This window comes from Petaurus breviceps, unplaced genomic scaffold (assembly GCF_028583685.1).
Source record: "Petaurus breviceps papuanus isolate PSGF00001 unplaced genomic scaffold, PetGlider_PUasm1.0 118, whole genome shotgun sequence".
Taxonomy (NCBI): domain Eukaryota; kingdom Metazoa; phylum Chordata; class Mammalia; order Diprotodontia; family Petauridae; genus Petaurus; species Petaurus breviceps.
The window spans coordinates 8,007,788-8,079,876 of NW_027185616.1; the positions used below are offsets into that span (position 1 = coordinate 8,007,788).

Here is a 72,089-nt window from a genome sequence, read left to right on the forward strand (position 1 = left end):
CCCATTTAGGGTTTTCTTGGCAAAGATACTGGAATAGTTTGCCATTTTTTTCTCCAGCTCATTTTTCAGATGAGGAAATTGAGGCAAACAGAGTTAAGTGACTTGCCCAGAGTCACACAGCTATTAAGTACCTAAGGCCATATTTGATCTCAGAAAGATGAGCCTTCCTGACTTCAAGTCTGGCACTCCATCCACTGTGCCACCTAGCTGCCCTAGTAGAATACTGGATGTCAAGATGGGAGATTATATTTATCTATTTAGAGGTAACGTAGAATAGAGGATAAATGGGTATTCGAATCCTGCCTCAGACAATTGCAAGTGGTATGATTATTGGAAAATCACTTAATGTCTTGGAAGCCTCAGTTCATCATTCATAAAATTATGAGATTGCACTAGATGACCTCTAAAGTCACTAAAAGTTCTAAATTCAAGATCCTATTTTCTAGAAATCATCTAGTTCAAAGGTTGGCAAACTTCAGGTTGGAGGGCCAAATCTACCTGACAATATTTTTGTAAGCCTGGGGTGCTAAGAATGATTTTTACATTTTTAAAATAGAACTTTATTGTATTTTAAAATGTAAAAAGCATTTTTAACTCATGGGCAAGCCATACAAAAATGGGTAGTCAATGGATTTGGCTCAGAGGCTACAGTCTACCCCCGATCTAGTCCCTTCACCTCATTTTACAGATGAGGAAACTGAGGCCCAGAGATGTTAAGTGACTTTGTACTTAAGGTTACACAAGTAGGAAGTAGGAGAGTTGAGATTCAAACCCAGGTCCTCAGCAATGTTACCAATATACCATGGTTGCCTCCTTCATATTTAAAATCTATCCCTAGCCCTTTCACTTCCTTGACTATGGTCACATAGCTTATCACATAGCCTTTCTAATCAATCAATTAATCAATACAAAAAAAATTTTAAAGGGGGTGGCTAGGTGGCTCAGTGAATACTGCCCTTGGAGTCAGGAGGACCTGAGTTCAAATCCGACCTCAGACCCTTAACACAAAAACTAGCCGTGTGACCTTGGGCAAGTTACTTAACCCCAACTGCCCTCCAAAAAGCAAAAAAAAAATTGATCAATAAAAAAGTATTTATGAAGTGCCTATGTGTCAAACCCTGTGCCAGGAATTGGGAATATAAAAGAAAAAAAGCAGCCCCTGCCCTCAAGTAGCTTACATTCTATTTAAGGAAACTACATGTATATACACTAAATATAAAATCCAAGGTAAATTGTTGGGGGAGAATCTTAGCAGCTGGAGCAATCCACAAAGATTTCACGTAGAAGATGGTGCTTAAGTTGAGTTTTTAATAAGACAAGGGATTACAAAAGGGGAAAGTGCATTCTCTGCACGGGTCCAGTCAAGACAAAGGCTTGGAGATGAGCGGCGGAATGTTTGGTGCAAGAAACAGCAATGTCAGTTCATCTGGTCTGCAGAGTTTGGAAGCAGGAGTAATCTATAATAAAACTGGATAGGCAGCTTGAGGTCAGATTTAAAGGGTTTTAAAAGTCAAAGTCAACTAGCATTTTAATCACCTGCTATGTGCCAGGCACTGGAAATACAGAGAAAGGCAAAAACAAAAACAAAAATCCCCAGTCCCTGCCCACAGGGAACATACAGTTTGATAGGGGAGACAACATGTAAACAACTGAGTACAAACAAGGTATAAATAAAGGATAAATTGGTAGGAATCTTATAGGGAAGACCTTGGTATTATGGGAGAACAGGATTGCAGATGGTGGAACTTAAACTGATACTTGAAGGAAAGTGAATCAGGAAGTAGAGAGGAGACAGCAAGAGTCCCCAGCATTGGGGCCTGCCCCTAAAAAGACATTGGATTGGAGCTGAAAGTGGGAGTGTGAATTGAGTGAACCCCACTTACTCTGTCTTGTGGACTCAATTCTAGAGTTAGCTCAGTTTTCTTTCTATTCAATTAAGGGTCTAGTACAATTTCTGTCTTGTTAGAAAACTTTATTCCATTGTGGGAATTGTGAGAGGACTTTGTTGCATTGTTTGAACTTAGCCCAGCATGTCTGGAAAGCTGGACCACCTCTACCTATTGCTTAGAGACCCTTAACTAAGGACCTAGGTTATGCTCACCAGAAACCCCATCAAATCCAAAGACTAATGCAAGAAGTTTTCTCCCAGTTGTACCTCCCAAGCAACCCACATGTCTTATCTGAAACTGACCCCATACTGATCAATCAGTCATTGTTTTCATGTTGCTTTGATTGTTCACAGACACTTGGGAGGAATGGGACATTTCTTTTTCTGATTTCAGAAAATTACACTTGTTTGCTCTTCCCCTCCCAACTTGGAAAGTCCTTGATCTTTCCACCAATTAGAAATCAAATTACCTGATGCTTTAACCTGTTTTTTTTCCTTATAATTAATTGGTCTTATTTGATTAGTTGTTTTTAATGTATGAAAGTCTGTGGCTCCCCTTGTATTCAGGGTCCAGTGCCAAAGTTGAGAAAGGTGACTGTTCCGAGCTTGTTGGGCAATTGATATGCATTGCTTAATAAATCGATATGGTTAGAAGCAGGGACCTTTCTTTCCTCTGTCATTTCATTTTTAACTCAACACAGTGTCATGTGGGAGGATCAACAAGGAAGTCAATGTCAATGTAGTCCAGAGTACACGGAGGGGCAGTAAGGTGGAAGAAGACTAAGAAGGTGGGAAGAAGGCAGTTTATGAAAAGCTTTAACAGAAAACGTGATAATTATATTGGATCCTGGAGGTGATGGGGAGCCACTGGCTCTCACTGCATGGGAGCTGAGGTATATGACATTTTAGGAAGATCAATTCGACAACTGAGTTGGAAGATGGATTGGAGTGGGGAGGGACTTGAAGCAGACAGATCAACCAGCAGCCTGCTGTTGTTTGTCCTTCCTTCTGAAGCCACGACCATGACATCAGGGCCCATTGCTCTAGTCCGGCCCAAGGAGATGAAGGCCTGCCCTGGTGTGATTGCATTGTCGGGGGGGGGGGGGAGAGGAGTATTTAATTTGGTTCTAGAGACAACAGAGAGTCATCAGAGCATTAAATAGAGAAGTGACATTGTCAGACTTGCACTTGAGGAAAATCACAGCAAGTAGGATGGATTAGAGAAGAGAGAGGCTGGAGGCAAGGAAAAGAACCAGGTGGCTATTGCAATAGCTGACTAGGTGAGAGGAGATGCAGGCCTAGACTGGACTTGCCTTCCTTCAAGTACATGTGACCCAAGAGAAGGGGATGGATGGTGGAGGTGTTGTAGAGTAGAAATAAGATTTGGCAATTGATTGGTTACATGGGGTGAGGAAGAGTCAGGGGTCAAGGATGATGCTGAGGGTGGCTAGATGGCACAGTAAATAGAGCACCGGCCCTGGAGTCAGGAGGACTTGAGTTCAAATCTGGCCTCAGACACTTAACACAAAAGCTAGCCATGTGACCTTGGGTACAGTCACTTAACCCCAATTGCTCTTCAAAAAGCAAAAAAAAAATTGGGGGGGCGGCCAGGTGGCTCAGCAAGTAAAGAGCACCGGCTCCAGTGTTGGGATGACCTGGGGATCAAATCTGGGCTCAGATACTTAGCACCACACCCCCCAGCAATAACTGGCCATGTGACCTTCAGCAAGTTACTTAACCCCGATTGCTTTAAAAAAAAAATAAAGGATGATGCTGAGATTATGAACCTTAAGAATGAAGCTGGCACAGTATTCTTGAGTATCCCTTCTGGTGCTGAAATCCATGATTCTAAGATTCCATGCACAGTTCTCCGGAGGCCAGACCAGGGCAGCTAGAAATAGCAGAAGGCCCTGGGCACTCAGCACAATGGTTGTTCTTTTGTTCATCACCCCAGTTCAAAGCTAAGGTGGAAAAGGCATCATCTTTTGTGAATTTAGGGGTGATCTCTATGTCAGGTTGAATTACTCTAAAGGACCTCTGTCTCTATTGGCTCTATTTTCTTGTTTGTTCTTTGGGCTGGGGAAAGCAAAGTTAGGGAGCTTGGTGATTTGCTAGTAAGTAATATGAGGGAGTAACAAAAGCCAATTATGGCTTCCTCACTGTAAAATGAAGAGGTTGGACTCCCTTGACCAAACTGAGTAACAAACTGAGGCCTGAGAAAGACCTTAATTTAGAAAGTTCAAGTTCATCCGTTGCTTCCTGGGCCATCACCAGTCACCTTGACTAGTCTTGCCACTGGACTTCAGTGATCCGGGAGGAGAGAATGAGGCTGATGACTTTTCACAGCTCTGTTCCACTCATATCCCTCCAATTCAAAAGCAAGTCAAGACTTCAACCTCGTGATGTCATCAGTCCTCTTCTAGAACAAAGGGTGAACAACAATGTCTTCCAGCTTGAAATCCATGATTCCATGAAGTTTCCTGATTGACTGAGCATGAACCTGGGATTGGAAAAGCTGGCCATAGAGGCAGATCCAGACACACAGCCCATATAGGGAAACACTCCAGTTGTCTTGATGATGTCCAGGAGGAAGATGATCCTGTTCTCTGGGGTACTAACAGAGTTTCACCTGGGATCCTAACCTGGAGAAAATCATAGCTACATTAGGCCTGGGGACTTAAGTTAGGAATTAGGTTAAAATACTTAACAGTTGTTTAGTCTGGGATTGGATAGATTTCTTAAAAATCTATTTGTATTTTTTTGTATGTTGTATAGTTGCCAGATCTGGAGTCAGGAAGGCCTGAGTTTAAATTCCACCTCTGGTATTAGCTGTGTGATCTTGGGAAAAATTACAAGCCTCAGTTCCTCATCCATAAAACAGAGATAATATAAAAATTGATTATACTTGATCCTTACAGGTTATTGGAAGGATCAACATACACACACATACATATACATATACAATAAATACAAATACATGTGCACACACACTACATGAGATAAACATATAAATATAGCTGTATGTACATATATCACACATATCACTTTGTGCATGTTAAAGTGCTATATAAATGCTAGCTCTTATCATTATTATTTCCTCTCTCATTACATCCTGTCACGTTTGTTTCTATACCTATTCTTTACAAATTTTTCTGTTGCTGATTCAAGTCGGTAATGCCTTCAGTTTTCGTCATCATGTCCATACACACAGGACTGAAAGGTGTTTGGTTTCCCTCCTCCAGGCAGTCTTCCTTGATTGACTCCATTCCAGTATCTACCTAGTTACTAGAAGAAACAAGTCAGTCTTCAGCTTCACAAAGTTATCTTCTTGGAACAAGGCCAAACCCCTCCCTTGTCATTCCTGGCTCCAGGGTGGGGGGCATCACAGGTGGCTAGCCTTCCATTCCCAACACCTCGTTCAACCAGTCTGGCCATGCCTCCCACATGCTAAGCAATGAGACTTTCAGACGGGCATTTGGCATGACCCAGCCTGCCCATCATGTCTTCAGATGCCTAGGTACCTCCCCACCTTACAGGGTATCCTAGTACCAGTGTTTGAATAGTATTTCAAATACAAATGAGGTTTACTGGCTTTTATTGAAGAGGGGGCAGGTGGCAGGGAGACTGAGGGGACAGGGCCTTTAACTCTGGAGAGCTGACACCTGGGCCTACCTTTCCTGTACACTAGGGAAAGGAAGTTCTGTCTTTTTCAGGAAGGCAGAAACAATTAACAGATTAGCTAAGATGAGGATGTTGCTTCCAAAAGCTTCCAATTTTCCCATCTATACAATGGGAAGAAATCATCTTTGTCTTATTGCCTTTTAGGGTTACTGTGATTATCTAACCAGGGGCAGGGTAGAATCTGTTGGGTAAGAAAGCTCTACCTGGATTCAGGTGTCTCTACCAGGGATATGTGGAACAGATGAGAACCTATTCCACATGCCTTGGGATTAGAGTGTAGGGACTATATGTACTTACCCCAAGGCTGCCTTGAGAGATGGCTCCCTAGTCTGACCCAGCCCTGGTGTTGGAGCTTTGAGATCTTGAGGAGGAGATGCCAGACCAAACACTAAATGTTACCTTGCCCTACTTCCCTGACACTGTTCCTTTCTCCCCTATTGCCCAGTGTCAGCCCTCCTGCTGTGTTCTGTTGCCCTGGATGCAGCCTAGAGAAAATGCTGCAGGAGTATGAGCAGAAGACAAGGATAACAAAACAGAGAGAATGGACAACGGTCTGCCTGGCTGTGCAGAACATGGCTACAGGACTCTGATGTGCACCGGCATTTGTCCTGGTATTGCTGCACCCATCCTAGCCTGTCAGGCCCTGCCTAAGTCCAGCTGACAAGGGAGGGCCCCAGAGGGTGGGCAGAGCCACCAATTTGCCAGGTGTCTAACCAGCAGCATTCTCAGCTCTACCTCAGTGTCAAGATGTGGTTTAGGCTGTAGGGAACACCAGTAATTACGGCTCATTAGGACCTTATCCTCAGCTTATCTCTGAGGCCCAGTTATTAGCTATTTCAGGCTCTTCTGCCTGGGGATGGAAAAAACTGGGGGGTAAAAGGTGGGTTCTAATTATTCTGCTGTCAGTTGCTGATTTCTTGTTCACGTATGATGAACTAGTTACTCCTAGGACCCCAGACTCTCTCCAGGCTCCAGTTTTCCCACAGTTTTATTGAAGATATGCCTCTATGACTAGAGGCAATCAACATCTTCCTGACCCCTTGGGGAGACTAGCAGGGACAGGCCCAGCGGGCAGAACCCAAATTCTAGGACTGAGGAGGAACCAGGGCAAGAACCTATATCATTTGACCTTTTAATCAGGACAAGATATAAATAGCAAATATCCCTTTACCTATCTGATCTTGCTCCAACTGGGATCTGGGTCATGAAGGAGTTCATTCTTCCAAGCATGCAACCTGTGGTTTCCCTACCAACTCCGCAGACCTGATATGCCTTCCTTCCCTCCTTTTCCCCCAATATATCACCTATCATTCATTCTTCAAAGCCCATCTTCTCCATTAAGCTCCCCCCCAACCACTCTGAACTTCAGAGATCTCTCCTCTGAACAGGTAGTTGATACAGTGGTTAAGAGCTGAAGAGTCTTACTGGGAATTAGGAGTTAGGAAGTCCTGAGTTCAAATCTAGCTTCAAATACATATTAACTAAGTGACCCTGGGCAAGTCATGACCTCTGCCTGTCTCAATTTCCTCATCTGTAAAATGGGGTCTTAAGTGCACCAAACTCCCCCAGGTTGTTTTGTGAGGATTAAACAAGGTAATGTTTATAAAGCACCTTGTAAATATTAAAGCACTATATAAATACTAGTTTTTATCAAATAGTACACATTGTGTGTACTTCTCAGTAGTGTGGTATAGTACAAAGAGTTCTGGGTTTGGTTCCAGAAGACCTGGGGTTGAATTCAGACTCTGTGTGATCTTAGAGAGGTCCCTAGCCTTAGTTTACTAATCAATAAAATGAGGAGTTTGGACTAGAAAACCTCTAAGTTCCCTTCTTGCTCTAAATCTATTGTCTGGTATTTATCATTAGACTCTTAGAACTGAAAGAGACCTTAAGGAAAATGTCGTCTTCTTACTTTTTTTTTTTGCTTTTTGGAGGGGCAATTGGGGTTAAGTGACTTACCCAAGGTCACGTGGCTAGTAAGTGTTAAGTGTCTGAGGCTGAATTTGAACTCAGGTCCTCCTGACTCCAGGGCTCTATTCACTGTGCTACCTAACTGCCCCAACCCTCTTACTTTTATAAATGAACAAACTCTGGACAAGAGGGAGGAAGTGGCAAGTCCAAGGCACAGCTCATTAGAAGCTGAACCAATGCTAAAATATAGGTTTCCTGATTGCCAGTCCCATGTCCTTTCCATTACACATACTAGTTATCCAGCCATAACTTCTCTGAATCTTCACTTCCTCATTGGTGTAATGCGCATGTTCTGACCCTACTCTCTCAGGGACAGGCTGGATATATCTCCCTCTCAGGGTTCTAAGACACCCCGAGGGGTTGGGGTTTCTCTTCTCTTCCATTGGCTCAAGTGTCTACTAGCTGTGCCCCTCACATTTGTCAGGGGCCAGTGACTGGCACCCCAGTTCCATTTAGCTACTTAATATTGGGCAGCACTTACAAAGGAAGATTTACTTTAAATATACAACAAGAATGTACCTACTTTTTTTTTTCTAATTTATTGATTGATTTTTCGTTTTCAACATTCACTTCCATAAGATTTTGAGTTCTAAATTTTCTCCCCAGCTCTCTCCTGCTCCCACCCCAAGATGGTGTGTCATTTGATATAGGCTCAATATACATTCATATTGAACCTATTTTTATGTCAATCGTGTTGTAAAAAAGAATTAGAACCAATGGGAAAAATCAGGAGAAGGAAGAAACAAACGAAAAAAGAAAAAAAAAGAGAGAAAGCAAACAATATGCTTCAATCTGCATTCTTTTCTGGATGTGGATATCCCTTTTCATCATGAGTCTTTTGGAGTTGCCTTCTCACCTTACATTGTTGAGAGGATCCCGGTCCATCAAAGTTAGTCATTGCATATTGTGGCTGTTACTGTGGAACATAACCTACTTCTAGGGCATACCCTTTCCTATGCTACCTAGAGCCTCTGGGAAAGTAGGCTCTAAACCTGGTTCCTTTCCTACATAGTATCGATCCCATCAAATTCAAGTGTAGGCTGTTGTTTGTCTTTCATTTTCAAAGAGGACCAATGGTGCCACAGGGTGATGTCTTGATTTGTGAGTGAGTTGGATTTAAGGGAGATAGCGTTGTGCAAAGTCATCAGCCTTCCTCTCTCTTCCACAGTCATCGAAGTTCAGTGGCAAGACAATTGGAGATGGCCCTGGATGCAGTGGATGACCTTGGCATGTTCAGTATCTGACCAAGCCCTAAGCACTCCACAGTGCCTGCTTCAGCTGCCTTTATGGATGCAGTGGGAACAAATCGTTCACATGTGTGCGTTCCACCAGGGAGGAAGTCTTTTCATGCTTGTACTAGACACCTCCCTAAATCACTGATGGGTTCAAAGCCTGTCAGTTACCCTCAACCTGGTTTAGCCCATCTACAAGACAGTTTACTGGTGTGACTGCTGGGCATGCTACCCCTTCTTGGAGCCACAGTTGAGAGTTGAACGCCAGGTAGACACCCTGAAAAGAGGTGCTAGTTCTTCTTGGACACCCCATAAACCACTCAAGTCCAGGTGTGTCATCACTGACTGGTAAGTCTTTCTGCTAGACTGGGGTCCTGAAAATCCCTCCTTGATCCTTAAGGGTATCAATGCTGATCAAGCTGCAAAACTTACCCTTGATTTCAACTCCTATACTCCTATGGCTCATTCTCTTCATTCAGTAACTTGAATCCCTGAGCCTAGAACAGACACAAACAAGGAAAAGGTCAAGGACAAAGACCTGTTTCTCAGGAGCACAGGGTCTTCGAGAGAAGGCCCCAAGGCCTTTCCTCTTACCGCATAGGTTTTCACAGCACAACATGAGCAAAGGACTCACCAAAGTCAAGGAGGAAGTAAATGGAGGTGAAGACTGTTTCTGATGCCTCCAAAGCCAATCAAGGAGCCCTTCCTCCACTCCATGTTTAGTTATGGAATGCCTGTACATGCACTTTGCTCATATTGTACATCATTAGAATTTTCCCAGAAACCATCATCTCCCAAACATCCTGCATGCCGAGCTAATAGCTCAGCTGAGCAAGTTAATGGAATCAGTGCTTATGCCAGACTCCTATTACAGCCACAAAATGGCACTAATAAGGTTTTCCCCTCCTGCCTCTAAGGATTCATAAAATCATTGAATCTCAGGGTTGGAAGGACCTCAGTTGCCCTCTAATCCAATGTGGACCTGAGCAAAAATCCTGCTTCAAACATTGACTAGCTGTGTGACCCCGGACAAGTCACTTAACTTCTCTCAGACAGTTTCCTCATCTGTAATACGGGGATAATAGCATCTACCTCACAGGGTTGTTGTGGGGATCAAATGAGGTAATATATGTAAAGTGCTTTGCAAACCTTAAGTGCCCTATAAATGCTGACTATTATCATCATTACAGCATCTGGTACGTGATCATCCAGTCATGTGAAGATTGCTGGTGAGTGCTTTCCTAAAGCAATGCTGGAGGGGGGGGTGGAGTAACAGCATTTTTTTTCTTACTTTTTTGGGGGGGAAGGCAGTTGGGGTTAAGTGACTTGCCCAAGGTCACATGGCTAGTTTTTGTGTTAAGTGTCTGAGGCCGGATTTGAACTCAGGTCCTCCTGACTCCAAGGGTGGTGCTCTATTCACTGCACCACCCAGTCACCCCAAGTGATAGCATTTTTTAATATAAAATTATAAATTTAGAGTGGGAAGGGACCTGAGAGATTATCCGGTTCAATTCTTTCATTTTTATAAAAGATGAAACTGAGTTCTAGAGAGGCCAAGTGACTTGTCTAGGTCACACAGAGAAAACCAGATCTCCTAATTCTAAATCCATTCATTTTCATTGGCTTGTCCCCCAAGCCTGTAACGCTCTCTCTATTCATCTGTCATTCAGAATCCCTGGCTCCCTTCAAGATTTAGCTCAAATACCACCTTCCAGAGGAGGCCCTTCTTGGACCTCCTAGTTGCCTTTCAGGTACTAGAGTCTTTACTTCTAAAATTACTTTCCAATACTCATTATGTAACTTATATGTACCTATTTATCTATATATCTTCCCCATTAGACTATCAGCTCCTCAAGGGAAGGGACTGTCTTTTGTCGTTCTTTGTATCCTCAGCTCTTAGCACTATGCCTGGCATATAGTTAGGTGCTTGATAAACACTTGATTGACTATATTGATTTGTGGCATCCATTCAATTGTATGACAAACCAGGCTAAGAACATTTAACCCCCTATTTCTGTCTGCCAGCTTCTCTTAAGTACAGATTTACTTACATAGGGCAAAGAGGCAGCAAAAGACCAAAACATATTTTTATTTTCCTCACAAATTATAGGGAACTCAGGACAAAGATGCACATCATCCGTAGGAAGTACCCTCTTGACCCAACTCACTTTGTCTAATAGCAATAATTAGCTAATAATAGCAGTAGCCCATTTTTTTTTCTGCCAGAAGTAGATTTTGCCTGATGCCATGGAAAGTTGTTATCGTCAATCAGTCAAGAAATATTTATCAAGCATTTCCTATATGCAGGAACAGTAACAGGTACTGGAGAGACAAAAACCAGAAAAAAGAAAAAGAAAGAGAGAGAGAAAGGAATAAAGAGAGAGGAAGGAAGGAAGGAAGGAAGGAAGGAAGGAAGGAAGGAAGGAAGGAAGGAAGGAAGGAAGGAAGGAAGGAAGGAAGGAAGGAAGGAAGGAAAAGAAAGAAAAAAAGAGAGATTCCCTCTCCTCAAGGATCTTAAATTCTATTGGAGAAGACAGATTATACATATGCAAGGTGTTCCTATAGTCTTAGTGTAAATTTAACCTATTTTTAAATTGCATTAAGACTTTTGGGACATCTGTATAAATATATAATTGATATATACAAAATAAATGCAAGATAGTGGGAAGAGGAAAATACTGGAAGCTGGAGTGGTGGAAATCAGGAAAGGCCTCATGTGAGATGAGCTTTGAAGTCAACCAGGGATTCTAAAAAAAAAAGTAGAGATCAGAAGGAAGTAGATTCCAGATGTGAGGTTCAGCCTATACAAAGGCACAGAGATGGGAGACTTCATTGCATCAGTTAAATGATTAATTCTGAACTAAATAGTTGAATCCCTGTTCAAACAAAAGTTACAGAACCACAGAATTTAAGAGTCATAAAGGGGTCTCAATGGCTATCTAGTCCAACCCATACTCCAACATAACCAACAAGTGGTCATCCAGACTTTTCTGGAAGATCTACAATGAGGCGAAATTCACTATTCCTAGAGTTAATCCATTCCCTTGTTGGGTAGCCATCATTTTTAGGAGAGTGTTCATTATATCAAACTTCAAGTTTCCTCTTTTCTCTGTTGCCAGCACTTAGCACAATGCCTGAAAATAGGTGCTCAATAAATGTTTCTTGCTTGTTTCTCCTAGTTCTACCCTTTGGACCCAAACCCTAATTTCTCCTTCACATGACAGCCCTTCAGACACTTGAAGGCAACTATTATTTTCTTTTTTGTTTGGTTCTTTTTTTAATAGTATTTTATTTTTTCCCAATTACATGCCAAGACAATTTTTAGCATTCGTTTTCACAAGAGTTCCAAATTCTCCCCTACCCTCTTCCTAAAATGGTAGGCAATTTGATATAGGTTATGCATGTGCTGGCATGTAAAGCGTATTTCCATATTAGTCACAGTTGTGAAAGAAGAAACAGATCAAAAGGAAAAAAAATACACACACAAAAAGAATAAAGTCAATGAAAAAAGTATGCTCCGATCTGCACTGAGTCCATCAGTTGTTTATCTGAATGTGGATGGCATTTTCCTGCATGAGTCCTTTCTACTTGTCTCGGATCATTGTGTTGCTGAGAGGAGCTGAGTCATTCATAGATGATCATCATGAAATGGGCAACTTTCACTTCCCCCCATAGTTTGTCTCTCCCAAGTTCAACTATTTCCCTAGTTCGGCTGGTGCCTAGTTCCTTCAGCTGACTCTCCTGCGGCATGTAACTGAAACATTTTGCCATTCTGATTGTTACCCCCCTGATGTTCTCATGTTATCAACGTCCCTTTTAAACTGTGGTTCCCAAAGCTGAACACCACTCCAGACACAATCTGACCAAAACAGAGAATAGTGGGGCTTAGACCTCATTATTGTTTTAAGAATAATTTTTATTATTATCAATGAGTTTTTGAGAACCTACCATTATTTCTTTTTCTTTTTCCTTTTCTATTTCACTTCCTTCCCCTCCCCTCCCCTTTCTTGTTTTGTCTTGTCTTGTCTTTCCTTTTTTGAAACTGGGCCTCCCATTCTTAACTAGGCTAGGAGTGCAGTGGCCACACATGGGTCACTGACCTGGGCATTCTCTCTGCCTAACTTTGCAGCTAAAAAGTCTGTTTTTCTCTATATTAGCAGACCCAGGCAAATCCCGGTATTGAAACATGTCTGGAATTGAAGCAAATCAAAAAGTAACAGGAAAACAATATTCACACATATTCCTGTATGCATACAATCTTATCCTCTCTTCCTCTGCCATGGTTTGGGGAACAAGCTATTCTAAGACTCACAGTTCCAAAACAGGGGCCAAAGAAAGGCCAAGTCTCAGCTCTATTCCTGGATAGGTCCTAGCTGGGCCTGACTTCAGTGAAATCTGTGTTTAGTGGATCATCTGCTTTCCAGCTTCCACCATCTGTGGGACACTCCTGCGTGGTCGCAATTCACCAGCGTTCCCATGGCCAAGATGTTTCATCTTCTTGTTCCAAATTGACTCCAACAATAATAAATGCTTATTCCTGGAAGCCTCCCTTGCTCACCATGGTCACAAACTTGGTCGTGACCTCCATTTTGTCCATTATTGATCTCTATTCCATGCTTTCTTAACCCCAACACCATCAATCTGAACTGCTGGCAGATGTGTCTCACAGGAATTAAAGTTGGTGTTTGCACTCTGGGTTCAGGCATCCTAGGAAATACAATTCTCCCCTAACCTCCTCAAGCACACCTTTTGCCATATGTACTCAGAAAGTATCTGTTGATGAACTTGGATCCTTCAGGAAGCTGTTAGCCTCCTGGGTGATTTAATGAGGTGGGAGAGAATTCCAGCCCTTGTTTGTATTGGCTCATTATTGCATGGGGGAAAAGATGAAAATTCCGGATGTTCTAAATATTAAGGTTAAAAACTCTCTCCTCCGGGAGTGAGACTCCTTGTATCTGACTTCATCTCCTTTTTTTAATGCTTCCTTTCTCCCTTTCCTTATACTTGGTGCTGGTCTTTATACATGATTTGCCACCTCAGCACCGTATACCTTTTCACTGAATGTCTCCCAGACCTGGAAGGCTCTCTCTCCTCACCTTTTTCTCCTGGTTTCCTCCACTTTCTTCAGGACCTCTTTCCTGGTCTCCTTAACTGCTAGTGAGATCTTGTACACATATCTATAGATGGATAGGTAATATAGATAGATATTATAAATAGTTACATATTACATATTTTTGTTGTTATTCAATCATTTTACTTGTGTCCAATTATTCATAACCCCATTTGGATTTTGTTTTGTTTTGTTTTTTTTGACAAAGATAGTAAATTGATTTGCCATTTTGTTCTCCAGCTCATTTTACAGATGAGGAAACTGAGGCAAACAAGGTTAAGTGATTTGGCCAGGGTCACACAGCTAGTGAGCATCTGAGACCAGATTTGAACTCAAGTCTTTCAGACTACAGGTCCGGCATAGGCACTACTCCACTTGGCTGTTCCTATATTACATATGTGTGTATGCATATATCTTGGATGAAGAGCTATTTGTGTGTTGTCTCCCCCATTGGACCATGAGCTTGAGAAGGGATATTTGCAGCACTTAGCACCATACCTGAAACATTTACTATTTTTCCTCTCTTCTTTGTATTTCCAGTACCAACCGTAGTACCTGGAACATAGTGAGTTCTTGATAAATATTTTTTAAAATATTTTAATTATTATTTAATAATAATTATTAATTAAAAATTTAATTAATTTTAGGAGAGGGGAAGGCAAGGCAGTTGGGGTTAAGTGACTTGCCCAAGGTCACACAGCTAGTAAATGTGTCAAGTGTCTGGGATCACATTTGAATTCAGGTCCTCCTGACTCCAGGGCTGGTGTTCTATTCACTGTAGCACCTAGCTGCCTCTTATTTTCTTAATAAATACTTATAGACTAACTAACTGCCATACCCACTCTGGCCTCCATCCTTTTACCTTCTTGCCTCTAGGGAGTGCCCAGATCAGAAACAGCACCATCTCTCAACCTGTCTTTGGCAGTGCCATCTTTCCAAAGGGAAATGGGGTTTATGTGGGAGGAAATAAATTAGAAGGAGGGAACCTGAGTTTAAAGGAGAGCTTTGATTGATTGATTGGTTGTCAAAGCTAGTATCTCAACCCAGAGTGGGGAGTTTCTGAGGTTGTCAGTCACCTGATCTGGGAAGGGAACTTCTACTGACATCACAGAAAAAGCAATCATTTTAGCTAGACTTGGTAAACAGGTTTAAACTTATTAAGTTTTCACCTTTTCTTTGAGGCTCCACTGTAGTTTACTGTCTCCTGTTTGCTACTTCCCAGCTTTTCTGGGAGAGAGGAGAGGGGAGGGGAGGAGAGGAGAGGGGGGGAGGGAAGGGGAGGGGAGGGGAAGGGAAATCGGTTGTGGAGTGGGAATATCCCAGAAACATCTTCACCTAGAGTACAACTTCAGGCCTCTGGTGGGCCAGACTCTCCTATGTGTAGGAAGCCAGTTGGCCCAACAAGGCAGCGTGGCATATGGCTCTGGGCTTGAAGTCTGGAGAATCTGCCTCCAAATCATCTCAAAGTCAGATACTCACTGGCTGTGTGACCCTGAGTAAATTAGTTAACCTCTCTGTGCTTCAGTTTTTTCCCCTGTAAAATGAAGGAGCTGTACTCTATGGCTTCTGAAATCCCCTTTAGCTGTAAAATTATATGCTATAGTATCTACCACAGTGGACACAGGAGATATGCACCTCAGACTGGAACTACTTAAATGAACGAGCATTGTCTTGGCAGGGTGAGCAAGATGCATGCGGGGACTTTGGGGTTCAAAATAATAAGCAGCAAATTTGGAAGCCAACCCTCCATCTCTTCTTTCTTGTAGTCCTCGCCAAAGTAGTGGGTCTATGTTGGGCTAGTGGTGCTGAGCCTATGTGGCTGGGAGGCGAAAAGAGGTCGGAGAGGTTAATTCCAAACAAAGCTTCGAAAACAAAATGCACTGGGCTTGGGGTGGAGGATGGGGGAGGAGTCAGCAAAGGAGAAAAGGGAGGGAGAACCGATAACCTGCCTAGCTGGAGCCAGCTGCCAAGAAGCACTTAACTTAGGCTAGTCTCTCCTTCCTCCCCATTGTGCTGAGCAGGTGCGGAGCTAGGGAAGCGAAGCCCGCCTCAGCCCTGGGAGGAGCTAGCTTCCCTCCCCTCTGTTTAACCAGAATGTTATAGGACATTTTGGAACTGGTGTGGGGCACTTAGCTCAAAGAGGAAGAGAAGGTAATCTTGTGCCAGCAAATCTCCCGTTTTATGCATTGGAGAAGAGGGGGAAAGGGAGCTGGGCAAGCTGGATGCTAGGATATCTGAGCCCTCCTGTGTTCACTTGCAAAACTAGAGCCCTGGGAATCTTCTGGATAATTAAACTTCCTAAAAGCGGGGATTCTCTGTCAAATCTTGATTGATCTAGTTTCCCTGGGGGATGGGAAGAGTGGTGGACATCCTCTCATCTCCTAGGCATTCACCTGGCCCTCACCTTGACCTGGAACCTAAGGGATAGTTATTCCATCTTAACCTCTATGACTGTCCCCATGCCTGTAATGCTCTCTCCTCACCTCTGCCTCATGGCTTCCCTGGCTTCCTTTAAAACCCCAATCAATCCCGCCTTCTTCAGGAGGCAGAAGTTGCTCCTTCTTCCTGCCTCGTGCTTCAATGCCTTCCTTCTGAGAGTTATCTTCCATTTATACTGTATATGTGTGTGTTCACATGCATATATGTATGTGTGTATCATGTATGTACATGGTTGTTTGCATGTTGTCTGAAGTTTTACCCTGGGTGAAGATATGTCAGGGATATTCCCACTCTACAACCTACCTCTCCTCTCCTCTCCTCTCCTCTCCTCTCCTCTCCTCTCCAATTTTCTCCTCTCCTCTCTCCTTCTCTCCTCTCCTCTCCTCTCCCCTCCCCTCCCTCCTTTCCTCTTCTCCCCTCTCTTCTCCTCTCTTCTCCTCCCTTCCCCTCTCTTCTATTCTCCCCTCTCCTCTCTCCTAGAAAAGCTGGAAAGTAGCAAACAAGAGGCAGCAAACCCCATTAGACTGTGAGGGCAGAGACTGACTTTTGCCTTTCTTTGTATAGCTAGCACTTAGTGCATAGAAGGTGCTTAATAAATGCATGTTGATGATGATAGTGATGACCTAAAGGTCATCTATATAATGCTGTGCATTCTGTAATTTTGGCAGTGTGATGGGGATGGGTCTAACCATGGATACCATCATATCCATTCTACAACTATATGCCCCAAAACCTGTATGGAGCCTAGCAACTGATGTTTCACCCTGTTGTTATTTTTTAAGTGCTATAAGAACCTTGAAGAGAGATGAGATAACCTAGGATACTGAGATAAGAGAATTGGGAAGAAAATAGGGAAGAAGTGACAGAATGACATTCCTGTTCATCTGCCTGCTATGTTGGCGGGCAACATTAATCCCTGTAACCCTCATAGTTCCCATGTTGACACCTTGCTGAATGCTCCAGCCTACAGTGCTGTCTCAACCAAGAAGGCTGTCTCATCCAGTGCTGCTGCTACTGGGGATATTAACCTAACATCCTGCCATGAGTTACTTGAATATTTCTTCTCTTGTGTTGTGGAGGCAGCAAGATAAGCCCAGAGTTGTTGAACAAGAACTAAATGCAGTCAGTATTCCCTGACAGACATTTGTAGAAAGGTGTCAACTTTGGAAAATGGGTGGTGAGAGTATTCTCTTCTTAATTTAACTCCTCGATATTTATTTTACATTCTACTTCGCGTATCAGTCCTTTGCCTTACGATTATGCATGTGATTAATTTTGACTTGGTTAGGGGAGAGTCAATGGAAATGGTGGCTCAAGAGGTGTGGATTAAAATCAGTGATTATCCTCTTGACTACCATGGATCTGAAAGTACTCCAAAGGGGGTATATTACGAGTGCTTGGTGCGATAGTTGCTAGGAAAGGAGAATGCTTCAATCACTTTTGCTTCCCTTCCTTTAAAGATGCCTGAAATTCCAATATTAGAAATTGATCCCAATATTACCTTCTTCCTATGCTTCTCCTCCTCCTCCTCCCCCCTCCTCCCCTTCCTCCTCCCCCCCCTCCTCCTTTTCTCTCTTCCTCCTCCTCCTACTTCTTCTTTTCTTCCTATTGCTACAGATTCCCCCTATAACACATTAAACTCTTAACCCTTTAGAAGCATAGGATCTTGAAGATAAAATGGGCCCTAAAATTATGCAGTCCAAACCCATTCTCAATGTATTCATTCATCTCTTCTATAGTATGCCTAGTAAATGATCATCTGCCTTTGCTGAAATATCTCCAGTGATATAGAAATCATAATCTGACCTGGAAGTTATATCCATTTCTGAGCAACTCTACTAGGAAATTATTTCTTATATTGAGCCAAAATTAGGCTGCCTGCATTTTCTACCAACTGGTCTAAACTTTTCCCACTGAGGCCAGGCAGAATGTCTAATCCCTCTACCACATAATAACTTTACATATTTGAAGTCATTATTTACTGCAAGGACACATGGGTTTACTTTGAGACCAGAGAATGGGGAAATATGAAGAAGGGTGGGTGCAAGAGAGGGAAGTATGAGTGCATTTATAATAAAGGTATTAGAAGATAATGGTGGGGTCAGGCAATAAAAGTGCCATCAACCAAAATATATAATAATTTCAATGGGTCAGAAATTGTGTCTTCTGGTTGAAGGTTAGAAATTGGCCTGGGTTTGTACAGGAAGGTTCCCTGGAGAAGGAAGTTCTAGTCTAAGCAATAGTTTTGAGGTGGGGGAGAACAAGGAGAGGCAGGAAAGAGAAGAAATTGGCCAGTGTCCTTTTCATACCGTAGCTAAAGAGGATCTTTGTAACCTGAGATATGAAAGAGATTTGCCCAGTTGATTTATGATTTATCCTGTCATCTTATGACCTTGGGTTTGAGGACATCAGTCAGTATAGCTCTTTTTCCTTCCAACTATGACAAACTAGGGATCCCCAGAAGCAGATAACAAAGCAGAAATGTAATAAGGAAGAAGAGGCGAGGACAAGCTGCATGGGGGCGAGAATGGGGAAGGACTTGGCTGGGATATGGGAAAAATAAAAGGGGAATAGACATTGTGTATTCATGGGGTGTGGCACAACCCTCCAAAGGTCTCCCATCCCTGGGTTTGTGGCTGCTTAAAAAAGAACAAATTATCTCCCTGGCTATACAGAGGTCCAGGAAGGAATTGAGCACAATTCATTTCCTTTCCTGAGTCTCTAAACACAGTCTCCCATATAGGTTATCACGAACTTCCATTCCTGAAAGTATGGATGAGGGCATACTCTTTGGAAGTCTCAGAACAACCTTTGGCCAAAGGCAATACAATTCTGACATGAAATGCAGGCACAATATTAGATACATAGATCTTAATGCAACATAACCATAAAATAGTTATTTTGTTGCTGCAGACCTATGACGTCATCACCATGGAGAACTCCCAGTATGGAAATTTCTTGCATTTGTGCAATTGATCTGCAACTATAGCTTTAGAGAGTTGTCCAGGGTATGGAGAAATTCATAAATATAGTCACAATTATGATACCTAACATTTATATATGCCTGTAAAGTTTGCAAAGATATGTACTATCTTGTTTGATCCTTACAAGTAGGTACTATCATATTCATTTTACAGATGAGGAAATAGAGACTGATACAGGTTATGTGACTTGCCCAGGGTCACAAAGCTAGGAAGTGTTTGAATCAGGATTCAAACCTAGTTCTTCCTGATTCCAGCTAGAATGTATCAGAGGTAGGGTTAGAACATAAATCCTGACTCCAAGACCAGCCTGCTATCCACAAAGTCACACCACCTCTCACAAAGTAATCATGGCCTCTGTGTAACCAAAATTCTAGAGTGCAGTCATAGGCTTCTTCAGGACAAATAGGTTTTAGAGTGTCATAATCTTTGATGAAATGTCAAAGCATCAGGGGACCTTTCTGCACTTCACAATTATACCTTAGCCTGGCCCTTAGAAGGTAGTAACATTTAGAGCTGGAAGATATCTTATAGATCGTTTAGTCCAGTGGTTTCTTACCTGTGACTTGTGTCCCCCTAGATGGTAGGTGAGGGAAAAGGGTCACTTGAAGTTATTATAAAAGGTTTATATTTGGTTCTGGTTTAAATTTTTTTCTTATGAATTTAACAGCCATCAACAAATGTTGATTTCAATATTCAAAGACCAAAAAAGATTATATATGGAACAATAAACTTCTATTAGGTGGTTTATTTTTTAATTTATTTAAAATTTTAAAAGATAGCAATAAAATTGCCCTATTTGTTCTTTGCTTGTGAATTTCTTTTCGTTTCTATGTATTTTCTCAACCAATAGGTACCAAAGACAGCTACTCTCATGGTGAGTAGAATGCTGTGAATTTTTTTTGATGTTGATAAAGGCTCTTCTTGTTCAAAAAACCCATTCATCTACTCTAATTTTCTCATTTTACAATGAGGAAACTGAGGCCTAGAGAGATAAATTGACTTGCCCAAAGTTATAAGCAGAACTGGTATTCCAATCCAGGTCCAATAATGCCTCTAAATCTTGTGTTGTGCCACTGAATTCTGCTGCCTCTCCTAAGTTAGCGTGTTGGTCCTAGAAATAGGGAATGAAAGCATTTCTGCTCTGCATCTCCCACTAGGGTTCACAGATAAGCCTGACTACAGCAGTTCATTCATCATTATCATCTTTCCTCCTTCCTTCTTTCCATAGCTCTGGTCTCCCTGAGAGACCTATTACTGGAGCCCCAGGTTACAGGATACAGAGTTCTGAGAGAGTAAAGACCTATGCCAAATCCAGAGAAGGAAGAGCAAGCAGGACCATTAGACAACTTCCAGAAGAGACTTTCTCTTTCATCCTTCTGCATTTCAAGTTGAAGGGAGTAAAGGGGATCATCCTAAGTAGCAGCTTTCCCATAATCCCCTAGGACTAGAAGCAGGCACATGGAAAACTGCAACTGTCTCTCTTTTATAGAATCATAAATTCACAGAATATGATAGAGGGAAGGGGCCTGAGAAATGCTCCAGTCTTTGGGTTCTTCATTTCTTTTGTCTCAAAATAATGTTGTTAAATGCATAAAATATAACACACACTATATAATTACAAAGGAAACCAGTGCTACTGAAATAGTTATCAAAATGGTTTATTTAAAAGTTCATGGATCTCAACGGACCTCCAATCAGGAATACCTGACCTCCAATACGGCCTCAAATACTTCCTAGCTGTGTGACCCTAGACAAGTCACTTAACTTCTGTCTGCCTCATTTTCCTCTACTGTAAAATGGACATATTAATAGCACCTACTTCCCAGTGTTGTTGTGAGGATCAGATGAGGTAAATTTGTATGTATAGCATCTGGCATATAGTAAGTTGCTTTAAAAAATGCTTGTTTCCCTCCTTTCATTCTACAGATGAGGAAACTGAGGCCTAGGGTGACATAACTAGTATGTGATAGAACTGGGTCATCTAGCTCCAACTTGTGTTCTTTCATTAGAATTGTTCAATCTAACAACTGTCTTGGAGTTTGCACCGTGGAATTTGGTTTTGCTTAGAGTTTTTGTTGTTATTATTGTCTTCCTGGAGGCAATCTGTAGAGTTTTTTCCATTGGCATTTTTTGTTGTTTTTGTGATTAGAAGTTCTGGGCAATTTTCTTGTATTATGGCTTCCATTATGGCACTTGGGTTTTTTGACTTGTGTTCTCCTAGGAGATCTCCATTTCTTACAAGCTGTGCTCTTTATGCCATGCCACAGGGGCAGGATGTTCGGGATGAGGGCCTTTGGAAAGTCTCAGGAGCCCAGAATGTGGGAGGAAGAGGTTAGAGTGCGATCTAGTTATGTCTCCAAGAGGTGTCTGATGAGTTCATAGGGGCAGTGAATGGGGGAAGAAGTAAGAGACAGAAAGAGTAGCTGGTTGCTAAGGGACACCAAAATGATTAGCAGTCAGGAAGCTGGGCTTGGAAGAGGAATCCTACTGCTGATACCTAGACCCCAAAAGAATGGTTGCTAGGGACTTGGTGGGGAGGGGAGTCTTCATTCTAATTACATAGAATCTCAGATCAGGAAGGGACCTCAGAGGCCATGTACAATGTGCAAAGTTTGACATATTGAAGGCACAAAATAAACACTTGTTGATTGATGGGTTGATATTCTCCAACTTATATCCCCAAAAGAATCCCCTCTGTAGATGTTGAGCAGATAGCCATTGGGGGTTTTTTATTTGTTTGTTTGTTCTTGGCTTGAAGATCTCTAGTAACCTACCACTTTACAAGAATTCTAAAAGAAGGAAAGTGAGAGGAAGGAAACCGGGTGGAAAATGTGACCCCGTTGACCTTAATCATCCCCTCCGCCTCTCTTGCCCCACCTGCTTGAGGAATAGGGTGGAAAAAACCCGGGCAGCGATGGCCAGCACGACGTCCCTCCAGGCCTCTGTCAGTCACCAGATTGTGGCCCTGCAGACCCTGCGGATCTTGCAGCAGCAGAGGGACCAGGACAAGGGCCAGCCGCCCCCCCCAGCACGTGTCCGCAGACCCGGGGCAGGCCAGCCCCCCAGAGCAGCGAGAGAAGGGCGAGGGGCCCTCGGTGGCGAAGCCGGGAGGGGAAGGGAACGCTGCCCCCAGCCCCGGGAGCCGGGTCAGTGCACTCTGGCCCACGTCGTCAAGACCACTTCACATCTTGTCCAGGCGGAGAAGAACATCCTGAACCTGCTGCATCAAGAATTGAACTTCCCCATCTACTTAAAAGATACTATCGAGTTTACAAACATCTGCTGTCATATGGCCCAACAATGGGAGGGACAGGCTTTTGACCAAGACTTGAATGCATACCAGTGCCAGAAGACCATCATCAAGAAGCTGATCCATTCACTGTTGAGCTGCCCAGCTGATGTCCGTGCTTTGTCCTGTATTGCTCTGACGCAGGTTCTCCGGAATCATCTGGATCTGTGAATGTTATTGATTTGTGAATTGAAGCCAGTCTGGCTATAAGCTTTAGCTAAGCAGATATTGTGTATAGGTCTTAATAGCAAAATGAGCCTTTGAGTGTCATCACATCTGGCAGAATTGAGGATTGTATGAACAGAATTCTTTTCACATTTATAACAATCAGTAACAGCTAGAATTTTCAGGAATTTTGCCATTGTTCTTCCTTGTTATGGATAAAAATACAGTTATATAGTTTGCTTTACTTATACAATTGGATTAAGTGCATTAATTTCCATGTCAGATATTCCTTTTGACTTGTTATATATAACATAGATGCCTAGCTGTTTACTTGGAGCTATTTTGTGGCTGAAGCTGTATTGTTAATGAAAGTCTGAGCCAGAATTGTGATATGTGATAATCAATACATGTTCTCTTTTGCTGTGTATAAAAAAAGAGAGAAAGTATCCCTTTATTTCATTTCCTAGTGAAGGAATTTGAAGACTCTGTGTAAATACTTAAGACTCTTGTTCCTGGTTTAGTGAATTTACTGTTTCACACCTACTAAATGGCTTATAAGTTTTCTGCCTTCAATACCTTGGTTTGGAAATTGGAAGTGATGATAATCCCATTTAAAGTACTTAGAATAAAAGATTCTTAAAAAAAAAAAAAGAATTCTAAAAGAAATTCGCATTCCAAAAAAGAAACCTATGCTGACTTTACTATACAGTACTGTCCTCTCTCTGTCTCTGTCTGTCTGTCTGTCTCTCTCTCTCTCTCTCTGTCTCTCTGTCTCTGTCTCTCTCCCTCCACTCTTGCCCCTTGCTCTGCAGTCTGTGGCCTTCACCCCACTCTAAGCGCGGGCACGTGCGCACATGCACGCACACACACACACAAACGATTTGTCTCCACCACAAGACTCTTTGCTTGAGACCTCCTGCCCTAAGGGAGGAAACGCTGCCCCACTCTGCCCACCCTCCTTTGTATCTAGCCACATGTCTTCCATCTGTCCCAACCAGTATCAAGTGTCTGTCCCTGTGCCCAATCTCTCCTATTCATTTCCATGTCTGATCCCCACATGACTGCCTCCCCCCTTTTCCCCCATTCCACTGTGTGTGCTCTTCCTCTCAGTTCAGGCCAGGCTCCCATGGAGCTGGCCCTAGCCTCCTCATGTTCCTCCTCCTGCTTGTTCTTCTGTCCCTAACCTTCACACGTCCTTGAACTGTGTGCCAGCCCCCTTCGTACATGGGTGGGGAGAGGAAGAGGGGAGAGGACCTTCTTGCCTCCCTTTTTCCTTCCTTTCAACAAGTCCCTGAGCAAATTTGAATTACTTAAAAATCACTTTATGTAGAGGTCTTCTGAACAATCCACTTAAGTAAATTGAGAATTGTTTCTATGTAGATATATAGAAGACTTATGCAAATGAATACCATATCACCTTAGAGAAGATGGCACTAACCATTTGGAAACCAGGAGAAATCTAATGCAAAAGATGGCATTTGAACAGGAAAATGGGGATTCTACAAGGTGGGATGTGACAGAAGAGAATTCCAAATGTAGAGAAAAGCCAGTACCTTTCTGATTTTCAAAAAAGGGAAGAGATCTAACTGCAAAGTATAGACCAATGAGCTTGATTTATTATTAAAGGGATGACTAGTGAACAATTTAAAAAAGGAAGCAGTGATCATAAATAACCAGGATGTCTTCATCAAGGACAGGTCAAGCCAGGGTAGCTTTATTTGCTCTTCTGACAATGTCATTATTGACCAAGCACAGAACCTGGGCCACTTCACTAGAGATCTCTCCATTGCTAGCAACCAAGTGGACAATAGAGCATTGTGTGTTAGGATAAACAAGTGGGTCAATATGGATAGACTGCAGAGAGTGTAAAAAGGAAGAGTGTATAAGACTGGAAAGGTAGGAAGGATCCAGGTTGTGAAAAAGCAAAGTTGTGACTGTGTATGTGAAGAAAAAAGATCACAGAGATGTTGTGGAGGTAGAAAGGACAAGATCTTGCAAATGTGAGTTGATGGGCAATGAGAAATCTATATGGGCACTGAGATTGTGAACATGGATAACTGGAAAGATCATAGTGCCTTCAACAGCAGTAGAATAATTTGGAAGATGGATGATGATAAGTCCTATTTTAACCATACTGAGTTTGAGAATGCCTATGGGTCATCTGGGTTGAGATGTCTAAATAGTACTTCATGATTTGGGACTGAAACTCAGGAGAGAGACTAGGGCTGGATATATAGGTCTTGGAGTTATCTGCATAGAAATGACAGATAGCTGAGCCCATAGGATCTGATTAAGTCACCGAGCAAGAGAGTATGAAGAAAAAGAGGGTCTAGGACAAGAACCTGGAGTATAACCACAGTTAATGAGCATGCCATGGATCCATCAAAAGAAACTTAAAAGGAGTGGTCAGGCAGGGAGGAAGACAGCCACAAGAGAGTGGTGTCACAAAAAAACACAGAGAAGAGAAGACTCCCTAGACACTGTGCTTCTCCTTGATGCAGTCTAATATCTGATTCGCACTTTTGGCTGCAATATCACACTATTAATGCATAATGACTTTGCACGCCACTAAAATCTCTAGATTACTTTCCGTCCATGCCTCCCCCATCTTCCATTTGTAAGACTGAATTTTTTTGACCCAAGTGTAAGATTTCATTTCCCCCTCAATTTCATTTCTTCTTATTAGATTAATGCAACTTTTTGAATCCTGACTATCTTCAAGTGTGCTTTAAGGTTAGCATCATCTGCAGATTGTATTATCATGTCATCTATATCTTCATCCATATCAAGGATAAAAAGTGTTAAATAGCACAGAGCTAAGCATAGAAACCTGAAACACTTCACTATAGACTTCTCCATTGGCATCAACCTAATGATGACTACTCTTTGTATTTAGCCCTTCAGCCAGTTCCAGATCCACCTAACTATACTGTTATCCAGTCCACATCTCTCCACCTTACCCACAAGAATATTATGAGATATCCTGTCAAATGTATTGCTAAAGTCCTGGTAGACTGTATCTACAACATTCCCCTATCTATCAGTCTAATGTCATTGTTAGAAGAGGAAATAAAGCTGGCCTGGCTTGATCTGTTGTTGATGAAGACATGCAGGTTATTTATGATCATGGCTTCCTTTTCTAGTTGTTCACTTTTGTGGCTGTTCAGTTATTCAATCATGCCAGACTCTTTGTGATTCCATGGACCACAGCAAGCCAGACTCTTCTTTCCTCCACTATCTCCTGAAGTCTGTCCAGGTTCATTCTTATTGCTTCCATGACACTATCTATCCATCTCATCTTCTGCCATCTTCTCCTTTTGTTTTCAATCTTTCCTAACGTTAGGATCTTTTCCAGTGAGTCCTATCTTCTCATTATGTGACCAAAGTATTTAAGTTTCAGCTTCACTATTTGACTTTCCAGTGAATAGCTTGAATTCATTTCTTTAAGTATTAACTGATTTGATCTCCTCATTGTCCAAGGGATTCTCTAAAGTCTTCTCCAGCATCACAATTAGAAAGGGTCAATTCTGTGGCAGTCTGCTTTCCCTACAATACAGCTCTTACAGTCATATATTGCTATTGAAAAAACTATAGCTTTGGCTATATAGGTCTCTGTCGGCAAGGTGATATTGATGGGGTGCTTGGTGCTTGTGCTTGGACCCCAATTCCAAGATGACATTTTTCCCTAGCTTCAAAACACTATCCCTAACAGTTTTCTCCCCAGCCCAAGAACACTATGCCTAGCAAGAGCTCATGAGTGGGCCCCAGTGAGACAAACTACCCTTCCCCACAATTACTCATGAGTGGACCCTAGGAAAACAAACTATCCCCATCACAAGAACAAATTTTGTAATAAAAATAAGACTATCTTGTAACCACAGAATTATCGTGTATTGATTCCCCAAATTATCATATTCAATCCACAATTCAAGCTATAGACATCAACTCTCAAAGCCATCTTGCTACAGATGTAACAGACCAAAAATACACCCCTGAGAAACCCCTTCCCCTAGTTTCCAGTAGTGAATGACTCCAGTGACCAGGTTGTAAGTTATCATTATCACCTAATTAGCGTATCTTCCAGATAATCCACTACTTTTCCTGTATAAGCTTTAATATTATTCCTGTTAAATTACAAGTTTCTTAAGGAATGCAAGTTCCTTAAGGAGCTCTGTCTGCCATATTGGCATTAAAATAAACCTTTGTCAACTTGACTTAAAGACTGCTTGAGTCCATGAATTCATTCTAGACAACACTGTCCAGTACTCCTGCCTTTACGGGGTCCCCAAACCTCTTAAACCCACATCAATATCTCTGCTATTTAGTATGCTGTCCAGATTCACCATAGCTTTCTTTCCAAGGAGCAAGCATCTTTCAATTTCATGGCTGCAGTCACTGTCTGCAGTGATCTTTGAACTCAAGAATATAAAATTTGATTCTTGATTTCATTTCTTGTCCCTCTACTTGCCAAGAAGTAATGGAGGCAATTGCCAAGATCTTTGGTTTTTTTTGTTTGTGTTTTTATGTTAAACCTCAAGCCAGTTTTTACATTCTCCCCTTTCACTGTCATCAAGAGACTTCTCAATTCCTCTTTACTTTCTGCTATCAGAGTGGCATCATTTATGTATCTGAGATTATTGTGACACTTAATTCCAGTTTTTTATTTATCCAGCCTGATGTTTTATATGATGTATTCTGTATATGTCAAATACACAAGGTGACAAATTCAGCCTTGTCACACTCCTTTTCCTATCTTACACCAATCCATGTCCAGTTTTAGTCCATGCCCTGTTGTTTCTTGACTGGCATACGAGTTCCTGTGGAGATAAGTAAGATGATCTGATACTCCCATCTCTTTGAGGACTTGCCACATTTTGTTGTTCACTAGCCATTCCTTTGATAATAAATCAAACTCACTGATCTAGAGTTTACAAATTTAGTTCTATCCCCTTTTTGAAGATCAGGAAAATATTTGCTCTCTTCCAATATTTGTTGCTTCTCAACTTTATGCATCTATTATTATTTTTTCAAGGGAAAGAAGGAAACAAACATTTATCAAATGCTTACTCTATGCTAAGCTGTCCACAAATATTATTTCATTTCATTCTCATAACTTTATAAGGCTAATATCCTCATTTTACAATTGAGGAAACTGAGACAGGCAGAAGTTGAGTGATTTAAACAGGGTACACAGCTAGGAAGTCTCCAAGGTAGGATTTGAACTCAAATTTTCCTGACTCTGGGCCCATTCCTCTACCCATTGGACCATTGAAAAGGTATACCTTGAAAGGCATCAAGATCAGTGATTGATTCAACTATCATATCTATTTGTTTTTTCAGTACCCTGTACTTCCAGTAGCCAATTTGTCAGGGCTTGGTGATTTGAACTCATTAAAGGCAGCTAGATGTTCTCTTGCTATCTTTTTATCTATTGTCAAGTCAAAATCTTCTGTCTCAATACCTGCTTGTTGGGGCAAGAAATCTGGATCACTTACTCCCTTTTGAATGTCAGCCTAGTTTGGGGACTGCTCAATAGCTGTATTCACGCCCTGGACAAAACTCTGATAACTATAAGACTTCAGATTATGATACCTTCTTCAGCTGGGTGGCATCTTGAGGCAGCAGGGTGTGGTAGAGAAATCTTCATGGAATGTCAGGGAAATATTCTGTTGGCAGGAAAAGTTCCAACAAGGTAGCAACCATATCTATACCTTCTTAAGTCCTAACTCCTCTTCCCCAGGCCCTGAAGGGCCAAGGGTAAACTCCAAAGCAGAGTTCAAGTATTTATCTGAAGAGGTGGTTGGGTTGGAATGCAAAGGTTAGGGGTGGCAAGTGGTGTTTGGGCAGGGAAGTCAGGAATGCCTCTTGCATGATCTGTCTCCTATAGTGCCTAGCATATAAAGGCACTCAGTAAATGCTGATCAGTGTCCTTGGGACACTTAGTCTACCTAGGAAGAACCTGTGCTGCTTTTTCCCTTCTTTTGACAGGCACTTGTCTTCCTTGCCCCAACCACATGGAACTGAGGGTCTACCACACTCCCTACTCCAACACCACGTAGCTTGCCATTCAGTCTGGCCCCAGACCTCAGCTCCATGACTGCATTGTTCCAATACCTGGGAGTCTTGGAATGTCTCTATTAGGAATGTGTTTACTCTCAGAACTGTTTACTTTCTGTGCTGGGGCAGGGGCTCAGATCAGAGTAATTCCTGAGAGAAGCTCCTGGGGTAGAGCTAAGTGAGAAGTCAAAGAGGTGAGAAGAACCATGAGGATCCATGTTCTACAGCCCTATATTTAATATCTTCCACAGTGGGAAAAATGGGGTGCTTGACCATCACCTCAGTGCCCAAATGGAATAGGACTTGGTAAAGTAAATTTCCCAAAGGCCGGGCACCTGGGGTTAGAGTTGCCCACAGCATCTCCCAAGCCTGGTGTGGGACAGATTCATTAGCCACTAACAAGCCTACATAAATTCCCTGGGAAGAAAAAAGATCTTCAATTCCTACCAACTTGGATCTGGGTTCTGTGAACCTGCAGCCCACCTTTCTCTCTAGTAAGCTTTGAGGAGATGCCAGGAAATGAGAGGCAGCTAAATGTCTAATTCTGTAAAACACTTATTAAATGCTACAAAGTGCAGAGAGATCAGTCATTTAATCAGTCAACAAGCAAGTATTAAACACTTGCTATTTTCCAGGATGATAGGGTCATAGCTTTAAGACTAGAAGGGATGTTCAAGACCATCTAATCCAGCCCCTTCATGTGACGGAAGAGGAAATTAAGACAGAGAATTTAGGTGATCTTTTCAAAGACACACGGGTTACCACATGACGAGATTTGAACCAAGCTACTATTATTCCAAAACCCAGGGCTCAATTGTTCTCATTGAATTTATATTCCAGTGTTGGGAGAAGGGGGATAGGACATACATAAATAAATATGGTACAAATTCGAACCTAGTAAGAGCAGAACAAAGTGCAGTGTGAGGTGCTAGGAAGGAAAGTTAATTTCTCTTTGGGGTGGGGAAGCTCAAAGAAGGTTTCGTGGAGGAGTGATATTTGGGTTGGACTGCCAAGGATATATAGGTGGAGGTGACAGAAGAATGCATTGAATTTGAGCTATTGGCAGGATGTTGGGCTGGGTAGGCCATCCAGAAAACAGTCACCCAAGGGAGGTGGCAGGGGAGGCTCCTTTAGAAAGTAGAAAGGTAAAGACCTGGGAGGAAACTGTCACCTTGGATGCATTCCATAAGAAGATGGAAGAGTGATGTATCCAGAGCCTATATCTTTCTCCTGGTATGGCTTCTTATAAACAGACCAACACTCTTGGGAGAACTGGCTTTCTTTCCTACTGCCAACACCCACAGTCAGTGCTACTCACTGCCACATCTGCCAGGGAACTCGGCTCCTCACCTGAGGCCATCTGCACACTACATTGGCACAGGTCTTAGTTTCATATGTTGGTGCCTTTGATACTCCAGACTGGCAGGAAGGGAGGAGCTGGGAGTGGGTTAGAAAGACCCCTTTGGATTCTGGAAGCCAGGTTAGGGAGATTGGCTGTGGGAACCTGGTCTTGCACAGGACTCCCTTCAAAATACCAGTCCACTTCTGTCTGGGACATGGGGAGTGGGTGGGTGGGATGAAGGAAACCCCAGCAGCTGGAGAGACTTGAAGTCTAAGTTAGTCCTGCCTCAGACACTTGCTGTCTGTGTGTCTCTGAGCAAGTCACTCACCCTGTCAGCTTCGGCTTCTTCAATTGTAAAATGGGAATAAAAACACCTACCTCCCAGAGCTTCTATGACAAAATCTGATAATGTTCCTAAAGCACTTTGCAAACCGTTTGTGTGTGTGTGTGTGTGTGTGTGTGTTTATGATACATAAATGGTAGCTATTATCTTCAAGGCCAGATGTTCTACAAAATCTCTGGAGAGCCTAGAATTTGTGGGAGAGTAAAGTGGGGGGGGGGAGGACTAGAGAAGAGAGAATCCTCTAGACTTCAGAAGGCCAGGCTGGGCCCTCCCACATAAGGACAATAGAACTCTGATTGTGAAAGGGAAATTTGCCCAGTCTGCCCTCCCTGGGAGAGGGGTAAAGACTAACGAGTAGGCTCTGAGCTTCCTGCCCCTTTACCCAGAAGACCAGAGCACTGCAACAAGGCATTTGGGTATCTTAGTCAAGGGCTTAAAACCGAGTCCCTGTGTCACCATCCACAGGAGGCTTTGAGCAGTTGCTATAATGTATTTATGATGTGTCACAGTATAAATACCTACAGGTTAAGAAGGGCAACATTTTCTGGCGCTGAAAACATGTACATTTATAAAAAGTCATATTTAGATGTGTCCTGTGTGGCATCTGTCCATTATCTGTGCTCTAACTGCTTGTTTATTCCTAGTCCCTGATCTGTTCCTGGACCTGTGGCTGGCTTGGTTTAAGAAGGTTGCCCCACCCTATTTAGAGGCAGTTAAACAAAGGGATGTAGAATTAGTGGGTGGGGGAGAAGAGAGACTGGATGGGTTCTGTGTAGGAAGAGTCAATGTGGTGTCCTAGAAAGAACAAAGTGAAACTCATCACTTAAAAAAAAAAAAAAGGAAATTAGTCAGGTTATAAAGACAGATTGTATCAGATGGAATGAAAAATGGTAAAGAGGACATAAAACCAAACAAGAAAAGGAAAAAGATCAGGTATTTTGCTTCCACCTGGATATAAACTCAGTTCTTTCTAATTCTTTCTCTGGATGCACACATTTCTCTCCATAGTGAGTCTTTTGGGATTGACTTATATCACTGCATTGCTGAGAAGAGTCCAGTCTATCAAAGTTGGTCATCACACATACATTGTGTCTGTAATTGTGTACAAATTTCTCCTGGTTCTACTCTTCTCACTCAGCATCAGTTCATATCAGCCTCCCCAGGTAAATATGAAGTCCATCTGCTCCCCATTTCTTATAGCACAGTAGTATTCCATAACATGCATATACCACAACTTGTTCAGCCATTCCCCAATTGATGGGCACACCCTTAATTTCCAATTCTTTGCCACCACAAAAAGAGCTGCTATAAACATTTTTGTACATATGGGTCTTCCTCCCACTTCTATGATCTCTTTGGGATCATAGGGAGTGGTATTGCTGGGTCATGGGAACCCTAGGAGTGGTATTGCTGGGTCAAAGGATATGAAAGTATTTATAGCCCTTTGGGCATAATTCCAGATTGCTCTCCAGAGAGGCTGGATCAGTTCACAACTCCACCAGCAATGCATTAGTGTTCTAATTTGCCCACATCCTCTCCAGCATTTGTCATTTTCCTGTTTTGTCATCTTAGCCAATCTGACTGGTGAGATGTGGTACCTCAGAGTTGTTTTGATGTGCATTTCTCTAATCAATAGTGATTTGGAGCATTTCTTCATGTGCTTATAGATATCTTTAATTTCTTTCTCTGAAAATTGCCTGTTCATGTCCTTTGACCATTTATCAATTGGGGAATGACTTGTATTCTTATAAATTTGACTCAATTCTCTGTATATTTTAGAAATGAGTCCTTTGTCAGAGACATAGGTTGTAAAGATTCTTTCCCAATTTCCCACTTCCCTCTTAATCTTGGTTACATTGGCTTTGTACAGAAGCTTTTCAATTTCATGTAGTCAAAATTTTCCATTTTCCATTTTATAATGTTCTCTAATTCTTGTTTAGTCATAAAGTCTTTCCTTCTCCACAAGTCTGACAGGTAAACTATTCCTTGTTTTACGAGACTGCTTACAGTATCAACCTTTATTCCTAGATCATGCACCCATTTAGACTTGATTTTGGTATATGGTGTTAGATAATGGTCTATGCCCAGTTTATGCCATACTATATTCCAGTTTTCCCAGCAGTTTTTGTCAAATAGTGAGTTCTTATCCCAAAAAACAGGGTCTTGGGGTTTATCAAACAATAAATTACTATAGTCATTGACTTCTGAATCTCGTGCCTAATCTATTCCATTGATCCACTCCTCTATTCCTCAGCCAGTACCAAGTAGTTTTGATGACTTCTACTTTATAATACAGATTGAAATCTGGTATAGCTAGTCCACCTTCCCTAGCATTTCTTTTCATTAATTTCCTTGATATTCTGGACCGTTTTTTCTTCCAAATGAATTTTGTTACTATCTTTTCTAGCTCTATAAAGTAGTTTTTTGGTAAATTAATTGGTATGGCACTAAATATATAATTTAATTTAGGTAAAATTGTCATTTTTATTATATTAGCTTGACCCAGCCACGATCAATTGATATTTTTCCAATTAGTTAGATCTGACTTTATTTGTGTGAAAAGTGTTTTGTAGTTGTGGTCATATAGGTCCTGGGTCTGAACCTCCATTTCTTTGTAAAATGAGGGGATCTTAAAACCCTCTCCCCCCCTCTCTTTCTCCTAGTTCTAACATGATTTGAGTCCCTAGATAGTGCTACTCTTCCTTGGGTTGACTCCTAGTGTGTTAGAAATGACCCTTGGGGTTTGACAGAGAGAATTTCCCCAGGACTTCAGGGGTCATGTCTTTGTCATCAATCAATTGATTAAAAAAATATTCATCAGGTGACTGACTGTGATAGACTGGGCTCTTCTCAGCAATACAAGGTTAGAAGACAACTCCAAAAGACTCATGATGGAAAGGGCTATCCACATCCAGAGAAAGATTTATGGAGTCTGAATGTAGATGGAAGCAAACCACTTGCTCTCTCTTTTTTGTTTTGTTCCTTCTTTCTTTCTAACCACTCCACTGGTTACAATCCTTCTTTAGAACTTGACTAATGCTTAATATGAAGGTGTTTGTAGAACCTTTGTCTGATTGCATGCTGCCATGGAGGGGAGAGGAGAGGAAGGGGGAGAAAATGTGAAACTCAAAAGCTTTTGGAACTGAATGTTGTAAACTAAAGATAAATTAATTAATTAATTTAAAAAATATTCATCATGTACCTATTATGTGCCAGGCAATGTGCACGGTGCTGGGGATACAAGAACTGGCAAATAAAAAAATAGTTCCCAGTCTCAAGGAGATTATTTTCTGTTGGGAGTTCAGCTGAGACAGCATATGTAAATATATATATATATAATTTATATATATAAATTAATAAATTGTGTATATGTAAATACACACATGCATATATGTAAATATATACATGTGCATATATAAATGTATACTACATATGTGTACCTATATAAATATGTACAAAATTTATATGTAGTTAATACAAGATTTTTTTCATTGATAGTGAGTATCGGGAAATTAAGAAATGCTTCATGTAGAAGATGATACTTAAACTGGGTTTTGAAGGAAACCAGAGATTCGAGGAGGAGGAGGAAAGGAGAGAGTGAATTCCAGGCATCAGCAATGGTCAACGCCAAAATTCGGAAAAGAGACAAGGATACAAACTTTTGATTTTGGACCAACATTTCCAAAAGAAGCCTCTACTCCCTATAGTTAAAAAAAATAAATGGCTCTTACTTTGTTCTCCACAAATGCTCCCCCCGCAATCTCTGTTACAAAACTACTTGGGTGAGATTCATACATAAACCTAGGAAAACAGAGAGAGAGAGAGAGAGAAGCTGAGGGTGAAATGGGGATTCAGACAGTCAGCCTTGTTGACACTTTCACATCTTCTTCGCCTTCATTGCTGTGCCAAGGAGAGTGATTCTTTGGCGTGAGAGAGATCACATCCGCCATACACTGACTCTCAACCTCTCTCAGTAAGTCAGTCAACAAGAATTTATCTTCCTAATGACTCGTGCTTTTCATGTTTGGGGATTACCATCATTTATTTGTCTGTTGAATGTTGGACTAAGCACACCAGGAATTTTGAGGTTTGGGTGAGACACATCCCGCCCCCTCCAGGAATTTCCAATCCACGAATTGTCACCCTCACATAGGTTTGTTTGACAACTCTTCTTTGTAAGTGCTGCATATCTCATGTAGGTATTGATGATATATTTGCTTATCTTGTCTCCCCTATTCAGAATTGGCATATGCTAAGAAATTAACTGACTATCTGCAAGACTGTACAAATTAGGAAGCTTTTGAGAAGAGAAGAATTCTGGAAGGCAGTGCCCTGCCTTGACTTGGGGAGAAAGGAATATTACTGGGAAAGATAGAATAGGAAGGGAGCCACCTGATGTAAATGGGGGACCTGGCTAGCAGGACAGTGTGTGTGTGTGAGTGTGTGTGTGTGTGTGACTTCAAATAGAATCCCCAAAGTTGAAAGAAAGATCTGTCTAGGAGTGTTACTCCCCCACCCACCAACCCTGCCTCACCCAAACCTGTCCAGCAGGTGTGGAAACAGGTTCCTCACTAAAGACGACCTGTAGCTGCAGGTGGAAGGTGGGGCCAGTGAGGAGGGGAAGGAAAGGGTGGAGTAGAGAAATTGGGTGGGCAGTGGCAGCTTGAGGCTCAAACTAAATAGGGCTGCCTGAAGGGAAGAAGGACAGCCTTCCATTTGGAGGCAGAATCCTGGGGGCTCTTAAGCTACCTGCTACAGATATTTGGGGGCTCTGGGGAGGTCTATGCATGTCAACATTAGCTGCAAGCACCCAGAAAAAAAATCTGTACATAATGATTTCTTCATTACTTCATTACTGTTTTACAGCAATTAGAGATAGGGACTAGACCTGTGATTTCATTGATAAAAGGAAATTCTTGGTGAAGAAATTCTCTTTACAAATGCAGTTCAGCACTTTCTTTGCTTGGGGGCACAGAGAGGTTATGTAACTTGCCCAGGATCACACAGTCATTTTGTGTCAGAAGCAAGACTCCTTTTAGAGGCAACCTCACTCTGCCACTAAATTGTTGCCTTGAACTTGGGGAAAAAAATAAACAACAAAATAAAATGTGTTTATATGTACTTGTTTATATGTGTGTGCATAGATAGATAAATAGAGATAGATAGTGTGTGTGAATGTGTGTGTGTATATATATATATATATGTGCATATATATTTATAGATAAGTGTATGAGCTACAAGTGAGCTACATAGTCTTCCCCTGAGCATATCTATTCCACACATAACTGACTGAATTACATTCACTGGGTGACCATTTGTTATAAAAGTCTATTAAATGTTACTTAAAATAAAACATTATAAAATGGCAAAAACTTCAACAACAAAAGGTTATACTGACCCCGAGAACAGCTCTCTATCCTTTATGCCACAACATTTCTCATTATAGTAACTAAAAAGAACTAAATCTGGCCTTTTAACCTGGATGAATTTGGGCAATCACCTTTGCCTATCTGAGCCTCAGTTTCCTATCAGTAAAATAAAATGAAGTGACTAGATGAACTCTGCATCACTATAAGCTTGCATTTCTGAGTTCATATGACTCTATGTTTACAAAAGACCATTGAACAAAATGTACTCTGGCAGCTTCTAAACAATGTCCTATAGATAACTGGACTTTTAGGGAATCCACCAGCAGTCCTCAGATGGGCTTGAGTGTCACTCTGACCTCCAACTGCTCAGCCAGCCATACTCAGGCTCTAGGGAGTTCAACTCAATTTAACCCAGGCTCACTATGTCAGCTATGTACAAGGTGTGGTGCTAGACACAGGAGATTCAAAAACAAAAATGGTCAAGACTTTTCTGTAAAGGGGAGGGGAGATTAAGGACACAGCATACGCATGAATAAATAAATACAAATTTAAGTAATTTAAGAACAGAGAGAAGACTAAATTGCGTCATTAGAAAAGGCTTCATGGAGTCAGGAGGACCTGAGTTCAAATTCAACCTCAGACACTTGACATACTTACTAGCTGTGTGACCTTGGGAAAGTCACTTAATCCCAATTGCCTTGCCTTCCCCCTCCAAAAAAAAAAAAAGAAGAAAGGAAGAGAAAAGGGTTCATGGAAGAGGATATAGTTGGGCTGAGCCTCAAAGGAAAACAGAAATTGAGAGGGGTGGAGACGAAGAGGGGACAAATTCCAGGCAATGAGATGGGGAGGGGGGAGGGCGACCTGTGCAAATACCACCGCGGGATCATAAAGTTTAAAACTGTCCTTTGAAATCCCTAAAATGAATCTCATTTTATGGTTCAATTACTTGTCCAGGGTCCTGAAGCTGGGAAGAGTCGAAGCTGGCATTTGAACCCAGCTCCTGATTTTAGATCTTAGGTTCTTTCTATTATATGATCGATATTTATTCACCCAAGGTAAATTCAGCACTAAGGTAGTGTGGCATAGACTAAAGAATGAAATGAAAAATACAGCATCTCAAATTATTCCATTTGGATTTAAACATGGCCTCCTCTGGGACCCCACCTTCAAAGAAAGGAATAGAAGGTAATTTCCAGCTTAGTTACACTCTGTGTGTGTGTGTACATATGTGTATGGGGGTGGAGATGGGAAAGACATACCCAAGGGACATATGAAAAGAAGGCATTATGGTCTCCCTTTGGTGTGGGCAGGATGTTGCTGCCTTCTGATATGTCTGTGCTAAACAACTGTTTGCAAAGCAATTGTTAAGGGGTAACAGGTAAGTGCCTGCTGGAGAGACTGAATGGCTCCAAGTTCCAGGTGCACAATAGATAAAAGGAGAACCTGGGCATCTAGGTGGAAGGGAGAAGACTATGAGATAAGAGTGGAGGGGGAGGGTAGTTCTATAGGATCTGGGGACTTGGAGAGAGCTAGGGGAGGGAGGGGAGGGCGGGGGAGCTAAGTCAAAGGTACAGTTTGACCAAAATCCCAGGCCAGGCAAAGCCTACTGCTTCTTGAAGAGCCAAAGGAACTCAGGGAAAGCACTGTTTCAACTGGATGGAAGTCAGGTGACACTTGAAGAAGAAGACAGGTTCCTTAGAGAGCCAAAGAGAGAAGGAACTGGGCTAGAAAACAAGAGGACTCAAGAGGCAACACAGTATCCAGAACTGAGGGATGTCTAAGACATATCTCAAATGGGACAGAGGGATGCTTGGCATTGCTAACCTAGATCAAATCTGGATGGCTGGAATGCCCTTCTTTGGAGGGGAAGGAAGTAACATGAGCTAAGCTACCTCCCTGCCATGTCCAAAGGTAACAGTGGCTGAATTTCCAACTGGGTCATATGTTAAGGGTTCCTGACACGGTGGCGTAGGTAGCATGAACTCAGGGTTACACTTCCAGGTTCCCCAGGACATGCTACCATGGAATAGATGCTATCTCATCCCAAACTACACCTCATTTCCTATTCTACTCCTCTTCCCCCCCCATCCTTGCTCAAATCAAGATTTACTCTCTCATCCTACAATTAGGAGACATTAGAATCACAGAATTTGAGTTTAGAGGAATCTCAGAGGCCACTTAGTCCAACACATACCTGGACAAGAATTCCTTCTCCAATATACCTTATGAATGGTCACCAAGCCTCTACCTGAAGACCTCTAGTGAGGGGAAACCTACTCCCTATGGACTTGACCTGTTCCACTTTGGGATATTTCTTAGCTGAAAGCATTTCATAAAACAAGCATGATTTTGTCTCTGTGATTTCTACTCACTTTTTCTAACTCAAAGGCCAAGAAAAACCAAGTCATCCCTCTTTTGGGCGACAGACCTCAAAGATAACTCTTTTGCCCACACATCTTCTTTTCTTCAGGATAAACATCTCCTGTTCTTCCAATCAGTCCTCTTATGAAAAAGTCTCTTGAGGCCCAATCAGTCCTCTTATGGAATAGCCTCTTGAAGGCTAATCAGTCCTCTTATAGAAGGGCCTCTTGAGGCCCTTCATCATACTGTTTGCCCACCTCTGGGCAGTCTACCACTTATAAGTGTCTTTCCACAAAAGTGGCACTCCGAACCAAACACAATGCTTTTGATGTGGTCTGACTCAGGAAGAGTAGAAAGGAGCTCATTCCTCCGATCTTTAATCTTAGTCTCTCTTAATTTTGCCTTCACAAAGTAAAAGGGTCCCCAACTTCACTGCGTCACAACTATAGATAAGGTACAAGGATTATGAAGGAAGAAGGAAGCACAGAATGTGAGAGCTGGAAAGGGTAGACATCATTGAACCTTATATTTTACTAATGAGGAAACTGAGGTCTGGACAAGGGAAGTAACATGCCCAAGCTTCCACATTGCATAAGGGACAGATCTGAGACTCAAAACCAGGTCTTCTGACTCCAAGTCCAGTTTTCTGACCACTGTATGATGCTGACGTCTAGTCCCACATTTAGTTCAATTCAATGGATATTTATTGAACATCTTCCCCAGTGCCAGGTCCTTTAATACGTGCTCTGAGGAACACAAAAATGCCCTCAAGGAGCCAGTGGATGCTCACAGACATGGCTCTTGAAACAGATAAGTTTATGGGGCAGTGAGAAATGCCTTGGGCAGAAGCACTCCTTCAGGCCTTTTAACTAAATTAAGCTGGCTCTGCTGAGTCAGTGGGTGGTGTATAACTTGTCTGTTTTGGAGGACATATTCTTGTTTATCATGGAGAATGGCTAGAAGTCCATTACTAGTAAAACAGCAAGTTTAACTGGTGGAAACCAATGTGTGCAGAGCAGGGACAAGGCTGGCCCAAGAGGTGAGTGACCTCTCACCTCTACACTGTGACTTCAGAGGGACTGGGGAGTTCTCTATGCCCATTCTTTCCCCAAACCCTCCCACTTGCTTTCAGATACCTTGAGCAATACAAGAAGGAAGATTGCAGCTGCTGCCAGGAATCCTAAGGAGAGTGCCAGTCTTTCTCGGGCTCTGAGTCTGTAAAATCAGAGCTAGCCTAAAAGTCTGAAGTAAGGCCTTCATAAGGGACAAAGATGTCATTAGAGATCGTGTTTAAAACACAAAATCCCCCCTGGGAGAAGGAACACAGTGACCTGAATTTGTACTAAGATGTAAATGACTGACATTCAAATCTCCCCTAAGAGTAAGTTTTTGTTGGGGGTGGGAGGGTGGCTAATGAGTTCTGGGGCCTGGCTTTGGAGGTGGTGGAAGGAGAAGAATGACAGTGATGAAGAGAATGAAAAGAAAGTGAAAAAAGAGGAGGGCAGGAGATGCCAGATTCAAGCCTACCCCTGAAGAAAGAAAAGAGGTCAGTAAAGTCATATGCTTTCCTTGGATGTGAATAATATAAAAATGTTTTTCTCCTTGGTTAAAAACACTTATGACCTTGCTCCCCCTCCCTGTCTGTGGATTGTTTTTTGAAACCAAATGTCTCTGAGGCCAGGCTTCCCTCCTTAACTGGCTTTGTGCCTTTGAGAGATGTTGAAACTTTCCCTGGCCTGCAACCCCTCAGAGAGCAAACAGAACAGAATCCAGACCGGGAAACATCCAATCCTGGACAGCAGCTTCCCCAGGCTCAGCAGAGCTACAAACCTGCCCCCAACCTTAATGGAAACAAATTAGACTACTTACTATTGCATCTTCTAAAACTATATATCTAGCGTCCAATGAAGGGGGAAAACATCACAGACATTCCCTTAAATGGTCCTTCTGATTATTTTACTGTTTGTGGTAAGGAGAGGAGTTTGCCCTATAGGGCCATACACCTGACCAAACTCTCTTGTCCATCCTCATGTCTGCACTTTTGATCCCATCAGCTCCTTAGCAATTCCCCACCCCCAACCTCCATCCACCTACTCACCCACACATTCACCTTCTTCCCCTCACATACCACAATATCCCTTCTTCTACCTCTCCCTTTTAAGGTCCATCTTAAATTTTTCCTCCTTCTCTGACCGCTCAAATATTCTTTATTTTCATCATAGTATAGTGGGAAAAACATTACCTAGACAGATGAATTCTAATCTTAACTCTGTAATAGACAATCACACAACCTTAGACCAGTCAGTTTCCCTCTGTGGCCCTCATTTTCTTCATCTTTATTTTTTTTTCCTTCTTTAAAATGAAGGCTCTGGATTAGAAAATGTTTAGATCCCTTTAAGCTCAGAAATTCTGTTAACTCCTTCAACTGGTAGTCAACTGGACCGTATTCTTTATTTGGATTTAGCAGCTTACTGACTCTCTTCATGGACATTTCTTTTTTTTTTTTTAAGATTTTATTAGGGCAGCTAGGTGGCTCAGTGAATAGAGCAACAGCCCTGGAGTCAGGAGGACCTGAGTTCAAATCCAGCCTCAGACACTTGACACACTAGCTATGTGACCTTGGGCAAGTCCCTTAACCCCAATTGCCCTGCCTTCCTCCTCCAAGAAGACCAAAAAAAATTTTATTGATATCTTTTATTTTTATATTGCCTAGATTTCCCACTGCATCTCCCCCCACCCCATTCCAGATAAGCATCCATTAAAACAAAGATTTAAACAAAAAAAAGAAAAAGAGGAAGAAGAGAAGAAAAAAATTCAGCAAAACCAATTGAAAAACACTGAAAAAAAATCTGACCTTTTATGCAATATTGGACACCCAGCCTCTGCCCCCCTACAAAGGAACTGGGTGAGGTGCCAAGCTTTTTTTTAAAAATATTTTCCCAACATTCATTTTTAAATATTTTGTGGATGTTTATATTTTTCCCCATTTACATTGTTATAGACATTGTATACATTGTTTTCCTGGATCTGCTTATTCTGCTTCTACAAGGGAATTTCTAATGTTTACTTCCTGGTAGCAAGGTCTTAGTCCTTGGACATTCCATCCCTAAGCTCCAAGCTAGCCTGGCTCTGTATACTCTGTAGACAGATGTGCCCAATACAATAGAATCAGTGACTTATTAATTCCAAATCAAGAGACTCTGGAACACACAGTGCAACTCCCTACTTCCGCATCTTCACTTATGCTTGACTTTCTGCCCAGAATGTCCTCTTCCCAAACTCAAATGTATGTGTACTCAAATCCTAACCATCCTTCAAGAACCACCTTCAACTCTGGTGATATGCTTGCGGAACTCTTATAATACCGTCTGTGATTCATTTGACATTTAGTCATACATAGGTTTGTAATTGATAGACCTACCATACCCAAAGAGTGTTGGATATTGTCTGTGTCAAGGCCCAGTGATCACTGATTGCCATGGGTCCCACAGCTTTGGAAACAGGCACACCCAGACAACAGAGAAAGGCTTTGGAAGGTAGCTGGTGCTGACTTTGTTGCATAAAAGCTTCATTGCCCAGTCCTTTAGTGTATTCTGTGCCTAAGCCCTCACACAGCTACAGTACAGACCTGATCTTTGGGAAGTATATAGCCTCAGGCACATAGGAACTACCACACAAGGAAGCTGATTCCTCAGTGACACCGATCTGCCATAAAATGTTTTGACCCGGCTTTCCTTCTCTCCTTCCTCTCCTCACGCTTAGTTTAACAGGCACAGTATAATGGCCAGCTTTAAGAGTGCCAGCCCAGAGGCCGAGGTTGTCTCTAATTTTATTGGTCTCAGAATGAGAGGGTAGCTCTTACTCTCATTGGGACTCCTAGCAGCAGCTTTTGTCTACTTACTTACACTGATCAACTGATCTATATCCCAGATGGTGTCATTGGAATTCCTCACGTTTCAGCTCTCTCCTCCTCTTCCCAGGGGAAAATGGGGAGAGAGGTGATTCAACTTCCATACATACTGTGTATGTGAATTACTTGTTCTGAAGCAAAATAATTAAATATGTTGACATACAACAAACCTTAAAATAGTTTCCATTTTTGAAAACATTCAATATGCAATATGTCTTTTTGCTACAATCACTTATTTGACACTGAGTTTGCAAGATTTTGACACATTATTTTTTGATTCTTCATTGTAAAGCTGCATTTTCATCACATTGGATATGCAGTGGATCTTTGAAGAACAATCAGGCCATTGAAACATGTCTATCTCTATCTCTTGGATAAATCTCTTAGCCTTCTGTAATCAGAGGCACAGTTCAAGGTCAGGTTGAAGTATTCCATCTTGATTTTAGAATTTCTATAATTCTGGAAAAATATTTTCCTGTTAATATTTCAATAGATTTGTCAAACCTTATCATTACCTCAATGGAGACAATATGCCCAGGCTTACTGGGAGTAAAAATAACCTCCAAATTCTTTTCAGTGGATGTTTTGCATTCTAATAAAGATTCTTAGGTATTGAAGACAATCAGAACTTCTGAAAATTATTATGGCATAACTTTGGATGAGAAAGTTTTTCCAATTCTCAGTACTCCAGTCTTTGTATTGTCTTGCCCTTGACAAGCATTTTTAAATAAAATCGATTACCAGTTAATTTGTTGCTGTTGTTACTGTTTTTTTACTCCTCACTATTCTTCCAACTTCCAGAAATCTACATTTCACTATAGAGAAATCAATAAGGACCTGGCAGGTCCCTCTGATAGACTTTATTTCCTGAAGATTAATTAGACTGATTTACAGAAATCATTTTTCATTTCTCAGGATTTTAAAAAAGTTTTGGCCATAGTTTTCTTTGTATTTTGTTGAGATTACTCCTGCTTTATTATGGACTTGAATGATCCTTGAAACACATGACTTCCTCACAGCAATGCCAGTTGCAATGTCTCTAACAGTTATTGAAGTGTGTTCTTCAAGGGCTATACATTTGGTACATTTCCTTGTATTAAATAGCACTTTTTTTGAACCATAGAATTAAAAATGCAACTAAAATGAGCAATGAAATGTATGTGGGAGTCATGAAATCCAGCAGTTGACTAGCAAAACTAATCATCTGATCAAGGTCAGAGTTCAGAGTCAACCTGGTGTCGGTAGCAGCATAAGCATAACCTTACTGTCACAAGATGAAACCATACCAAAATTACTGCTTGTTCCAAATAATTTATACATGTCTAACACCTAGAAGCAACTTAGTGGCACAGGGAATGAGCACTGGGCCTAGAAACAGAAAGTCCTGAGCTCAAATCTGGACTCAGAACCTTACTAGCTACATGACCCAGAATAAATCACTTAACCTCTTCCTACCTCAATTTCTTCAAATGTAATATGGAAGTAATAATAGCGCCTACCTCCCAAGACTGTTGTGAACATCAAATGAGATGATATTTGTAAAGCACTTGGCACAGTGCCTGGCATTTAATAAGTCCTTTCTTCCTTCCTCTTTTCTTTCTTCTCTCTTTCCTTTCTTCCTTCCTTCCCACTTTTTGGAATTGACTCGTACCTGCTGGGACATCTTTCCTTTGACACACAGAGAGAACATCAATGTATTTGCAACTGGTTATCATTGGTCCAACACCTGACAGCTGATTGGAGTTCTGCCATTTCCCATTTTGTTTGTGCGACCTTAGATAAATCAATTTAATCTTTCTGGGCTTCAGCTTCATCTGTAAAATGAGAAGGGTGGCCTAACTGACCTCTGAAGTTCCTTCAACCCTAGAAATCTGTGGTTTATAAACCATAGGATTTCAAAGCTGTAAGGGAGCTTGGAATTTCTTTTAATTGAGCCCCTATCCAAGTCATGCCATCCTTGACAAGTAGTTACATAGTCTCCTTGGCATCCTCAAATGAAAGAGAACTCATTCTCTCTCAGGCAACCAATAGTATTTTTGAACAGCTCTGATTGTTCACGAAAGAGGCAGGTAGATGGTACAGAGGAGATAGTACCAGGCTGGGAGTCAGGAAGACTCATCTTCTTGAGTTCAAATCTGGACTCAGATGCTCACTAGGCTCTGACAAGTCCCTTGACCCTGTGTGCCTCAGTTTCCTCATCTGAGAAATGAACTGGAGAAGGAAATGGCAAACCACTCCAGTGTCTCTCCCAAGACAACCCCCAAAACAGGGTCACAAAGGATCAGACATGAATGAAAACAAGTAAACAAAATTGTTCAAAGCATTTTTTCTTGTGTTCGGCTGAAGTTTCCTTCCCTGTAAATTCTGCTCATTCATCCCAGTTCTTTCCTCTAGGCTGAGTGGAACAAGTCTAATATCTTTTCCACATGACAACACTTCTTATATTTTTAAGACAATCATGTGGCCTCTATGTTTTCTCTAACCTAAAAGTTTATTTCTTTTGGTTGATCATGAGACGACCTGGTTTCAGCAATCCCTCCATAGTCTGGTAAGCTTCCTCTGAATTCAGTTCAACAATTCAACTATAGTGTGAATTGTCTTAAATGCCTACTCACTGTGTGCAAGGCACTGGGGATCGTTTTGGGAGTAGGAAGGGACTCTACACCTGTGATTTTATTATTACAGGGTATGAGAATTCTCTCAGTCCCTTCAGAGTAGCAGCTCACTTATAACTTATAGTCAGAGACACCAGGTTGACTCTGAACATCTGACCTTGATCAGATGATTAGTTTTGTTAGTCAACTGCTGGATTTCATGCCTCCCACATACATTTCATTGCTCATTTTAGTGGCATTTTAATTCTGTGGTTTAAAAAATACTATTTAATGCAAGGAAATGTACAAAATGTATAGCCCCAGAAGAACACACTTCAATAACTGTTAGAGATATTGCAGCTGGCATTGCTGTGGGGAAGTCATGTGTTTCAAGGATCATTCAAATCCATAATAAAGCAGAAGTAATCTCAATAAAATACAAAGAAAAATATGGTCAAAACTTTTTCTTAAATGCTGAGAACTGAAAAAATGATTGCTGCAAAAGTCTAATTAATCTTCAGGAAATAAAGACTATCAGAGAGACCTGCCAGGTCCTTATTGATTTCTCTGTAGTGAAATGTAGATTTCTGGAAGTTGGGGGAGTAGTGAGGAGTAAAATAATAGTAACAACAAGAAATCAATTACTAATCAATCTTATGAAAAAAAAATTTACATGTACACACACATGTATCACACACATGCACATACACACATATATGTATACGTCCGATTCATAGTGAATTTGTTGCCCACCAAGGTCATCTGTTCAAGAAGTGTTTTCTAGACAATCTCCCCATCTTCATCTCATTCTCAGACACCACCTGTAGAACGAGATGCAGTGGATAAGGGAGTCAGACTTGGAATCAAGAGGACTTGAATTTGAATCTTGCCTCAGACACTTGCTAGTGGGTGATTCTGAGCAAGTCACTTAAGCCCAATCAGCTTCAGTTTCCCCATCTGTAAAAATGGAGAAAATAATAGCACCTACCTCACAGGGTCATTGCAAGGATCAAATAAGATAATATGTAAATAGTTTTTCAAACCTTAAAGCACTAGATAAATGCTAGCTATTATTATTTATGTAAATAAATCAATAAGCACTTATTAAGTACTTACTATGTACCATGCATTGGGAAATAAATACAAAAGAACAAGTCATTAAACTTCTCTAGACCCCAGATTCCTCAACTGTAAAGAAAAAAAGAAAGTTGAACTACATGATTTTTTTAAAAATCCCTTCAATTCTAGACTTATAATTTCTGTATGTGGTTGAAATATAGGTAAAGATCACAGTAATTAAAAAGGTTGATGAGCTGAGAAGCAAGGCTGAGGGGATATTGAGAAGTAACTTAAAATCCTCAGGCATGAGATCAGTGTGGAAATGTATAGAATCCCCTAGAATAAGAAAGGTAGCATGGTTTAATGGCTAGAGTTGACCTCAAAGCCAGGAGGACCTGCGTTCAAATCTTGCCTCTGACACATGCTGACTGTGTGACCCTAGGCAAGTCTCTTAACCTCTTGACCAGTGGCATCAAACTCAAATAGGAAAAGATTACTACATGCCCCATATTAGAAAACCACAACATTATCTATGTTTTATTTTTATTTGTTTTGTTATATATTTCCCAATTACATTTTAATCTCATTCTGGACCAACTTGGCAGATTCACAGTTGGCTGTGAATTTGCCAACTTTTTTTTATTTTAAAAAGAAATTTATTAGGTTATTTGTCAGAGAAGAACAAGCCAAAAAGGAGCTGTTCTTTCCTTTTGTCCATCCTCTGGAAAGCTTACATTATACAGCATTTAGACAAGGGTACCCACACACTCACCACACATACACATGCAAACCATAGGTATACAATAAAGCAATTTTGCCAAAACACAAGCTTGGGCAGATCATCATAAGTCCTGGGTGTGATAACCCAAAACAACAATGATTTAGGTAGATCCAAGACCTGGGAGAACCCAAAATATCTTGTAGCCATCTTTAACATTCTTAGAGAGTTACTGGGGTCAGGCAACATTCTGGATATGGACAACTTTAATCCCATAGGATTGGACTTAAACAGTATTTGCCAACTCTTTAAGGCTATAATTTGCAAAGAAGGAAACAACCCAAATTGGTTGAGGGAGTCCCTTGGCCTAGGAACTCCTTATGCCAATGAAATCACAGGTGCAGCCCCCATTCCTGTCCTTATGTATCAGGGAAGGGTTAGAAAGGAAGATCATAGGGCAGCCAGGTGGTGCCGTGAATAGAGCACCAGCCCTGGAGTCAGGAGGACCTGCGTTCAAATGCGGCCTCAGACACTTAACACAAAAACTAGTCATGTGACCTTGGGCAAGTCACTTAGCCCCAGTTGGCCTCCAAAAGGAAAAAAAAAAAAGGAAAATGATAATGATAATCCTGAGCTCCTAAAGAAAAAAGGGAGAAAACCCTGAGATCTGACAGATAACAGCCCACAGGGTTTGAGTAGGTGAGCTATATGGAGAAGGAGCAAACCTAAGTGGGGAGAGGAAGGTGAAAGGCCTAGAAGTGACAATGAGGACAAAGAAAATGCTCTGCTTGGTTTGTGGACTTTTTGAACCCAAAGACTGGACTTTACAGTTATCCCTCACACGCAGTGCCCAGGAGATCTGCAAAATCCATGTAAAATTGTCTGGATCTCTCTTCATACCAGAGAAGAAGTCTGAATGTTTTCTGTTTCTTTTATGAGGTGTTTACAGTATCCTGTTGTAAAATTTGGGTTGATATTATATAATACTATATAGATATTTTATGCATTTCTGGTTTTTAAACTTTTTCCGTGTCATCTGTGGCTTTTGCAAAACTCCCCAAAAAATTCTCATTTCATTTCTTATGCCGATATATTGAAACTGTGATGGTGAAAGTCATGATGTGGAAGGGATAACTGTGTATTTACTTTCCCTTCTAGACCACAAACTCCTAGAGGGGATGGACTGTGCCTTTTCCATCCTTGTGTTCCCCAAAAACCTTCCACAGTCTGTTGAATAAATGGATGAATTTGCCAAATATCTATTTTGTATTCAACATTGTGTTATTGTACTAGGGGGTGAAAGAAGTGTAGAAGCTGGTCTAGAATGGTCAAGGAAGAGTTCAGGGATAAGGTGGGACTTCAATGGATTCCTGAAAGATTGGGAGGATTTGAATACTTGTTAAGTGTCCTAATACTTATACACTTGCAAGTAAGCCATCTTCCACTCAACGGCTTCTAAGGTCCCTGTTAGTGCTAAATTTTATGTTCCTTCTCCCAGGCTCTATATCCATTGGGATCTTTGTCCATTGGTCTCTCACATAGGGAAAAGCAAAACTCCTTCCTCCCTCCTCCCCCAAGTATTTTACAGATAAAGAAAAGCCAAGTGCCCATAGGTTCAATGACTTTCCCAGGGTCACTCAGTTTGTTAATAACAGAGTTGACAATAGAGCCCACTTCCATATTTCTCCCGCTATAGAAGCTGATGGAGTTTATTTTGTTTTGTTTTTCTCATTATGAGGCAAAATCAATTTCTACGTTTTCCCAATGTGTTGCTACTCTAGGAGGTTGGGCCAGACAAGACAAATCTCCCCCTTTCTTTGCTCTTCCTAGAAGTGCAGAGATGAGACCCAGCTCTAGGGGAAGGAGGGGGAAGGCATGTGGATCCAATGGCTGGCTCTTACTCACTTCCTTTCCTCCCACTCTCTTTGTTAGGCTACTGTTGGGATAAGGACTTTGGGGGGGGGTCAGAGCTGGAGAAAGAATACTGGAGCCAGAAACCCTGTCTGTGTTAGAGGTAGGAAAGAGAGAAAGAGGACAGACCTCTCCCTTGCCTCTGCCAAGCACCCACACTGAGCAATACATCACCAGCTGGACCACTGGTGGAAGAAGAGAGACTGTTGTGTTTCATTTCTAGTGTCTGGAACCCAGTTGTGTGGGATGGAAGGGTCTGCTCTTCATTTCCTCCCTGACACACAGTCAGCCACTTGGGGAAATTTCTGAGCTGTAACTGACCATTACCTCAGCAGTAACTAAGAGCCCTCATCCTGCAAGAAGGCTCAGGAGAGACGGGAAGGAGATGGGCTGGAGCTGAAGGAAGTCCTAAGGGAATGGTCCTGAGCTTAGTTTGAGGAGTTGGATTTAAGGGTGTTCTCATTCAACAGGTCTCAGCTACTTTCTACCTGTGTGTCCATGGGGAAGAGAAGCATTACAGAGATTGCTGAATTTGGAGGAAAATGGTCTCAGCCTGAATCCTAGCTTTTATGAGACTGTCCCTGAGTCTTAAGTCCTAATTTTTAATACCGTAAGGCTCCTTCCAGCTCGTTTCTACTCACAGAGTTGTTGTCTGTTCTTCATTCTCTCAGAGGACCATGACATGAGGGAGGTGATGCCATGATATGCAAGTGAATTGGATTTAAATGAGAGAGGGCTGTGTAAAGGGGTGACACGGTCAGACTTGCACTTTAGGAAGATCAATTTAACAGCTGAGTAGAGGACTGGACATCAATGGGAGGAAGCTTGTAGTAAGAAGACACCCCCCCCACTGGCTACTGCTATACTCTGGTGATAAGGACCTGTGCCAGGGTGGTGCCAGTTTCAGAGGAGAGAAGGAAGGATGGTGAATTATATACATGTGCTTATATGTTCATAGACTGAGAGCTAGAAAGGACTGGTACTGCCCTCATTTAACAGATTAGGAAATTAGGAAACTGAGGCCCAGGGGGGTTATCAGTATGTAAAGAGTCTAAAAACATGGCTTGGAGCCAAATTGTGAAAGGTTTTAAAAGTTTGCACTTTATCCTGGAGGAAATGGTGAGCCATCGGAACCCTTGGAGATTGGAGATTATTGAGTGATGGTGGGGAAGATAACATAGTTAGAGCTTGTCCATACAAAAATCACTTTGGCAACTATGAAGAGAATAGATGAAAAAGGAAAGAGGTTTGAGACAGGGAGCACAATTAGAAGACTATTGCATTCGTCCAGATGAGAGCTAATGAGAGCTCTCAGTTAAGGAGACAGAAGATTTTGTGAGTGGAGAGGAGGGGATGGATATGAGAGATATTATTCAGGCAGGAGCGATGGGACTTAGCAACTGATTGCAGACAGAGGAAGAGTGAGAGTAAAGGTCTGAGGCTGACTCAGACATGGTGACCTGAGTGAGTGGAAGGAAGGTGATGCTCTCAGCAGAAATAGAGAAATTAGGAGGAAAAAGGTTTTGAAAGAAAGAGGTTGAGTTCTGTTTTAGTGATGTCATTAAAATTGAGACCTTCCTTTCCCTTTTGGACAAGAGATTCTAATGATGAAATTTCAGGCACTATGGGAGCTTGGTTGAGTTTGTGTTTCGGAAAGGGACCTTTATAACCCTTCAACTCATACAAGATAGGCAGCGACACACTATGTCTATGCATGAGGATAGCTCTGAACTAAAAATACCCAGGCATCCAGAAGACAACAGGACAGCTTTAAAAGTCACATGTTGAATTTATTAAATTTTTTTAAAACTAGCTATATTTCATGTATAATCATTTTTCTCTTCTTTTATGTACAAAGAAATATTCATTTTAATTGGAGTTTATTAATGTCGACATTTTTAAAAACACCATCATCAAAAATCATCACATTACTAGGCATAACACTGAGCTATTCTTTCCCTAGATGTGGGTTATCTTCCTCTTTGTCTCCCCCCAGGTGAGGTGGGGAGAGATTGTTGAACTTTGTCCTCCACTTTAACCTCATTTCCTAGTCCTGGGATTGGTGAGACACAGACTTCTTGTTCTCTTGACCCAGAGCTAGGATGTGCTACCTCAGAGCAGGGCTCCTCCTTTCCTATTCTCCCTGCCCACCATCTACTTGGAAGAGCAGACTGAAAGGGCCAACTTCTCCTCTCCCTCCCTCCTCCCCCGCCCCCTGTTAACCCTGGACAGTTTGCCATCCTGCATCCTAGAAGCCTGAGTTGGCTTTCTACCAAAAGAGGAAGGGAGGGAGGGAGGGAGGAAGGAAGGAAGGATGCCAACTGGGAGTAGACATTGCAGACACAAATGGCTGTTTACAAACAAAAGTATCTCCTTTCTTGGCATCTAAAGTCCTTTCCAAAAGAGTGAAATCATTCCTTAAAGTAGATTCCACAGGGCCTAAGTTAAGAAAAGCTGCAGGGGCAGCCAAGGATGGTCCCAAGAGGGCCTTTTCTGCTTAGCTCCCAGTGCCCACAAATAACCTCGAGCCTGCCCTGCCCCTACCACAAAGGAGGCAGAAAGCACACTATGGAAGGGTGCAGGGTCAGGGAGGCTTTTTTAATCAAAGTTTGGTAGATGTCGAAGGTCTGTTGACTTTGGCAAAGAGGCCACTGAGGTTTTGAGTAGATATGCATAAGCCCATGTCATTGTGGCCTAGATTCTCCTTCAGGCTGGACTCTGTACCATTTTCTGTTTGAGGCTCAAAAGGACCAGAAAAGCCTTTGAAATGGGGTATTTCACAGCCCTTAAATCAACTATACAAAGAGGTTTCAGAGATCCTTTAGCCTCAGGTCATACAGCGTGGCCCCTACAGCCCTAATGCCTCCATGCTGGGAACAAGAAAATTCTGCCTGTGTCAAACACCCAATGACTTCTGTCAGATTCGGGGTGCAGAGAAGAAAGGAGTAAAGGTGCAAATCAGTCACTCCACAAGCATTTATTAAGCACCTCCTGTGTATCAGGTTCTGTGCTGGGGATATAAAGTAAAAAATGAAGCAGTTCTTGGCCTCCAGTTTCTGTTCTGTTGGGATACAACAGGTAATTTTTTAAAAGTGGAAGAAAGGAAGAAAGGAAGGAAGGGAGGGAGGGGAGGAAGAAGGAAGGAAAAAAGGAAGGAAGACTGGGAAGGTTGTCTGAAGGATACTCTGGTAACTGAGTGCTATTTAACCAGGAGGCAGACATGTCTCCTGACTGACTAAGAGAGAAACCATGACATTTTGAATGCCCATCAGGAATCAGTTCTGTAGGGAAAGCTAGCCCCCCAATATATCCCTTGATTTTTACTGCCTGAACCTTCAAAGGCTGCTAAGAGCAAGCTGTTGTTCATCCTTCATTTTCTAAGAGGACCAATAACATCATGGAATGTCTTGACTCGTTCGTGAGCTGGATTTAAGTGAGGCACAGTTGCACAAAGTTGTCACTCTCACTCTCTCTTCCAGAGTCATCTGGAGTCCAGTGGCAGGACAAAAGTCAGAATGATTGGCGATGGCCCAGAATGCAGTGGATGACCTTGGCGTCTTTGATGTCTGACCAAGCTCCAAGAGCCCTCCCTCACTCAAATCCAATTCAATTGCAAGTCATGTCATCATCTCCCTAATGTCATGGTCCTCTTCAAGAATGAAGGACAGACCACAAGAGCTCCCCAGCGCCTGCTTCATCCATCTTCATGGCTATTAGAACAAATTGTTGTCTTCTGCCCATCCACCAGGAAAGTCTTCACATGCTTGGAACAGACACCCCTCTAAGTCACCGACACGTCTCAGGCCTGTCAGTTAGCCCCCCTCCCCCAATCTGGCTTAGCCTGTTTACAAGCAAGTACATGCAAACAGGTACATAATAAATGCAAGATAATTTTTTTTTTTCCAGGGAGGGAGGGAGGAAAGAAGAATTCCCATAGAAGGTGTCACTTAAGCAAAATCAGGAAGGAAACAGGATTTTAAGAGGCAGGGGTGACGGGTAATGCTTTCTAAGCCTAAGGGACAACCAGGGTTGAGTGTAAAGGTTCAGAAATATGCGAGAAAGAAGGCCACTTTGACTGGATTTGAGAAACAGAGTCAAGAATGCTGGAAGCTTGGAAAGCTATACTGGAACAAGTTTGTGAAGAGCTTTAATAGTTAAACGGAGCTTATCTTTGATCCTAGAGGCAATAGGGAGTCATTGGAACTTATTGAGTAGGGGAGTGAAATGGTCAGATCTAAACTTTAGGAGCTGATCCCTCCCTCAGATAAGTGACTTAAGAGGAGGGAAAGGAGCAAAAATGAGTACTGAGCCAATGGGGTTTTGTTCCAGGGTGCCAGCTTCTAGAGGCAGCACTTCTTCCCCTGTGGTAACCAACAGCTTCTCATGGCACTCTGCCTATCTGTACCACAGTTGTCACGGCACCCCTCCCTTTCCTGAACCTACCATCTCCCCCAATTTCAGCATAACTGTAGCTATAGCAAGACTCTCCCTTGGGACACTGATCCCCTGTCCCCAACTGATATTGTCCTAAATATAATAATTCCTATTTATGACCCTGGGATCAATTTCTTTTGGTGCCCTCAAACGGGATATTTATAAAGCCTTTAGCACACTATCTGACACACAGTAGGCACTTAATATTTATTTCTCCCCTCCCTGAGTCTATGGTATTTTCCATAACTGCTGAAGATGTATGGGTAAGGTATATACTGGGGGGTAAGGTTAGAGGAAAGTATGGAGGTCAGTATCATTTATTTGTCTATCCACAATCACCCATGGAAAAGAACAGATTATGAGAAGAGTTCTTGCCTAGGACCATCGTTCCATTGTCCTCTAAGAGCACTTGGGGGCATCTTCCACATACAAGGGTGTCAATTCTAGAGGAAGGGAGCTGAGGGGCAGGGAGTCTAAGGAAAGACATAATGCCACTAGCATCTGTTAACAAATCCTGTAGCTAAATAGCCTGGTGGAGAGGAGATTTTGGTGCGGGGAGCCCAGTAAACAATTCTATCACTGTGGGCTACAGCTCCCACCCCCCTCCCACTCAATCTGTCCTCAGAACAGAGCCGGGTCTGTTTCCCTGAAAAGAAATTAACCCCTCAGGGTTCCACACTGCCTCCAGCAGAACCTCACCATTCCTTTCCTGCAACCCATTCCACAGATGACCAAAATAAGGCATTCCGTCTAGGAGTCAATGTTAGGACAGAAAGTTGGACAGGTCCTCCCTTGCTTTCCTTTTTTCTCCTTGAAGCATTAAGGATGGGGAGGGGTGTTGGCAAAGGGGTGGCCCAGATCCCTGAGTATGAGTAGGGTAGACTACACTTTGCAGCTGGAAGCGATAAACCTTCAGGGTGGTTTGGGGGAGTGACTAGGGGGCTGCCTGGGCTTTGGCCAGGGCTTCTAGTTCAGGCCTCAGCATGTGAGCTGTGTTGGTTTATGATCTGAGAGATACAGGAGGCCCTGGTGCTGGGAGGGGGTTAAGACAACTTTACTCCCCCACCTTTTTCTCCCCCTTCCCCCTTCCCCTCTTTTATGAGAGGCTCAGGACTCTTGCCAAGCTCAGAATCCTGAGAAACTAGTAGCAGCCTGTCTTGGATCCAAGGTGCAATGATCCTGGGGATTGGAACTGGCTTTGGGAAGGAGCTGCTTCACTTTGGGACATACCTTTATCTCTCTGTGCCTTCTGTGCCCTCCTCTGCTGTTCCATGGCAAGAATAGAGGGGAAGCACTCCAGTGATAGGAAGGGGAGACAGGGGTGGGGGTGGGGAGGACATGGATTGTGGGGTTGAGGACACTGGGTGCTGTAAGAGAAAAGTCTTGGCAGGGTCCTCAGAGTTACTCGACTGACTTGGCCCTTCTCCCACCTCAACCTTTGATTCTGTGCTTTGTCATCCCCATGAGGAGAGACAGGACAGGAGAAACTAGGTGGTGAAGTGAATAGAGCACCAGTCCTGGAGTCAGGAGGACCTGAGTTCAAATCCAGTCTCAGACACAACACTTACTAGCTGTGTGACCTTGGGCAAGTCACTTAACCTCAATTGTCCTGCCTTTCCCCCTCCGAAAAAAAAAAAAGAGACAAGACAGAGAAACAGTGTGACACAATGGACAGGGAGCTGTCCTCTGCATCCCGAAGATATGTCCCAAATCTGCCTGCTTCGTGGCTATATGACCCTGGGTAAATCATTTAACCTTTCAGTACCACAGGCAACTCCCCAGACCAAAAGATGTTGCTCATCCTATGAGAGTTCCTCATTAGGAGCTCCCTACACCAGGTCTTAGACACCCATGCAGCCTCCTCCTCCCTTAAATCACAGCCATACCCACCTTGCTCAGCAAAGCTAGTAAGTAAGGCTTAACAAGTAATTGTTGCTTGCCTACTTTGCATAGGGGTAAAGAACTCCCTCTCTGGGAAGGGGGATGGAATTTGGATACTTTAGACTCTAGGTTCTTAACCTAGGGCTGGGGGTGGGGTCCATGAACCTTAAGGGAAAAAAAACCCTTCATGTCAATATTATTGGTTTCCTTTTGTTAATTTTAGGTATTTTATTTATACATTTAAAATATTGGGGGGGGGGCGGCTAGGTGGTACAGTGAATAGAGCACCAGCCCTGGAGTCAGGAGGACCTGAGTTCAAATTCGGCCTCAGACAAGTCACTTAATCCCAATTGCGCTACCCTCCCCACTCAAAAAATAAATAAATAAAATATTTCTGGGGGGAGGGAAGGGTTTTCTAGGCCTCGCTGGACTCTCAAAGCCCCTGACACATACAAAGGGGAAGGTGTGTCCCCCTCCCCCACAACTTTCAACATGCTTCTCTGCCATAAAAAGAGTGCCTTCTGTTTGTACCTTCTGGGTTTTGACTCAAAACTTCAGCCAGGAGAAAATGTAGTATATATCATACAAAGGTCATGTAATATGTGGGTAGGGGGAAGGAAGAGATTCATCAAAACTCAGAGTGACCCCACCTCAGCAGAGATAAATTTCTCATCAATCGATCTCCATAGGGGAATACAAGATGGTACCTGTGCTAACAGTGCTAATAATACCTAGTATTTAATGTACTGCTGACTATGTGCCAAGCATTTTATAAATAGTATCTCACAGTAGAGGAAACTGAGGCAAGCAGCAGTTAAGTGACTTGCCCAAGGTCACATGGCTAGTAACCATCTGAGGCTGGATTTGAATTCAGGTCATATTGACTCCAGTCCCATCACTCTATCCAGTCTGCCACCTGGCTGTTTCTGTGTGTTACTGGTCCCCTTTCTTCAGGATGGCCTGAAGAAGCCCCCAACAACCCTACAAATTTACTGTGCTTGATGTTCCCTACTCTGATTTCTCACTAGCTATGGAACAATAATATAAAATAAAAGTAAATAAATAGGAATAAATAAAATATATTCTTTTGATCTCTCTGAAATTTTTGTGTATTTCAATCTAATCTGCATATATTTATCTTATGTTACCCTACAGAATGGAAACTCTTTGAAGGTAAGGACCATGTCATTTTTGTCTTTGTATCTCCAGTGCCTGACATATACACCGGGTGCTTAATCAATGTTAGTTGATTGATTGACTGATGTGTTAAGGCACAGACATCCTTCAGGGTCCCTATTTGCCACCTGTTCCAGGAAGGCTTCCTTGACTATACCCAACCCCACGAGTTGCTACTCAATAATATTCTATCTCATAGTGTCTGACATGGTTCCATGGGTGTTTGTTTTCTTCTCTAAATAGGATGTTAAGCTCATTGAGGTCAGGGGCCATCTCTTAGAGTTCTATATCCCACCAGCAGCCACACAGGATCTAGCTTAGTGCACACAACAGTTGTTCAAGCTGTTCTAGGAAAAGAGCTGATTGGGCTGAGGTAGACCGTGGCTGAAATGGGTTTGCAGGCTCAGAGGAGTGTTGGAGCATATGGCCCCCCACCCCCACCCCAAGGCTTAGACAGGAAACCCTGGGCAGGGCTTTGTTGTGTTTTCCCTCTTCTATGCTGAGATCACCATCTTCAACACCTCATAACTCATAGCTGGGACTGGAGAGGGCTGGGAGTAGGATCAGGATGGCAAAGACTGGACTCCCCAGAATGCCAGACCCAGGCCTGGTGTCTAACCTATGGGCCATGCCAGAAAACCTCGAGGGGAATTCCACTCTCACCCCATCTTCTTCCTTTCGTTTCCCCAATTCCTTCCCCCCTCCCCAAAACCAGACAGGCTCCAGCCCACCCAGTCACCTGTGACCAATCCTGGCATGTGGCTCTGCCAACCAGGGACAGAGGACTGCCAGAAATTCCAGACCCCTCACGTCTGCCTCTCGACCTAATTTCTTTACCAGATTTAGACCTACTTTCTCCACACTCTCTCAGCACTGGAGAAAGGAGGGTGTGTGTTAGGGGAAGGGGAATGATTCTTGGTCTAAAACAAGCCAACCCCACCTTTTATTTTAGCAGGGATTGGGAAGGGACTCAACATTGTAGTCTTCAGAGGTCTCCCTGAGTTATAATATGTGCAACATCCTTGCGGTCGGTCAGAACCGGTCATCAGAACCGACAGAACAGAGGCATAAATGCCAACTCTGGAGCGCCTGGCCGGTGTTATCGGCAGGGTAACACAGCGGGCAATTTATCAGTAAGCCACAAGGGCACAGACGGGGGACCGTCTGTGCTGAGCATTTTCTCCATGAACTAAGCCTATTTCAAGTTGTAGGAGCAGGAAAAAAGCTCAGTGTAATTAAAAGCCACTTGAATTGGGCTCGGAAGACCTGGGTTCGAGTTCTGCTCCTGCGTCTGACTAGTACCATTACACATTCTAGACTTGGAAGAATCTTCAGAGATGGTCTCATCCAACTCCCTTGTTATTTCAAAAGAAGAAAGTATTAGCTATTCCCTAATCATGCCCCATTAGTAAATCCCTTAACCTCCACTGCAGGGCCCCAGGCAACACTCTAAAAGGAATTGTCCTCCAAGAACCAAGAGAAAGCAGTTCGGCACAGGGAGTTCCCTACAGCAATAAAATCACAGATCCAGAACCTTCCCTTCTCCCCCATCCCTCTCCCCCCCAAAAGACACACTACCTCAGCTATCTCTGCTCTCTGAGCCTTGTTTTCCTTTTATGTAAAAAAAGAGGATTAGAATACCTGATTTATAAAGTCCCGTGGAGTTTTCAATTCTGTAATTCTGGATGGAGAGAGAAGTAGTGAAGGGCATGGAGGTCTGGGGCCTGGTAGTCCACCCCACCTTGGTGCTCTCAACAGAAGGGACTCGTACGTAGAACATCAGAAAGAACACTGAGTCAGAAGATGTGGCGTCAAGTCCCATTTGTGACCCTCATTATTTGGGGAATCCTGGACAAATTCCTGTTTCCTCATCTATGGAATTGTGGGATGGGGGAAAGACCAGAACTATAGGATGTGCTGCTGTTGTTTGTCCTTCATCTTGAAGAGGACATGACATCAGGAAGGGGATGCCATGGCATGTAAGTGAACTGGATTGAAGGGAGGCAGGGCTGTGCAAAGTCACCAGCCTCACTTTCTCCTCCAGAGCCATCTGGGTCCAGTGGCCAGATAGAGATCAGGACGAGAGATGGCCCCCTAGAGGAACTGTGATCCTTTAAGGAAAGGAAGGACCAGATCAAACATCTTTACCTAAAGGGCCGATTCAGCTGTTGTCATGAGCTGTCTCTGGGGTCCCCTGTCTGTCTCAGGATGAATGTGGCTGACCTCTGACCAGCCCTGCTCTGCTCCTCTTCTGTACAGCCATTGTCCCCTTCCCCCAGGCACACAGCTGTTCATTAGGCAGGCTTGGGTTTCCTTTTCACTGTAATATGGCAGAAATGAGAGCCACAGGAGTCCTCTGGTTTGGTCTAAACAGCTGGGATCCTCCCATCGGACTCGCTGGAACCCCAGCCTCTATTGGCACCTGCTTACCTCCCCCAACCCCCATGTATTTATTCTGTGATCCGATTCTGCTGGCATCTTGACTGTGTCTTATACAAGACACTGCATCTCCAGACACTGGAGTTTTCACTGGCTGTCCCCCAGGCCTTCTGTACTTCTCCTCCTGATGTCCTCACTTCCTTCAAGTCCCAGGTGAAATCCCACTTCCACCTAAAGTTCCTCATGATCCCCTTGATGCCAATGCCTTCCCCACGATGATTATTTCCAATTTGGTTACATTGTTGTTCAGTTATTTCCAACTCTTCATGACCCCATTTGGGGTTTTCTTGATAAAGATACTTGAGTGATTTACCATTTCCTTCTCCCTCTCATTTTACAGATGAGGAAACTTAACCCTGAGGCAAACAGGGTTAAGTGACTTGCCCAGGATCAAACCGCTAGTCTGATGGCATTTAAGGATTTGAACTTGGCTCTTCTTGGTCCAGCGCTTTATCCATTGCACCCCTAGCTATTCTGTTTGTACATAACATCTGCCCATTAGATTATGAGCTCCTTGAGAGCAGCCTTTTCTAAGTCTTTTGCCTTTCTTTGTCTCTCCAGTGCTTAGCACAGTGCCTGGCAAATTGTATTAGGAACGTGGTAAATGCCTTTTGACTGACTGACTTCCCAGGTCACACTTAAGGCCTTCCCACAAACTAGATTTCCTCTGCTTAGCTTTGCAACTCTTGGGCAGGACTCTAGGTGTGCATAAGCCTGGTAACAACAAGGAATTGTGGGGGAGTAAGGAAGGGAGGATTCTTCCTGGAATCAGGAGGCAGAGAAAGTGGGAGGTAGGAAGCACAGTTACTTTCCCCCGGGGGGAAACTGCAGAAAGGGAAAAGATGCCTTCTGGGAGGCCCTTTCTGGGAATAGTAACCTGACTTGGGATTTATGAGAAATGTGGATGGTGGGAGTGGAAGCAAGAACCCTGCTTCCCAGACAGCCCTGTGCATCAACACAAGCTTCCTATCTCCTGAGGTGATTTTTTTTAATAGGCTTTTTGTTTTTATATCACCTAAATCACCTGTGTCCCTCTCCCGCCCTTCTCAGAAAGCCATCCTTTATAACAAATAACTTCTTAAAAGAGAAAGAAGAGGAAAAATTCAGCAAAACTGATCAATACAGTGAAAATATCTGATAGAGGAGGCAACTCCTGTGGACCGTCCAGTTTCAGCAAAGGAGGAGGGAGAGGCATCTTCTCAGTGGGTATTATTATGAGACTTATTTATGCTCCTCCTCCTCAAGAGACAGGAGACAAAATAAGAAGCTGATTTTCTACAATCAATTCCCTCTTTCTAAATGAATCCTGTGCAATAACTGAATCTTGGAACAAGAAGGTCCTTGAGATGTAGGAAGACTGGGTCATTATGTTCTGTTTCCTTCCTCCAGACAGGATCACAAGGACTCCATCCATGACTTGCAGTTCTTACTCCTAAATTCAAATGTTTCATTGCTGTCTTTTACTTTTATATAAATTAAAAAGCATTTATTCAGTTCTTACTCTGTGGTAAGCATCTTGGTAGACACTGAGGCAAAAAAGAAAGAAAAGAAAAAAAAGGAAGGAAGAAAGAGAAAGAAACAATCCTTGCTGTCAGGGAGCTTACTTTCTTTTTTTCAGTTCTTTTTTTTTCAGTTTCATTCAGCTTTTTTAGTTCAGTTTTTTCGTTTTTCAGTATCTCTCCCTCTTCCTCCAGTCAGAGAGCTATCTCACAACAAAGAATAACAAAGAAATAGAAAAGGGAGAAAAGCTACTCAAACTAACCAACACATTCACCGAATTAGACATTTTTCACTCCCATTTTTAAAGACCTCCCTACCACCTCCATCTCCAAAGAGATCAATTTCATAGCCTTGCTCATTCCATCCCTCACCATCTCCAGTTGTCCTGATCCCTATCTAGCCACTGGACCCAGATGGCTCCAGAGGAGCAAGTGAAGTTGGTGACTTTGCACACACAGCCCTCAACCTCCAGTTGACCTCATTGTAATCATTCCCCCCACCCCGAACAAATGGGACCCCTTAGGACAGGGACAGCTCTACATCCGATTTCAGCAGCAAGTAGCCATAGAAGAAGAGATCTTCACCCCTTACCACAAGATTTTGGGGCCCCATTTGTTCGGGGTGGGGGGAATGATGGGGAGCTTGTGCTCAAGCGCCACCCTAAAATATGGTTTTCTGTGTTTATTGTGTGCTATTCTTGTTATATTGTTGTGAAATTTTGTTGACACCAGTTATTCCTACTGTATTTTTGTCAAGTAAGGGACATGAAAGATCTTGGGGCCGAATGTAAGGGTTATGGGATTTAAAGATCTTCCATGCCCCGTTGGACTTGCTGATGTAGCAGGAAGGGGCGGAGCAAGAGGAAGCGGAAGCCAAGCTAGCGTTCCTGCGTTGGCTGGCGGTGGTGGTGACGGCGGCAGCAGCAGAGGCAGTGGCAGCGCGAAGCCCTTTTTGAGTTAGGACTGCTAAGGACTTTCTGCTAAGGACTCCTGCTGAGGACTGCCAGGGGCCGGAGCTGCTGGGAGCGCGCTTCCAGGACGCTGGGTGGTTGCTGTGTGTGGGGAGAGGAGGACCTTTGCCTGAGGTAGCCTGTTCTGTTTTAAAGGCTTGAAAATGTGGGTGCTTTCTACTTTATCTACCTGTGCCAATATCATAACTACTCTGATGGCTTTCACTTTCTGGTTTTGGGACTCAGTCTTTTGGTATCTTAATAAATTTTCTAGTTTATTTCCTCGTATGGCAAACATGACGTATTTTGTAATGGATAATTATATCAGCATATTTGTAATCTCTATAGGCATTGTGAATATGGCATTGCTGATACACTCATGTCCCTCATGTCATGGTCCTCTTCGAGAATAAAGGACAAACAGCAACTAGGTTAAGTGACTTGCCCAAGGTCACACAGCTAAAAAAAGTGCCTGAGGGCAAATTTGAACTCAGGTCCTCTATCCAGTGCACCACCTAACTTTCAACCCTTCCTGCCTTGACCACTTGCCCCTACCTCAGTAGACTATTCTAAAGAGCAAGAAAGATAAAGACAGGACAGAACTGAGGTGAAGAGCTTAAGGGTCCCTTTAGAGATTCTTTAGCTTAATTCTCTAATTTTATAAATAAGTGATCTATGAGTTTTCCTCTCTAAAGTTACCAGCTATCAACTCTGTATAAATCTTGCATGAACCTATTTAAACCCCCTCCCATTAGAATGTAAGCTTCTTGATCGCGGGGCCTGGCACATAGTAAACAATAAATACTTGTTATTAGACTGATTGATAGTGGTTACTGACTATTTAAGAAGGCAATATCTCAGACCCCAGGGCAGCTAGGTGGTGAAGTGGATAGAGTGCTGGGCCTGAAGTTAGGAAGACTCATCTTCCTGAGTTCAAATCTGGCCTCAGATATTTACTAGCTACATGACCCTAAGTAAATTATTCAACCCAGTTTGCCTCAGTTTCCTCATCTGTAAAATGGGCTGGAGGAAGAAAATAGCAGGCCACTCCACTAGCCTTGCCAAGAAAAATAGGGTGACTCAAATGGAGTCACAAAGAGTCAGACACAACTAGCCAACAACATCTCAGAGCCTAGCTTCTTAGAGACGAGATGGTTGGGACAGGATACAGTCAGAGAACAATGATCAGATAGTAGGTAGATTGGAAAAGGCTTTCCCTACTTTCCTGACAACATCCCCCCTCCCTCATTCTCTGATGATGTCCTAGAAACACTAACCCTGGTCTAATGAATCCAGCCCCAGGAAAAAGGACCTCAGTCCCAAAGCCCTGGGACGCAGCCTGAATGGGGTGAGGCTAGGCAGGCCACATATTTTTCAGATAGGACCTCCCCTTGCATACCCCACTCTAGGCAGCTTTCAGTCAGACAAGGAGCTCACGCGTGAGTGCTAGCCAGTGCCAATGCCTTGAGTCGTTCCTTTGGGAGGGGAGGGAATTCCAAGCAACTTTTTTTGTTGGGGAGAGCTCTGATGGTACACAGAAGATTTCGTTCTTCCATCACATTCTGGGACACATGACCCAGAGGGAAGTGGGGGCAGGAGAGAAACAGGACTGCCTGTGGGAGGGTCCCACAGAGCCCAATATAGAGGGATACCAACTCAGCCAAGGTCAAAGAATGTTCTGTATGTTTAAGGGGGGGCAAGTCCCCAAAATAGTCAATTAGGAATTTTAATTGCATGTTTTGCACCTGCCTCTCCCATCCTCCTCAAGTCATCTCTCCCTTCTGCCCCCGCTCCCCTCAACCCTTCCCCTCTCTCCTGCCCCTGTGTGTGAGGGAAGACTTGTTCAGCGTGCTCTGAGAATGCACGAGAACAAACAGCCAGTACTTTGTTTGCTGTGGATGGGCTGACATTTCTGGGCAAGGCCAAAAATGCAGCCGTCTCATGCTGGACTTTCTGTCTCCCTGTCCTGGCTGGGCTGGAAAGGGAGGGGTTATGTTAGCTCAGTGAGGCAGATACCCCAATCCTGCTTATCCCTTTCCTCCCCCCCGCCCATACCCAGAGCCATTTCAATCAGCATCCCAAAAAATAGTAGAAAAAAGATCCCCCCCCCACATCCCTGAGCTAACTTGGAGGTGGGGTAGTGGTATAGGGTGGGGGTAGGGAGTGGAAAGAATTACTCTGACCAAGGGCAGCCTAAGGCTTGACCCCTTCATGTGGCTGTAGTCCTTCTGAAGTACCATCCAGACAAATTCTCTTGACTCCGCAGTCCACAGCTTTCCGTAGGTTCTTTTTTATTATTATCTTCTTTCTTCTTCTTCCTCTTCCTCTTCTCTTCTTTCTTCTTCCTCTTCATTATTATTAATTATTATATACTATTATTATTTTTTACCGCCTTATTCTCCTTCATAAGATTATTTAGGGGAACTCATTTGGATAAATTTCAATTTCACAAACAAAAAAATGTACGTACCTACTGCTAGATACATTGAAGCACCAGGGATATAAAGGATAGGCTTAGTTCCTGCCCTCCAGGAGCTTGAGGAGGGTAGAGAGTTAGACAACATGTGAAAAGAGAAGCAAATACAAGTAAACACAAAGTAAGGTCAAAGCTCTAGAGCTGGAAGGAAATGTAAAGGTCATATGGTCCAATCCCTTCATTTTATAGATAGGAAATTGAGGTTACTTTCCCAAGGTCACATGGGTTGTAAGTGACAGAGCTGGGAATTGAATTGTGTCCTTGGGCTTCAAAGTTCAATGCTTTTCTCACTGTACTAAAGTAATAGACGTAATCAGGGGGACCCCTCAAACTGCTAGACTGGACCTTGTGGGGAGCATCCCATGAAGAAAGTGTAGATGATGGATCTTTGTCCTGGGCCCTTCCATTGGCCCCCAAAGGGGGCCATCCCCATTACAGTGGGGCACCAAAGGACCCTCTAGCCCCTGAATGGATGGGGAAGGCACAGCACCATCCTCCACATCTCTCAGGCTCACAACCCAGGAGTCATCCTGAACTTCTCACTATCTCTCACCCACCCCTCGCCACATCCAGGTTATTGTCAAAGCCTTGTAGCATCTTTCAAATATTTCCCTCTCTCTAATGCAAGCTCTCTTCACCTCACACCTCCATTATTACAATGGTCTGCTGGTGAGTCTGCCTGCCTCAAGTCTCTCCCCACTCCAATTCATCCTCCATTCAGTTACTAAAGTGATTTTCCCAAAATGCAAGTCTGATCATGTCACTTCCCTACTCAATAAACTCCAGTGGCTCCCTATTGTCTCCAGGAGCAAATGTAAAATGCTCTATTTGACATTCAAAGTCTTTCATAACCCAGCCCCCTCCTGCCTCTCCAGTCTTCTTGCACTGTACTCCCCAACACGCACTCTTCTACCCAGTGACATTGCTCTTTTGGCTGTGCCATAAACCAGACACTCCATCTCTCAGCTCCAGGCATCTTCTCCAGCTGTCCCCAATACCTAGAATGCTCTGCTTCTCCCCTTACCAATCTCCCTGACTTCCTTTCAGTCCCAACTAAATCCTCAGTACCTACAGGAAGCCTTCCATGATCCCACTTAATTCCAGTGCTTTCCCTTTTTAAATTATTTCCTGTTTATCCTGTATATAGCTTGCTTTGTATATATTTGTCACTACATTGTTAAATTGTAAACTCCTTGGGGGCAGGGACTATCTTTTCCCTTTTTTTGTATTCCCAGCACTTAGGATAATGCCTAGCCCACTGTAGGCACCTAATAAATGTTTATTCAATTGAATTGATGTAATGATAGGGGGAATCAGGAAAGACTTATTGTGTGTGTATATACAAACATATATACATATATGCATGTACACTATACCATACATACACAATAATATAGACACATATCTGTGTGTATCTACACACAGATTTATATAGATATATAGATAGATAGATAGATAGATAGATAGATAAAACATTCATCTTCACTGTTAGAATGAGAATAAAGATTGTTTGACTATTTTTATCCCTAGCACCTAGCCCTACCTGGCAAACTGTAGGTGATTAATAAATGCTTGTTGATTGGTGGATTGCAGGAAACAGCACTTGAATTAAACCTTGGTCCATATTAGATTTGAAAGGACTTTGAAAAGGCTAAAGGGCTGTAATGGAAGGAGCTGGAGAAGACGCCTGGAGAACAGAATGAACTCTGGACCAACTCTGCCTATGGTTTGCTGTGTGACCTTGAATAAGTCCCTTTCCCATCTCTGGACCTAGTTTCCTCATCTGTAAAATAAAGAAATCAGATCAGAGTTTCTTAACTTTGTGTGTCATGTGTCATGGATGCATGTGTCAGTCTGATGAAGCTTATAAAACTCTTCTCACAGGAATGTTTTTGAATGTATAAAATAAATGGGATTATAAAAAGGAAACCAAGCATATTAAAATATCAAAATATATTTAAGGGAAAGCATTTATATAGAGCCTAATTAGATGCCAGGTCCTGGGCTAAGTGCTTTTATTTTATTTTTTTCAGCAAATATTATCTCATTTGATCCTCACAACAATTCTTGAAGATAAGAGCTATTATTATCTCCATTTACAGATGAGGAACCTGAGGCAAACAGGGTTAAGTGACTTGCCCAGGATCACACAGTTAGTAAATGTCTGAGGTGAGATTTGAACTCAGGTCTTCCTGACTCCAGGTTCATTGCTCTATCCACAGTTCATAGACTCCAGTTCTAGATCATAGACTAAATGACCCTTAGGGTTCCTTCTGACTCTAACATTCTATTATATTACTGTTAACAACCATTGTACTTAGAGGGAAAAAAAGTTGTGTGTGAGTATGTGTGCCCCAAGCAGGGAATGATGCCCAGGGCCTAGACCTGGACCTGGACCTTCTCCCTTAGCCTACAAGAAACAGCCAAACGATCCATAAAGACATGGGCTGAGCCCCAATCCCAAATGTGTTTTCCATTAGCCTGTGTGAGTGACCCACCCTAGCAAGCCTGCCAGGCTATTTTCAGTGAGAACTCAACCTTTGCCTTTGAGCTGAGGTGCTGTGTGGCTGCTAGAAAGCTCATGCTGGCCCATCACTCTACTGGCTCCAGGAACTTGGATCCTAGGAGATGGAGAATGTGAGATTTAGAAGAAAGTTTAGACATCATTCAATTCAGCCCTATAGATGAAGAAACTGAGGCCCAGAGACATAAATTTACTTGCCCTAGTTCACACAGGACTCTTCTTATTCCATTCCCTCCCTTCTTTTCCCTCTCCTTCCCTCCCCTTTCCTCTCCTCCCTTCTCCTCCCATCTCATCCTTCCCCTGTCTTTCCCTCCCTTCCTTTCCCTTTCCTCTCCTCTCCTTTCCTCTCCTCCCTTCTCCTCCCATCTCATTCTTCCCCTGTCCTTCCCTCCCGTCCTTTCCCTTTCCTCTTCTCTCCTTTCCTCTCCTCCCTTCTCCTCCCATCTCATCCTTGCCCTACCCTTCCCTTCCTTCCCTTCTCCTCTCCTTTCTCTGCTTCTGTCTCTCTCTCCACCCTTCCCATAATATCATTGTTCTAAATGAGAATACCATTCTCATTATGCTAATTTTACTTCACATCATTTCATAAAGATTTTTTCCATATTTGCACGTAGGCTTCCTATTTATCATTTTTATGGCCCTATAATTTTCTATTATTTGAATATGTTATGATGTAGTCAGCCATTTTCCAATTGTTGAACATATAAATTATTCCAGTTTTTAAAGCTAAGATTTGTTTAGGTCTTTTCAACAAGTATCAAAATTAAAAAGGAATTTCATGGAAGAATAGGATCTTAAAGTTAGAAGGACATCCTAGGCTATCTAGTATAACTAACTGGTATCTGAATCATCCAATCAACAAGCATGCATCAAGTGTGTGCTGGACACTGTGTGATGCTGTGTGCTGGGGCTACAAGCACCAAGAATAAAACAGTCCCTACTGGAAAGGAGCATTCATTCTAATGGAAGAGACAACAGCATCAACCATAAAAATAGCTGGCATTTACTTTGGCATTTATGGAACATTTTAAGATCTGCACATAGCTTTATATGCATTATCTCATTTAGGCCTCATAACAACAGATGAGGAAACTGAGGCACAGTGAGGTTAAGTGATATGTCCCAGGGTAACACAACTAGTACATAGAATTTGAATCCAAATCTTCCTGACTCCCAAGTCCAACTGTGCCACCTTGCTGTGGGCCCAGATCTCATACGCACAACCATAACATATAAAGCTGTAAAGTCTTCAAGCTGGGGATAAAATGAGTACAGAGAATGTAACAACCCATACTTACGAGACACTTACATTCTTATTTTTTTGAAAGGGGGGAAGGCAGGTCAGTTGGGGTTAAGTGATTGACCAAGGTCATACGGCTAGTAAGTGCTAAGTGTCTGAGGCTAGATTTGAACTCAGGTCCTCCTGACACCAGGGCCAATGCTCTATTCACTGCACCACCTAGCCACCCCAAGAAGCTTACATTCTAAAGGCGGATACAACACCAATAACCAGTTGACATCGATGTAACACTTTAAGGTTCACAAAGATATTTGCATGCATCGTCTCATTTGATCCTCACAATAACCCTGGGAGGTGGGTGCTGCTATTATCCCTAATTTCCAGATGAGGAAACAGAGGCAGGTTGAGGTAGCTACTAAGTATCTGAGAATTGAAACCCAGGTCTTCCTGATTCCAAATCTGACACTCTATCCACTAACAAGCACCTATAACAACATAGAGAAAGTAAATATAAAGCTAATACATACAAAATATACAAAGTAGTTTGAAAGGGAGGGCAGTAGCAGTGAGGGGCAACAGGAAAGGCTTCATGAAGAAAATGGGACTTGAACTGCAGACTAAAGGAAGAGAGGGGTTCTGTGGAGCAGAAAAGAAGAGAGGGGATGTGCCTTGCTTCTTTTTTTAAAACAATATCTGAATAAAGCAATTGACCTAATTTTAGGTCACTTAATTGCTAGGAAATTTTTCCTTACATTATGCCTTAACTTACCTCCCTGCGATTTCTAGTCATTGATCCTGGTTCTGACCTCTGGAGGCAAGAAGAACAAATCTAATACTTCTTCCATATGACAGCCCTACAAATACGTGATGTGTGTCCCCAATAATTCTCTTCTCCAGGCTAAAAATTTCCAATTCCTTCAGATCCTTGTATTAGAGTGAGTGAAAACTCCCCTAACCCATTACAGCTAGTCATCTCCAGATTATGTTTCACATCCCAACCAGCCACCCACCAGGTAACCAGAGTCTACCCAATGCAAGCATATTGTCCTTTTCCTGCTTCAATCAACACCAGCGTCTTCCCCCCACTCCCAGTTTCCTCCCTCCTATTCTTGCTTTGTAATCAAATCAATATTAGCATTGCTTTTAGAAAGGGTGTGATTGAATGGTAATTCCCATTCACGGATCTAAAAACAGTCCTGTATTTTCATGAAGTCCATCTTTAAGTCTACAGAGAAAAAGAAAAAGCTTTAGTAATCTCACACTTAGGTCTAGGGTTATGGGTCAATTGCATGGTCAACTCCTTTATGGAACAACACTGACAAAGAAAAGAAGGTAATTTTCATCAGGATACAAAACCCATCATAAAAGTTAAGAGAGAAAATAAATCACATTTAAGAGTAAACAATTCAAATTTGTCAAGCAGTACAGGAGAGGGAAAGAAACAAAGAAACTACATTTATTTGGCCCCAGTGTGACAGCAAATTTTGTCTGCGCAGGCCATATGTCAGTTGGTTAGTGAGCCAGAAAAAGCTACAGCTACTTTTTATTAGGTTAGTTCAGGTTAGCAGTGCCCTTCTCTTGCAATCTTGACTTCTTGAAGGCATCTGCCCCACAGGGCTCCAAAATTCCCCAGCTTTGGTTAGCACTGCTTCCATCTCCCATGGTCTTTAGTTCCTCTTTCCAGCTCAGAAAAACTGCAATTCCCATCATTTTAGATGGGAATCACATCTTTTTACATTTAATTTTTATTTTTCTCAATTACATATAAACAAAAAATTTTAACGTTCATTTTTTAAAAAATTTGATTCCCACATTCTTCCCTCTCTTGGTCCCCACCTCCTTGGGAAGGCAAGCAAGATGATACAGATTATATATATGTAGTCATGCAAAACATTTTTATATAATGCATATTGAAAAAGAAAACAGACATAAAAAACAAGAAGAATAAAAGGGTTTTTTTTAAGTATGCTTTAATCTGCATTCAGACTCCATCAGTTCTTTTTCCAGAGATGAAAAGTATTTTTCATCATAAGTCATTTGGGATTGTCTTGGATCATTGTATTGCACAATTGATCATCATGCAATATGGCTGTTACTGTGTGCAGTATTTTCCTGGTTCTGGTCATTTCATTTACCATCAATTCAAGGAAGTCTTCTCAGGTTTTTCTGAGCATCCTGCTCATCATTTCTTATAGCACAATAGTGTTCCAATACAATCATAAACTACAACTTGCTCAACCGTTTCCCAATTGATGAGCATTTGGGGATTACATCTGTTTTCAGAGCTGTATACAAGCATACAAGTGTAGCCCATTATTGATAAGGTAGCCACTTTGTAATGGGTTATATTTGTATGCTTGTATACAGCTCTGAAAACACCTAAAAGTATCGCTGTGTATATCCATAAGGATATTATGAAAAACTGCCAAATGCTTGCTGAAATCCACATATGCATACATGCTACATATATTTTACATGTGAACATTTATATATATACTGACATATGCATATATGTGTGTATATTGCATACATGCATTTATACATGCATGCAACACATAGCTTTTCCCCTAGGATCAATCCGTCAAGGGAAGAAGTCAGTCTGAGGTTATCCATTGTTTTTCAAAAAATATTTTAATGATGTCTTGTTTTTATATCACAACCTTTTCTGCAACACTCCTCTCTACCCAGCTCCCCAATTAAACCCTCTCTTATGAAAAAGAAAATTATATGGTAACCACATCTAACAATATAAAGCTTAAAACTGCACCAAGATTTTTGGGGTACTTAGTAGTACTCTGCTTCTCTTCTATAAAGAGGGAAGTGTGTTTCATTATCCAGAATCTTCATTGTTTTTTTTTTCAGTTATTCAGAGTTTGACTTCACTGGACTGCTCTTTTCATTTATATTATAGCCATTGTGTATATTATTCTTTTGTTTTGCTTATTTCACTCTGAATCAGTTCATACAAATCTTCCCATGTTTCTCTGAGTTCCTCATATATGTACATATACATATATGTACATATGCACATATATATTTTTTACTGCACAATAATATTCCATCATATTTAAAAGCTTTTGAAGAAAGCTTTACAATTAATTTTTCCAGCCATCTTCCAAGTGATAGGCACCAACTTTGTTTCCAGTTCTTTGCTACCAGAGAGTGATTCTATGAATATTGTGGTACATATTGGGTCTCTTTTCCTGTCTTTGATCTTAGCAACTTTTCTTACTAGACTGGTTAGACCAATTCACAATTTCATCAATAATGTATTAGTATGCCTGTCTTTCCATAACCCTTCCAATACTGATTTTTCCTGGTTTCATTGTTTTGTTTTATCATTGTCAGTTTGTAGAATACAGAGGTGAAACCTCAGATTTGTTTTGATTTGAATGAATTTTGTCTTGGTGAAGTCCTTGCAGCTCTTAGTAATCACCAGTTCCCTTTCTAAATGCTCACAAATCATCTTTTAATTACACAGTTTAGAACTCGGCTAGGAAATACAGTCAAGATCAGTATCCTATAGTTTGCTGATTCTCACTTCATCCCTTTTCTGAAAAAGTAACATGTTTGCTGATCTACAGTCTCATGGTAGTTCTGTTCTTTGGGATTTCAAAGATCACCAGCAACAATGATCTTTGAGATAACTATCAGTCAGAATACTGGACTAACTAGAAATACTGACAACTCCCAATCCCTTAAGCATTGTCGTTGATCAAGGTTAGACTGTCTTGTATATAGGTTGTTTGTTTTTTTTTACTAAATTACTGTTGCTGCTGTTGCTGCTTTATCCAATTCTTTGTGACCCCCTTTAGGGTTTTCCTGCAGTGATTTGCCATTTCCTTATCCAGCTCATTTTACAGATGAAAAACTGGTGCAAACCAGGTTAAGTGACTTACCCAGGATCACACAGTTAGTAAGTGTCTGAGGCCAGATTTGAACTCAGGAAAATGAGTCTTCCTGATTCTATGCCTGGTACTCTATCTAGTGCCCACTGAATCACTGCTAGGTACTAAATAAAATCTTTTTGAAAATATTCAAAAGAATTCAAAAGGATCAGACCTCAGCAGTGATGTAACTGAAATCACAGGCCCATCTTCATTTCCTTGTGAACATCATCCCCAAATTCTTCAGGCATTTCTTCCTACCTGTAGTCCCTTGGACTCAACTACTTCCAAATCCTCCTGACTGTCTCCCATGCATGGAACATTCTACCCTCTCAACTCTGCCTCCTGGCTTCCCTGACCTTCTTCCAATCTCGGCCAGTCTTACCTTGCATAAGAAGCCTCCTCAGGCCTCCTTAATCTTAGTGCCTATCCTCTGAAATTATTCCGTGTGTGTGTGTGTGTGTGTGTGTGTGTGTGTGATATTTGCATGCTGTATCTTCCATTAGGTCATGAGCTTCTTGAGAACAGGGACTAGAATGTCTTGTGGGTTTTTTTTTTTTTGCCTCTCTGTGCATCCCCAGGGATTAGCACAGTGCCTGCCACAAATTAGATGCTTAATAAATAAATGCTAACTGACTGACTGTCTTACCAGACAGTATTAATCATATTGGAGGAGGAGGGAGGGTTATGTTATGTTACAGCAGACCATCTCCTTTATGGGCAAAAAGGGCAAAAGTCTGGGAAGGGGCAGACATCTAAGGAGATTTGATCAACCAGCAAGCATTTATTAAACTGCTACAGGCACTCTGTTAGGCACAGGAGATAACAAAGACATTGACCAAAGGAGCTTATATTCTATGAGGGAAAGCAACTTAGACACATAAAAGTGAAAAAAGGAATAAATAAACATTTATTAAGCACTGTGCTAAGCATCGTGACTGCAAATACAAAATTGAGACAATCTCCATGTTAATCTTCAAGGGGCCATCATTCTAGGGAATAAATGGCCAGAGGAAGGTGTTTTAGGTCTGGGAAACTGCAGGGGTGGTAAATAGAGACAAAGGGCAATTGATTGACATGTCCTTTACAAGATTGGCAATATTTATTTGATTACTGTTCCCAAAGTCAGACAGGAGGTGGGGTGGGGTGAGGTACACTTC

The 72,089-nt window shown here is 42.2% G+C and overlaps 1 long non-coding RNA gene and 1 pseudogene across 1 annotated transcript; both read left to right on the plus strand.

The window, feature by feature from the left end:
* Positions 1–15,898: 15,898 nt before the first annotated feature.
* LOC138161250 (uncharacterized) lies at positions 15,899–34,649 on the plus strand. The gene is made up of 3 exons (XR_011168313.1): positions 15,899–16,033; positions 20,156–20,179; positions 34,000–34,649. It is a non-coding gene; the product is annotated as an uncharacterized lncRNA (long non-coding RNA).
* LOC138161239 (leukemia-associated protein 7 pseudogene) lies at positions 20,992–23,378 on the plus strand (annotated as a pseudogene).
* Positions 34,650–72,089: the final 37,440 nt, after the last annotated feature.